Source organism: Ruditapes philippinarum, unplaced genomic scaffold, assembly GCF_026571515.1.
Source record: "Ruditapes philippinarum isolate M1 unplaced genomic scaffold, ASM2657151v2 ctg4757_1_1_1_1, whole genome shotgun sequence".
In the NCBI taxonomy this organism is placed as follows: Eukaryota; Metazoa; Mollusca; class Bivalvia; order Venerida; family Veneridae; genus Ruditapes; species Ruditapes philippinarum.
In genome coordinates, this window is record NW_026857312.1 from 1 (window position 1) to 65,000 (window position 65,000).

At 32.9% G+C, this 65,000-nt stretch overlaps 6 protein-coding genes across 6 annotated transcripts; 5 read left to right on the plus strand and 1 right to left on the minus strand.

Annotated features, from left to right (window-relative positions):
- Positions 1-942: 942 nt before the first annotated feature.
- Positions 943-25,921, minus strand: LOC132749359 (zinc finger FYVE domain-containing protein 21-like; the record flags this gene model as incomplete). Its single annotated transcript, XM_060739090.1, is given in 6 exon segments — positions 943-1,070; positions 14,918-15,015; positions 15,734-15,815; positions 16,389-16,557; positions 17,009-17,059; positions 25,763-25,921. Coding segments are annotated over 6 exon segments (648 nt in total), but the record flags the coding sequence as incomplete, so codon positions are not given.
- A 2,661-nt stretch (positions 25,922-28,582) lies between these two features.
- LOC132749360 (uncharacterized) lies at positions 28,583-30,517 on the plus strand. Its single transcript, XM_060739091.1, has 2 exons — positions 28,583-29,392; positions 30,340-30,517. The coding sequence occupies exons 1-2, from the start codon at positions 28,652-28,654 to the stop codon at positions 30,478-30,480; spliced, it is 882 nt and encodes a 293-aa protein (XP_060595074.1). The 5' UTR covers positions 28,583-28,651; the 3' UTR covers positions 30,481-30,517.
- Positions 30,518-32,355: 1,838 nt separating this feature from the next.
- LOC132749361 (otolin-1-like) lies at positions 32,356-34,592 on the plus strand. Its single transcript, XM_060739092.1, has 2 exons — positions 32,356-33,129; positions 34,421-34,592. Exons 1-2 carry the CDS (start codon positions 32,404-32,406, stop codon positions 34,559-34,561), a joined length of 867 nt encoding a protein of 288 aa, XP_060595075.1. The 5' UTR covers positions 32,356-32,403; the 3' UTR covers positions 34,562-34,592.
- Positions 34,593-47,387: 12,795 nt separating this feature from the next.
- LOC132749362 (complement C1q tumor necrosis factor-related protein 3-like) lies at positions 47,388-48,612 on the plus strand. The gene is made up of 2 exons (XM_060739093.1): positions 47,388-47,668; positions 48,433-48,612. The coding sequence occupies exons 1-2, from the start codon at positions 47,456-47,458 to the stop codon at positions 48,571-48,573; spliced, it is 354 nt and encodes a 117-aa protein (XP_060595076.1). The 5' UTR covers positions 47,388-47,455; the 3' UTR covers positions 48,574-48,612.
- A 1,769-nt stretch (positions 48,613-50,381) lies between these two features.
- On the plus strand, positions 50,382-52,087 carry LOC132749364 (complement C1q tumor necrosis factor-related protein 2-like). The gene is made up of 2 exons (XM_060739094.1): positions 50,382-51,179; positions 51,912-52,087. Exons 1-2 carry the CDS (start codon positions 50,967-50,969, stop codon positions 52,050-52,052), a joined length of 354 nt encoding a protein of 117 aa, XP_060595077.1. The 5' UTR covers positions 50,382-50,966; the 3' UTR covers positions 52,053-52,087.
- Positions 52,088-58,013: 5,926 nt separating this feature from the next.
- LOC132749365 (uncharacterized) lies at positions 58,014-59,306 on the plus strand. The gene is made up of 2 exons (XM_060739095.1): positions 58,014-58,788; positions 59,130-59,306. Exons 1-2 carry the CDS (start codon positions 58,063-58,065, stop codon positions 59,268-59,270), a joined length of 867 nt encoding a protein of 288 aa, XP_060595078.1. The 5' UTR covers positions 58,014-58,062; the 3' UTR covers positions 59,271-59,306.
- Positions 59,307-65,000: the final 5,694 nt, after the last annotated feature.

Sequence of the window (65,000 nt, forward strand, 5' to 3'; positions counted from 1 at the left end):
AAAATTACCATTATTATTAATTTTTATAGATGAAAATTAAAATATTTTTTTTACTGACTCATTAGTGAACAGTGAAGACCATGAAAGACTCAGTCGCCAAAATTAGCTGAACAGTGAAGACCATGAAAGACTCAGTCGCCCAAACTGGCAGAACAGTGAAGACCATGAAAGACTCAGTCGCCCAAACTAGCTGAACAGTGAAGACCATGAAAGACTCAGTCGCCCAAACTAGCTGAACAGTGAAGACCATGAAAGACTCAGTTGCCCAAACTAGCTGAACAGTGAAGACCATGAAAGACTCAGTCGCCCAAACTAGCTGAACAGTGAAGACCATGAAAGACTCAGTTGCCCAAAATAGCTGAACAGTGAAGACCATGAAAGACTCAGTCGCCCAAACTAGCTGAACAGTGAAGACCATGAAAGACGCAGTTGCCCAAACTAGCTGAACAGTGAAGACCATGAAAGACTCAGTCGCCCAAACTAGCTGAACAGTGAAGACCATGAAAGACTCAGTTGCCCAAAATAGGTGAACAGTGAAGACTATGAAAGACTCAGTCGACCAAACTGGCAAAACAGTGAAACCATGAAAGACTCAGTTGTCCAAACTAGCTGAACAGTGAAGACCATGAAAGACTCAGTTGCCCAAAATAGCTGAACAGTGAAGACCATGACAGACTCAGTCGCCCAAACTAGCTGAACAGTGAAGACCATGAAAGACTCAGTCCACCAAACTGGCAGAACAGTGAAGACCATGAAAGACTCAGTCGCCCAAACTAGCTGAACAGTGAAGACCATGAAAGACTCAGTTGCCCAAAATAGCTGAACAGTGAAGACCATGAAAGACTCAGTCGCCCAAACTAGCTTAGAGTTAAATGCTAAATTCTAGTCCTTTTTTACAAATTCAAAGAGATCAGAGATTACATATCAACAGAAATGTAGTACCTTCTGCATACTGGCCACCCAGCATTGTCCCTGCCGCTTGTTCTGACCAGCTACAACCATCTTGACTAGCTGCATTTCTCCACAACTGTCCTTATATTTCATAGCAAGACCACTGGCCAGTGGGTTACCTATACATAATGTAAAAAATTTATGTGAGCTAATACAATACAAGATTATCTTTTAATTAAATAATATTTTCATGGTACATGTATAATTTGATGAAATCTCAAATTTGGACACGGATGCCCCAACTATATAATATGGCACAAATGTTGTGTGACGGACATTATATTGTATGTCAATGCATTGAAAATTTACCGAACTTGAACTTCAGTCAGGGCCAAAAAACCCTTCTTTGTAGAGGCTGAATATAGGCTGCTTCCCCAACCAAACTAGCCTTTTTTTCCCCAGTTTGGTCCTCAAAATTCCCCAGTCTTTTGAAATTTCCCATAGAATTTAGAACAAAATTAAATGATGGTGTTGAACTAAGGTCTTTTACTGCCTTATTAGTATTTCCCAGTGCTTTTTGCTTTTCTATCTTAAAGAACTCAATGTTAAAATTTTGTGTTAAATTTGAGACCCCTTTTCCCAAAGTATGCCAAAATCACGCATATTTTCCCCAAGAAAAAGGCTGACGCCCCTTCCCCAAAAATGGTGTTTTGTGTCATTATACAAGTTTAGGAATCACCTACCCTTTAAACTATCGAATATGAAAACATGTAATATTTACACATTTTCGCAAAATTAAAAGGCCTTACTATATAAAATTCAAAGAATGTTGTGTTTTCTTTTTTGAAGTATAGGTAAGTGTTTCTTAGAAAGCGTATTCAAAATTTAATTGGTCAAGAACTGTGCAGCCATTTGACCAATTTAAAATATCAAATGTTAACTAATATATTAAACACTAACCAATAAGTATTTGAAATTATTTTTTTTTTAAACGGACTATTAACTAGGCTAATTAAATTTAACCAAATTATCAAAGTAAATGTGTAATGATTTACTTTAAACACTGCAATTCTATTGGACAAAAAATAATTTTAAACACTGATGATATTTATATACATTTACTTGTAAAACCCTTTCCATTCTTTTATAAAAAAAAAAAACCAACTAATTTCAAAATGTTTCCACTGAATTCACACAAACAATTTAAAATTTTACAAAATCCTATCAATATATTACAATTATCTAAACTTTTATAAACAATGGGAAACAAACATAGGTAAAAAGAAAACCATCTTGCTTATGTCAGCATGCAACAAGTGGTAATTGAACAATCAGTGGAAATAATTACACAACACAAGGTAAGCGAGAGAAAAAAAAATCTTATTATTTCCTATGTTTATTCAGAATGTCGAAAATACAAATTATTTATACTACAGTGTCCTGTTTTTCTATAAAAAGGTTTTAAACTGATTATCGGCAGTAAATTTGTAAATTTTTGATAACAGTTAAACAAATTCTCTCAGTTCTTGAAAGTAAAACAAGAGCCTGGATAACGTTGAATTTTTAAGTGTGAAAGTTTAAAAAGGGCCATAATTCTGTCAAAATTAATGTTAGAGTTATGGGTTTTGATCAGTGACTTCCAATTATAAATGTGAGAAGTTTCATCCCATTCTCCTCAGTAGTTTTTGATATACCAACTTGTACACACAAACTTAACCATAGTGAGACAGAGAGTACATAATGAGTGCAATACATGTAACTTGCCTGTTTCTTTGAAAAAGATGAACTATATAACAAGAGGGCCATGATGGCCCTGAGGTCGCTCACCTGTATATAGGCCCCCACCCCCCCCCCCACAACGTTGCAGGGCCAATTTTAACCCAAGGGCTTTTATTTGCACAAACTTGGTAGACACCCATAAGAAGATGTTTCATGCTAAACATCTAAGCTCTAGCTCATTGGGCTTTTTAAAAGAAGATTTTTTCTTAAGTTTTTACTATACACATATAGTTAAAAACAATGACACACCTGGGGCGGGGCCAATTTTTGACCCCAGGCTTTTATTTGAACAAACTTGGTAGACACTTATTAGAACATGTTTCATGCTAAATATCTTAGCTCTAGCTCTTTGGGTACTTTAAAAGAAGACTTTTTTAAGTTTTTACTATATGCATATAGGGAAAATCAATGACCCCCGGGGCGGGGCCAATTTCGACCCCAGGGCTTTTATTTGAACAAACTTGGTAGACACCCATTAGAACATGTTTCATGCTAAATATCTTGGCTCTAGCTTTTTGGGTTTTTTAAAAGAAGACTTTTTAAGTTTTTACTATATGCATATAGGTAAAATCAATGACCCCCTGGGGCGGGGCCAATTTTGACCCCAGGGCTTTTATTTGAACAAACTTGGTAGACACTTATTAGAACATGTTTCATGCTAAATATCTTTGCTCTAACTCTTTGGGTTCTTTAAAAGAAGACTTTTTAAGTTTTTACTATATGCATATAGGGAAAATCAATGACCCCCTGGGGCGGGGCCAATTTTGACCCCAGGGCTTTTATTTGAACAAATTTGGTAGACACCTATTAGAACATGTTTGATGCTCAATATCTTAGCAATAGCTCTTTGAGTTCTTTAAAAGAAGATTTTTTAAGTTTTTACTATATGCATATAGGGAAAATCAATGACCCCCCCGGGCGGGGCCAATTTTGACCCCAGGGCTTTTATTTGAACAAACTTGGTAGACACCCATTAGAACATGTTTCATGCTAAATATCTTAGCTCTAGCTCTTTGGGTTCTTTAAAAGAAGATTTTTTTAGTTTTTACTATATGCATATAGGGAAAATCAATGACCCCCTGGGGCGGGGCCAATTTTGACCCCAGGGCTTTTATTTGAACAAACTTGGTAGACACTCACTAGAAGATGTTTCATGCCAAATATCTAAGCTCTAGCTCTTATGGTTTTTTAAAAGAAGATATTTAAAGTTTTTTCTTTCGGTTGCCATGGCAACCAGAGTTCTGCATGGAATTAAATTCTTTGAACAATTTTTAAAGGTGACTACCAAAGGAACATTCCTGTGAAGTTTGGATGAAATTGGCTTAGTGGTTTATGAGGAGATGTCATTTAAAGTAAAAGTTTACGGACGGACGACGGACGGACGGATGGACGCCGGACGAAAAGCGATCACAAAAGCTCACCCTGTCACTTTGTGACAGGTGAGCTAAAAATCATGCTAAAATCGACAACAAATTCTTACTGCCTAAAGTGAAAGAGAACTTCAAATTCAAACAACTTAAAAAGTGCACAGCATCTACAGTACATTATATGCTTGGAATTCTATAAACTTAGGTCTGGCCCAATTAAAATCAGTTTGAAATATTTGATCAATTTAGGCATGGCTATTTCAATCTTAGCTACAATAAGACTGAATAACCATTAACTTACGCACAACTAAATTATAATAATTTTAAAATTCAATAGACTTGCAAATAAAGGTTTAAATAATCTAATTTTTACTATGAAAATGAACTTGATACAAGATAATTAGGCATAGTCCAGCAATATTTTAATTCCAAAAATAATGTTGGAAAAAAACGCTAAAATACCTATATTTGTTTTGAAATACAATTAACTTAACATACTTAAATACTATCATTTTAGACATGGCCATTTCAATCTTTGTATTAATCCAATGAATGGTAACATGAACTTGAAATATATCCATCAACTTTGAACATGTCTACCATTGTTTCCTTGAGCAAGAAACCTTATGCTCATTGCTTAGTACTGGTTGGTTCCAGGAAATGATTTCAGAGTGTTTCAATAAGTTTATAGCTTCCAATTAACACTATGGAAATAACACAAATTCATATGAACTAACTAAAACAAATTCTAATACTTTTAAAATTGTAATGGCTAGAAAAAAGGTTGAAGAATTACCAACTGCAACTACAAATTGTATAGAATTCAGGTAATCAAAAACTGGTATCAGTCATTCATGACTGACAAATTTCCTACAATGCATTGCTTCATTATATAATGCTTTTATTAAATTATTTAACTTTAAAAATCACAACATCCATATACATGTAATACTGGAAAGAAAACAACAGAAGTAGGGTGCACACACACACAAACTACAATATACAGGAAGATGAAAACACAACAAAATTATACCATCTATTTTATCAGCATTACATTTCAATTACCAAACCTGTTTTTTCTCACTGATGATAATATTTAATGATGATAATCTTTTTAAATAAATCTTTAAATCCCTTTTTGCTTTAATGAGATAAATGTGTCGGTGTTAATTGAAATTTAATGCTGATTACATAAACAACATAAGGGCTTATCATGCAAAACTGTTGTATTTCAGTTAGAACTTCAAGCAGAAATACAGCAGTGTTGCCATGAGCCCTCGTAATGTACTATGTGAACTATAAAAGTCCTACTTGGAGATATGATAATCATGTCATCCAAATCCTCTGTGTAAGGCAAGTTTTAAACAAGAGAAAAAAAGATAAAGTACATGACATAATGCTTATTTTTTCATTGTCAAGTTGAGCTGAATTTACTATACATTTCAAATGATTGACTATTATAATGGTGTTTGACCAACAGTTGTTGGAAAATGTTAAGGATAAAATATAATATGCTTAAAATATAAATAGACTCTTTTTTTTATAAATTTAATGTTACAGGTAATTTTCGATGGATATTTTTAGAATGTTCCTTAGGCCATGCGAGTTATTCATCCTTCATGCGAAATAAATTATAAAATTGAAAGGAATAATGGCAACATCATGTAAACTTATTTTGACTTTCACCACTTCACTCACTATAAACCCTTGGTTGGGCATAATGTCACTTTTAGATGCAAATACCATATTTTCATATACAAAATACTTTACAAATTAAAGATCTGTAACACATTTCATGCAAAAACTGGCAGCTACATGTATATATTTGTAAATACAAACTATATAATATTATACATTAAATAAAGTTATTATCTCTATTTCTTCTGAACCCTTAGTCTGCTGGCTGCAAGTCATGTGCGACCCTGGTCCTCCACTCTCACCTTCTGACTGGATGTGATAGTTTTATTTTTTTCTATCAACAACCACAAACAGTATCCTAAGTCATAGTGAATTTGGCAAGAAAATTACCATGTAAATGGGATTGGCTGCTCTAAAGATCAAAGTTCCCAATTTGGGTTGAGGCCTTAAATTGTAAATAACTTATACAATAATGCTCTTTTAAAACATTATAAGGTATTGTTGATCCCTCTCAAAAAATTATGAACTTTAAACCAGCAAAATAAAAAGATAGAAATTCGTCACATCTTTAATCATTTTATTTCATTAGTCTTACGCTGCTGTATGCTGAATAAAAAACTTAAACTGCTTGCAAATAACCAAACAATTAATTCTAGAAATTTGATAGTATCAACAAAACAATCTGTAATGCTATTTATTTAATAATATTTCCATCAATTAACCAAACACTGCAATCATCATCATCATATAGTATTACATCGGAACAATAAGTGCCAATTCAACAAGCTGCATTATTTCAAACTATAATTGCCGATTCAACAAACTGCATTATTTCAAACAAGACAATCAGCAATGCAAATACAGACTGTACAAACAAAATGTCTAGAAAATATAGGAAAAATATACCACAGTCTGCTCACACATGAGACATTAACCTATAAACCAAACAAATACATTTCGTAGAAGAACGTCGGAAGAATCTAATTTCTCCACAAACATTGTCAAACGGTACTAGCACTTAACCAACTATATTATGTCTAAATAAAATAAAGATTTCCCAAATGAATTGGCTAATAGAATGAAAACTGTACGCAGAAAATTGTAGTATTGATCGGGGATCACGGCCGACTGCTAAAGGCGGGACAGAGGGATAAATTCTATTTACTGTCAATTACCCAATGTGTGAGCAATGGAACTGTCAAGTTGACAAGAAAATACTGAACAGTTTTAAATGAAAACTATTTAAAGGACAATAAGTGAGCCGAAAAAAATCAATAACAGCTTAAATATCAATTTAGATTATTAAACGTTTTGTATAAAGCTGGATAAATTATATAAAAACATTAACATCAAATTGAAATTTCATCCCGCACAGATTTCATAAACATCGTGCAATATTAATTGTTAATTGCCGCAAAATCAATTAAAAACAAATAACTCAAAAATGAAAAGATCTTATTATTTTTCGTCATCATCAGATTGTATTGTTTAATCAAAATGCACTTTCAAACTATAGTCATTATTTATCATCAAGATTTGAAAATTTAAGAAACAAATCATTTTGATTTAATGCTGTCTTTTTTTCAAACTAATTAACACATATACCATTTCTGTTTCAAATCTAGAATCTGCATCTAACTTTCCAAATATCTATTATTTGAACATCATAACTTAAACTTGTTAAAACATAATAATTTATCCTTATATCATTTGATATCAAGAAATCCTTGCAAATTGCTTATTTTGTAAGTCTGTTTACAAATTAATTTGCTTATTTTCTTGACAAATATGTTTTATTTCTGCACATTAAATAATTAGATTTAATAGTAACAAGTGTTAAAATCTAAAAATAGCACTTTACAGAAAGTTTTCATTGCTGGCAGTATTTCTACGCCAAGTTGGACAAGAAAACTGCTGGGTAAAAACGTATTTTATTCATTCATCAATTTTGCTAAGCTGCAAACTTTTAATGTCCAACAGATCTTAATTAAAGAACGTTTTTATGAAAAATGCTGCTTGTGCTACCTATAGTCTGGTGAAATGGACTGGTCCAACGGAATTGTCCATTATAAAAATGTCGGGGATATCAAGTTTAAGTCAGGCATTGGTAAAAGAGTCTGGTGTGCAGCATAGCCTGATTCTATACTGGTTGTAAAGGCTTATATGTTGTTTTTTTGGTTGGGTTTTAAGACACACCAACACAGTATAGGTCATATGGCAACTTTCCAGCAATACTGAATGGAGGAAGACTTAAAGAGCCATTCCAAATATTATTTCAGGCATAATCGTTAACCTGAGTAGAATCACCAACGTTCTGTAAGCGTAAGCTGGATAGCTTCCTAAGATGAAAGACTCCAAATTCCTTGTGGGGATTCAGATCCATAGAGGTGAGGTGCAAGTGGTTAGAAATCAATGACATAAACATTTCGGCCTCTGACACAAAGGCTTAAATCATGTTTAGTACTAACAGATTAGCAGTTAATTAAATATGATGTCACTTAATAATAATACTTTATCAAGAAAATCCCAAAACCTATTATTAACAAATTATTACAGGAAAATGAAAAGAAAATAAAACTGTTATTCATTCTCTTTCAACAATGTTTTCATTTTCTCTTGCCTGCAGAATGATGCAACAAAATTCACAAGTCAAATATTCCCCCAATAGTCCCATTTTGTTTTTTCAATTATTGAGCCAGACTATTTAGTCAAGTATTCTATTTAAATGTATAGCTACAACTTGTCAAGTAAAACAAATCAACTTGAGGTTTATAATTTGACTAGACAAATAAATTTAGCAGAAAATAATAAAAGAAACGATCTCATTTATTTTAAATTTTCAATATGCAAGATATTTTCTGGCATGGAAATTTAATTTATTCTCCCAAATGCAATAGCAGAATGCATTTGTTACAACAGTATGGATGTTTCGATCACTACATACAGAAGTACAAATATTTTATACTAAATCTCAAATGTTTTATTGCATATGGCTGTTGTCCCGACAATGTAATGCCGAGAGTAAGACCTATTTAATGTAAAGTTAAAACAAAGAAAGAGGAATGATGATGTTGCCCTCATTGGCCACTGTAAAATGACCTACCTTAAAGCTTAAAATCGTTCCCTTTTACTTGAAATTGAATAAAAGTGTTTTTTTTTTATTTTTGGGGGGAGGTGGGCTCGAAGAAATTTCCATTTGAATATAAAGTTCTTAAACATGTTACATTAAATGAGAACTACTCCTATAATTATGTATTACAGGGTTGATGAATAAGCAATTGTTACATATTCAACTTATATTGAATTTCATATGCTTAAAACTAGATATAAATTCAAGCTTAAATAGTTAAAATACCAACCATAACAAGGCTTAGAATGCATTATAAATTGTACAAATATAAACAATATAATAAAGGGAGACAATAAAATATATGTCCATGATTATCCCCCTCTTAACCCTTTACTTGCTGACTTTATGAAATGGTTTTTTCCAGTTTTGAATTTGGAACATTTCCTTCAAGTTTGAAATGATTTCAACATGAGCATTTTTTTTGTTTTTTGTTAAGTTTTACGGTGCACTAACACAGTTAAGGTCACATGGCACCAGATCAGGAAAGATGAATTGGGTTAACTTTGGGTGTTTCACACTTAAAGCATCAACACAGGTCAATACCACAGCGTGGCTAAGTGGTTAACGTGTCAGACTAATCTAAGAATGATTGGTGGTGTAGGTTTAAATCCTGTCAGGGACAAGCTGTTGTTTCTGTTGAGCAAAAAACATTACACTCATTGCTTATTACGGGTTGGTTCCAGGAACGGAATTGAGAGTGTTTCAATAAGCTAATAGCTTCCTATACAATCAAACTAAAATCAATTACTAATGCATAAACAAAAACAACCTAATCTGCTGGAGCTAATAGATACAATGTACATAGACTTCAGTGATTCAAACCCATTTAGAACTTTGACTCTTACGATCATGCAGGGATAAATGGTGGCTGCAATTCTGATGCCTCAACCCTTAAAAGCAACCCCTTAGCCAGAAGGGGATAAACATGATCACCAAAATACAAAAATTAAGCTACCTATAGTATAAAGCCTGATGATGCCAGACTGCAGGGGTGAGCAGGCTGACCTGGCTAAATACTGGTGGCAAATGTTAATGTCTTTCCGTTCCTGCAGATTAAAGCTTAAGCTTTACCTAACATGCTCTGGCAACGTCTATAATTACATACATATACATCGATATAAATCTGAAGGCAAATTGGGACTCGGATTTCACAGTTTTGCTTGTAATTAAGACAGTGAGCCGCTTATTTCAGACTTAATTCATAATAAATTGTGTTGTGGCATAAAATAGTGTCGCATATGATAGGGAGTCGTTTAATTCGGGGGTCATTAAGGTACTCTCCACATGTACATGGATATTAATCTGATTTTCCATATAACATGCTGCTAATAATGTTCCATAACTTATTACAACTCTGTTTACACTCTGTATAAACATATGAATGGGGGAGGGAGGGAGGGGGGGGGGGGGGGGAGAAGAGTTGTTTGTAATACCAATTCTTCACCACCCATCAAAGTTTTTAACAGATTTGATTAATTAGTGAACACTTCATTCAAAGAATATGGTAATGATATTGAAAGGGAATTTACACTGCACAAAATCAAAAAGATGGTTGCTACTTGGTCTTAATGATAACTTACATATCAAAAGTAAATCTCCTTAGAAAAATCCTCAAATAAGAGCATTAACACATTAAGTATAACTAATTCATAACAATACAAAGCCAATTTTCTAAAAGAAAGTAGTGGAAAAAAAACAGCCTCTATAAAAATCAGGCAGCTATGACACCTTTGAAATTCACTGAACCCGAACACACACTATGGACATCTTCACTTAATACTAAATAGAGACTAATACTAACAAGTTCTACGACACTCCCATCAAAATCTGTTCCATAGAAATCCTAAAAAACAATATACATATCATTTCTTCTCAGAATATGCATGTCTAAAGATGGCATGGGGCAGTTTAAGACACTAAAGGTGGATAAACAATGACTTCCAACTTCTATGTAACACTTTTTATGACCTCCAACACTCCATCATTTTTTATCATTCTGAAGATCTATTTTTTGTTGTGATTTTTAACATGTTCACAGGTCATCACTCACATACATTTGTAGCATTGTGCTATTTAAAGGGGGTGTAGGGCTAGGGGGTGTTAGTAACTCAAAAGAACGGATATAGATCGTAAGCAGGACCTTATTGTTACAGGCTATGATGACGTAATGATATCCTATAGATCCTATAGACAGCTTATGGTGTGTTGTCACTTATGTTTGTTTACTATCAATTATGTTTATGTGTTCTTGAGGCAAAATTAAGTGTATGCAGAATCCCAGCCTAAAAATCGACGTGTCCAGCAGCAATAAAACATGCATACCAGAACATGGAACATGCCTCACCAAGAAACCCTGGCAGGTTGTTCAACACCAACCTGTAATTCACATACAGTGATTTTTTTACAATCTCATTAGTGTGGGTCCTAGGACTCGCTGGGCTATAAATCTATGAGTCCCAAAATTTAGCCAAGTTACAAGGCTTAATATTGCTTTAGTGATATGAAATGTATAATTATTAACAATAGAAAGGAGAAAAAAATGAATTTGATTTCTACATTAACAAGCATTTGATAGTATTGCGGGCAATACAGTAGTCCCCTACCGGTCCCTCAAAAAGTTCTTTAATTGTCATACACTCCTGTGTATTGCCATTTATAATGAATTTGAGGATGAAGTCAGTCTGTATTTGAAAATATCAACCACAAAACATAATAAAATAAGTTTGTCTATATCACAGTAATGTGTTAAGTTTCCATGCTTAGTAAGGAAATTATGTTTATACAACCTTGTCATATTATTACGATGTGGGATTTTAAAGTAAATCCTATAAGGAATGAAGAAGTTGGAGTGAAAATACCAGTTTCTCGAAAAAAATCTAAGTTCAAGGGGGACATAATTCTGGAAATAGTCTTGCTAGAGTATTTAACCTTCTCAAAAATGTCGAGTGATAATAAGAAACATATATATGAAGTTTGAAGTAGATACATTAGGAAATAAAGAAGTTATTTAAACAAGAGCTGTCCGTAAGACAGCGCGCTCGACTTTTTTATTGCTTGCCAATAAAAAAAGTTTTTGCAGTAAAAGGCAATACAAGAATCTCTGTATTTTTAAAGTGAACAATGGCCATGAGCATTAAGATATTTAGTGAAGAATTATTTTACTGAATTGTGTGATACCCTTGAACACTGCAGCAAAGTTTGAAATGTTTAAGTCAAAAGAGGGCTGGTAAGAAAGAAAAAAAAACTGAGTTGAGCCTTAAATAAATTTAATACAGTCGACTCTCGTTATCTCGAAGTCATTGGGACCGTCCAAAAAATATCGAGATAACGAAATGTCGAGATAAACATATTAGGGTTAGAAGAAGGCGAAACTGATTTTTACATAAGACATGTGCATACCTTATGTCAAATAAACTATAGTATCCCAATGTCTTGTTTTCATAGGCCTAGTCAATATTTAACAAAGTAACATAAGCGGATGTTTACCAGCGGAAATACGGGTGTCTGTGTTAAAAACACATAGTGAGGTTTACTCAATAATACACCAATATAGTGAATAGGATATCGGATATGGTTGGCCCGGATATCTTCCCGGGTTATTTATCGGGTCTTTCTCGAGATTGTTCCAACGCTGATTGATTTGGTGGTGATGTTGTGAAACAATATTGCAACGATAGCGTTTCTATACTTGAACTATTTCATTTACATTTAAAGTCATAATGAATTGATACAGTTTTCGAATATTTAAAAAGAATGTAAAATTCACTCATTTTGGACATAACTCAATCAACACGCTAAATATATTAACTTTTATAAAAAACAGCTAAACTTGTTACAAACATAATCGTCATTATGACGCGCGCTATTAATTGGGCAATTATTGTCTAGATTGCGTTTTTCACACGTCTGAAAGGAACAGACGAAGTCGAGATAAACAAAGGATAATAGTGTGAAAATAACTGTTGGGGCTGAAGTTTTACATCGAGATACTGAAAATATCGAAATGAAAATATCGAGATAAACAAATATTTCCAATATAGATAAAGAAGGAAGAATATCGGGACTTTCAAAATTTCATCGAGATAACGAAATATCGAGAAAAGCGATGTCGAGATAACGATAGTTGACTGTAGTATTAAACCCACTTTGAGAGAATAAGGTATTTTTACGTCACTCAGAACACCTTGGTAAATGACATAATAACATAATTTTTCAAGAAATCTATGCCAAGGAAGCAGTATATTTTTGTACAATCAGCATAATATATAGATTTGAATTTTTTTAGATTTTTTAAGTTTTTTAGTGCTTGCCTATAATACAAAACATTGACAGTTAAGGGCCATAATTCAAATAAAATCTTTGACAGAATTACCTTCTCCTGGACATGTTTGGGAATCATGATTGTAAACAAGTATTCCAACTTTCAAATTAATATCTCAAACAGTTCAGTCAAAAAGTGGACTGGTACTAAAAACTTAACCAAGATTCTAAGTCGATAAAAGGCCTTAATTTTTTAAAACAAATCCTTGACAGAGTTACCTTCTCTTGCGTACAGATGGGGGTAATGATGTGAAATAGCATTAAAAGTTTCAAAGCAATATCTCAAAGGGTTAAGGCAATAAGTGGATTTTACCCATATTCAATGTATTTTCTAAGTCAAAAAGGGGCATAATTCTGTCAAAAACCTTGACAGAGTTATGTCCTCTTGTCTGTTGATGAAGGTCGTGATGGTAAACAAGTATGGTCAGTTTCGAAGCAATACCTCCAATGGTTTTGAAATAAAGTGAGGTGGTACAAAAAACTTAACCAAGCTCAATACACTTTCTAAGTCAAAAAAGGGCCATAATTCTGTCAAAAACCTTGACAGAGTTATGTACTCTTGTCTGTAGATGGAGGTTATGATGGTGAACAAGTATGGTAAGTTTCAAAGCCATACTTGTAATACTTCTGAAATAAAGTGGGGTGGTACGAAAAACTTAACCAAGGTGTGACGCCGACGCCGACGCCGGGGCGAGTAGGATAGCTCCCCTTTTCATAGAAAAGTCGAGCTAAAAAGACAACATTTTTTCCCCTAAAAAATCTAAGTTCAAGGGAGGTAATACTGATATTTTTTGTGCTAGAGTTATAAACCTTGTCACATATGATGTGGTTGATGACCAGAAACTTAAATTTAAAGTTTGAAGTAAACACCTTAAGAAATAAAGAACATATAGTGAAAAAGCTGAAAAATTTAAATCAGAAATCTTGAAATTCAGGCTATTTGTTGCCATAGCAACCAGAATTTTCAACATAGGAAGAAAAGAAAAAGATGTGCATAATCTCCAGACTGCCATCTACCCATATTTCAAGTTTCATAAAAATATTTTCAGTACTTTTTGAGTTATCACTGGATCCAGTTTATGTGTTAAATTTGCCATATTTTCAGACTATTTGTTGCCATAGCAACCAGAATTTTCAACATAGGAAGAAAAAAAAAAGACGTGCATAATCTCCATACTGCCATCTATCCATATATCAAGTTTCATAAAAATATTTTCAGTACTTTTTGCGTTATCGCGGGATCCAGTTTTGTGGACGGACGGACTGACGGACTGACAGACTGACAGACAGACAGACAGACGGACAGACAGACGGACAGACGGACAGACGGACGGAGGGTAAACCTAAAGTCCCCTCCGGTTAAACCGGTAGGGGACTAATTACAATGCTTCTGATACTGAAATTATTTAAAACTGTCAAATAATTTAATAAGTTTATTTCCATTAATTTAGTTTGATATCAATCAAAACTTCATTTTCCTTGATATTTTTATGCTTATCTATAGTATAGCACATAATTATTTCTGTAGAAGAGTTGTAGACCTAGAATATGATTGGCATAACTTGAACACAATTTGATATTTATTACCAAGTTCCTGTCAGACAGGACTCACTACTTAGAAAAAGTATGCATCCAAAAGATGCACATTATTTGAAACTTTGCATCCACAGCAAATTCATTGAGTTCTGGACTCGGGATGCAGAGGTAAAAAAATCACTGACATATATCTTATATCTAGCCATTTCATATGATGTTATCTGGCTAAATATGTTAAAATTCCAGTACCACATACCATCAGAGTCGTTTTCCTCAGTCCAGATCTGTACAGCATCAATGTCTGTCATACTGATGTCATCTAGTCTCCTGTTGGCATTCTCAAAGTGTAAATGTCTGAAATATGAAAAATTTGATAAATATGATATATATTTACTGCTAAATCATTATTATTTGTGGGATACTAATTTTTGTGGTATTCATGGATAGGTCCATGAATTTAAGAACCAACAAAATTTCATTTCTTCTGATGTAAGATTATTTTGCATCACATTATTTATATTTCACTTTTTGAATAACAGTCCACGAATTTAAGTACCCCAGAAATGGTCTGTGACAAAACCACAAAATTTTGTGTCCACAAAAATAGGTGAATTCACAGTACAGTACAATCCCTACTTAAGACCACCCTGGCAGAATTAAGACCACCCCACTATTAAGACCAAGATCAGCTTAAAACATGTGTGAAGTGTGACAAAATCTGTAAACAGTTGATCAAACCCTGACTTCCCTAAAAGTAACACTGGACAAGGCTGCATTCCTCATTCCAAGCGGCAAGCCAGATGAGTCCATCATATGATGTAGGAAGAGTACAATGAAGGTATTAAAATTGCTAAGCTTGAATGTATACAAATACTTAAATGAAAGAGGAATTTATTGTATTTCACAAAATAAAATGAATGAGGGTTTTTTTTTCTCGTTTTTTTTTTCTTCATTTAAATAAATGAAAGTCCCATAAGACATAAATTTTGGTATTTTTTTTATCCTATAAATAACATAGAAAATTCAAAATCACAAATCTATAAAAACTGAATGAAGCAACAAATGTTCAAACCTGTGATCAGGAGAAAGTTTGCATACAAACACAGTGTCATTGTCATTTGTCTCCCCTGACTGATTTACATGGAATGACCCACCTGTAAAAAATATGTACATTGAATTTGAAACATGATTTATATTACATAATTATAATTATTTTAATAATATGTATATCACACAATGTATGAATAGTTGAAAACTTACAATCTTTTACAGCTTTTTATCACACTAAATTGCTTAATCATCCAGAGTAACGTCAGGCCAGATTGCAGATATATACATGTAGAGGATATTGAATGAAAGTAAGTTTAATACTGAACTTAATAAACAAGTAGATGTGCAGAATAATATCCATTTATATACACATTTAAAGTACCAAAAATTTGGCAAGTGTCTATGAACATTAAATTAGTCTTTGAGACCTTCTACCCCTAACATGCTGAATTTCGTTAATGTACTTAGCGTTTGCCATCTATTGAATTTGGATCATTTCATTGGAAATTTAAAAAAATTTCAATAACAAAATACAAAATTGTGGTTCCAACAGTATAAAGCCTGGTCAAACTTTATGGATGTGCACGCTGGCCTGGCTCTATACTAGTTGCAGCAAAGATCAATCGCTTTCCATTGAAGCAGGTTAAGGTACCTTGGTTAATTACTTAGTAAAGTACCTGCTAACAGAGCTTTTACATGTTTCTCGAAGAAATCGTTTTCCTTTTTGCTAATGCCGGTACATCCGGCACAGTGTCTCACCGGATCTACGTACAACATTCGAGGCAGAGATAATTTGGTGGAACTACATGTATCACAGAAACATTTCCCACAACGTCGACAGTGATGCTGAAGTAACACAAGAATGTGACCAATAATATAGATGGATGCTCCTTGTTACCTCATTGAAAAATTAGTAACAAAGTACTTGGTAAAGTACCAAAAAAATCTATTTTAAGCCTCAACGACCTTGAAACCAGCACATCAAAATTTAATATCTTAGATGTTAAAATCCTATTGAAGAATATAATTATATCACTTCCTATCCTTGCAAAACTAAAAATAAATATAAGATCCCTTTAAATTTATTGTGTGCATGAACATTTGCACCTTATTGTAGCTGCATATCATATGTTCAGATACCTTAGCATACAAAGAAGTAAATTAACTTTTAATTACATGTAAGCTCAGCCAAAAATATGCATTAAACAATCAGTCCAACAAATAATTCTTCATGAAAATATATTGTACATGTACATGCAAATAAGAATTTCAAAGTCAATATAGGAAATTTTCTTACCCTTCTGTTCAGGAAGTCAAACTTTCCCTGGCACTGAATGCAACTCTGACACTGTAAAAATAAAAAAAAATAAAAATATCAAAATACTGTTAAGGTATTAAAGCAGAAAATGGTTTTCAAGTTAAAACACCAGAATTTATGGTTTAACTGGATCAAAGTCTGGGGCCTCCCTGGCCTTTAGTTTATGGTACATTGTAGCTGACTTTGTATCACTAGTCCTTGTACAGCCATGGGTAAGATTCCCACTTGGACTATCCACTGTCCAACTAGATTATTGAAGGTCAGTGGTTTCATAAATGTGAGTGCACCTACCCAAAATAACTATCTAGAGGGCACTTAAGATCTTTCTTAACTAGAAAAAGTGAAATGTTACTACATAACATTTGACATTTAAAACAAAAATGTTTGTTGTTTCAAAGATCATAATAGTAAATAAAACAATTTAATGTACAGGTATGCTATTGCAGAAGGCCAGAATCTCCTTATAATCTAAACATGAAATAAAAGCACTGACAGATACTGTCATAACATATAAATAATTTATTATTAACAAATGTTGTGTGTATCTAAATATGTAACAAATAGTCTCTAATTATAGAATCAAATTAATTTCCTCATATTTTTATACATGTATATTTAAAACAAAGGAGTGACAATATCTTATTCTTTACTTTGTGAATGAAGCATATATTATGACCATTAAAATACTTTTTAGAACTTTAAATTAGAATTTACAGTGTTTTTTGATAAAATACTTTTCAATATACAAAGTTCATGTTTTTGATATTGTTGTATATCATACGTATATCATGTGTTCATATATTAATTTTTATTTCTTTACTATTTTGTTTTTTAAAAGGGGAGCGGGAGGGGAGAATGGGAAATAAAGGGTGCTTGTACTATATTTTGACTTCCCCCCACCCCTCTCACTCACTTATATATTAATTTATTTATTTATTCCAACTAACATTTTCAGCTTTCATGAAGTTATTATCTTGACAATCTTGCATTTTGAGTAATTTATATCTAGAGTGTAAAGTATATTATCAAAGAAACTTGAGTTTTGTTCCCTCTCCAAAAGTAACTTGCCCGTATCCCCTTAAAAGGTCATTGAAAATTAGATCATATCACTATATTTTCCTTGATAATCAAAATTTAATATTGTTACATGATATTTCCATACCAAAATACAGTGTATACAGAATAAACTAGAACTATCGCTGAATGCGATTCATACCCCCACCAATGTCCTTGACAGAAGACCACTTGGAAAGGTGGTTAAGGGAATAATTTATGTGGCACAAATACATAAAAAGAAATTATCTCTGGTGAAAAAAAGACTAATTGTACAGGTAATAGTATAAATATATATTATCAAAACTGTTCGAAACAGTTACAAATAACCTTTTCATTTTCCCAATGCATTAAACATTTTATTTATAAGTCAATTTTTGACCTTCAAGTGTGGCCTTGACCTTAATCTGGCACAAGGGTAAGATGGGTTTTGCACATCACCCATTTTGGGTGAACATTTGAGTAAAGTTTGAAGAAAATCCTTCCATCAGTATAGAATTTATAGAGTAGACACAATATATTGTTCTAGTATTGGTTGCATGTAAATTTGAAGACTTAAAAAGGGGATAACTTTGTCAAAATGCAATACAGAGTAATGAAACTTGACCTGCATATCTTATTTGCCACATCTCATATATCTTTTAAGTTTCAAGCAAATGCCTGAGCTAGTTTCAGAATTATTCAAGTACATGTTAAAATTTAAGAACATTTTCTAAGTCAATTTTTGACCTTCAAGTGTGACCTTGACCTTTAGCCGGTACAAAGGTGACATGGATTCTGCACATAACCTTGTTGAGGTGAACATTTGAGTAAAGTTTGAAGGAAATTCTTCCATTGGTATAGGATTTATAGAGCGGACACAACATATTGTCTAATATTTGATTGTATGTAAATTTGAAGGCATAAAAAGGGGCATAACTTTGTTTAAATGCAATACAGAATTATGAAACTTGAAACAGCATATCGTTTTTGTGACCCTTCAAAAATATTTTAAGTATCAAGCAAATACCTTTTCTATATTTAGAATATTTCAAATAAATGTTAAAATTTAAGAATTTTTTCTAAGTCAAGTTTTGACCTTCAAGTGTGACCTTGACCTTAAGCCAGCAAAAGAGTGACATAAGTTTTTCACATCCCCTGGTTGAGATGAACATTTGAGCCAAGATTGAAGAAAATCTTTCAAGTAGTGTTGGACTTACAGAGCAGACATGACATAATGTGTAATATTAGATTGTTTGATATTTGACCTTCAATTGTGACCTTGACCTTGAGCTGACACATGGGCAACATGGGTTCTGCACATCCCCTTGTTGAAGGGAATATTTGAGCCAAGTTTGAAAAAAATCTTTCAATTAGTGTAGGACTTACAGAGCGGACACAACATACTGTGTAATATTTGATTGTTTGATATTTGACCTTCAATTATGACCTTGACCTTGAGCTGGCACATGGGCAACAATGGGTTCTGCACATCCCTTGTTGAGGTGAACATTTGAGCCAAGTTTAAAGAAAATATTTCAAGTAGTGTAGGACTTACAGAGCGGACACGACATACTGTGTAATATTTAATCGTTTGATATTTGTCCTTCAATTGTGACCTTGACCTTGAGCTGACATATGGGCAACATGGGTTCTGCACATCCCCTTGTTGAGGGGAATATTTGAGCCAAGTTTGAAGAAAATCTTTCTAGTAGTGTAGGACTTACAGAGCGGACACGACATACTGTGTAATATTTAATTGTTTGATAATTGACCTTCAATTGTGACCTTGACCTTGAGCTGACACATGGGCGACATGGGTTCTGCACATCCCCTGGTTGAGGTGAACATTTGAGCCAAGTTTGAAGAAAATCTTTCAAGTAGTGTAGGACTTACAGAGCGGACACGACATACTGTGTAATATTTGATAGTGTTTGATATTTGACCTTGAATTGTGACCTTGACCTTGAGCTGACACATGGGCAACATGGGTTCTTGCACATCCCCTTGTTGAGATGAACATTTGAGCCAAGTTTGAAGAAAATCCTTCAATTGGTATAGGAGTTATAGAGCGGACACGAAAATGGAGACGGACCGACCGACTGACGGACAGACGAGCCCGACCGACGCGACAAAGCGAACCATTATAGCCCCCCCACATTTTGTGGTGGGGGTATAATTAAAATATTTATAGGGAGGAACAACACATCAAAAACACATGGTTAGTTTATATATTTGATAAACTACCCATTTTGGGTATAATGTACCCTTCATCAAGCTACAACAAGAGCTGTCAGTAGGACAGCACGCTCTACTATTCTAAGTGCTTGATAGTTAAAGTTCACAAAAAGGCCATCTTTTTTTCAAATCCATGTTACAGTTATAGGCCTTGGAGAAAGTCCTGTTATGCCCTCAAAAAAAGTGTATAAAATTTTAACAAATGTTACAAAGCAAGATGTCAATGAAGTATGAAAATATCTGAGGTGGTACGCAAACTTTAACATAAATTTTAAGTTGAAACAGGGACCTAATTTTGTCAAAATGCCCGATAGAGTTACCTCATTCTTTCAACATGGTGAACAAGTGTTTGAAGTTTCAAGTCTTATGTCAATGGAATTTGAAAATAGTTGAGGTGGTACGAAAATTTAACCGTAGTACGAAAATTAAACATAAATACAAAGTCAAAAATGGGCATTATTCTATCAAAATTCTTGTTAGAGTTACCTTCTCCTGTCTACTGGTTGGGGGTCATTATGGTGAACAAATGTGCAAACTTTTAAAGCCATATGTCAATGGACTTTGAAAATATTTGAGGTGGTATGCTAACTTTAATATAAATACTAAGACGAAAAGGCGAAATGGGTTCAGGTATGTCAAGTACATAGATGTTTTCTTCTGTAGTTACTTCTGGTTTCTGTAGCCATTTCTTGGTTCCTGGTGTGATTCTGATCTTGGGAGTTGTTGTTGAGTAAGTCTTCTTTGGAAAGTCTATAATTAGATGTCCTTTTTTGCTTCTGTCTTAGACTGTCTTTATTGGCATATAACTTATGGCACCAAGTATATAAATTTGTATTTTGTAGTTGTACTGTCATGACTCTTCCTGTGTTTGTAGTAGGAGGACCTCAGGTGTAGTTTGTTGATAGAAGGCCACAAATCTCACATAGTCTGCTAAATTTAACACCAGTATGTTTTTTGTTGTTTCTTGTTGATTGGTTATTTATTCGTATAATTTTTGCCATAATTACATCGGGTGTTACCTTATGTGCTGTAAATTCTGGTTGATTATTCATTATTGTATTAGTTAATCCAGTAGGTGATCTAGTTTTTAGTTTTCTAATCTATGTTTCTTCAGTTCGTCGTTGTGTTGACTGAATGATAACAATTTTTACATCGTTTCCCCCCCCCCCTCCCCGGTGAAAAATGGGCTTGTTATCTTGATATCTTTTTGTGCGCAATAGCCTTCGATCTGAAGGTAACACTGTTCTAAAAATAGATTTTACCTTTAAATATCACCACTACATCACCTGTACTGACTTTCGGACAAGGGATTAGGGAGTACACATTATACATGGTGTTAATCAGCGTACATTTACTTTGTTTACATGCAATATTTTATAAGATATTTAATACCATTGTAGAAAGCAAACAAGTTGGAAATGGAATTTAGTGTGAAAAGAAAAGGGACACTACACACTGTACTTTTTTAAGTTAAATTTAAACATAATCTGCTCTGACCTCTATATATACATCTTTACACCTTGTCAATAAAATTGCACAAGTAATTGGCGATGATTTTAACAACAAATATTTTTTGTGAGACATAAAATAAAAAACAAATATATTTTATTGTCTATACGTAAACAGTGTACGTTAAATCACGGATTCAGTTTAAATATACATGCTAGCATGCATGTACGTATACATTATTTCTGATTAAATAAATACTAGAATCGGCATTTTTTATAAGGTAAAATAGGAAAAATGCAGAGTTTTGCTTATTCGAAAATTATTAAAGAATTAAGATATTAATCATTAATCTAATACTCGTAGCATGTTGGTGCATAGATTCATGACATCTCCAATCTACGTATTTATATAAACACAATTGTGTACGGTATATCTGGGACAGAAAGATACTCTTTCATTTTTAGTCCCAATTTCTTAAAATCATACCATATCATATCACCATTTCTAATTTTGATAAACAGTGAAACAAAAACAAATTGCCAAGCGCCGGCATTTTTCTCAAATTGACATGCTGGGAAAGTATTGCCCCGAAAGTTATTTCTTTTTCACCATATCATCTTTATTTTCCTGATGGTTTTAAGCCATCTCAATCATGCTTTACGCATGTTTAACTCAAGGAACATCATTTCCATTGAGAGAAATGTGAATAAAAGTATTCGTAACCATTATGTTGTATAATCTACATGTAGATTAAAGGGAAAGACAAGGTTAGAATAAAAACTTTATTTCAGAAAAAGAATACTATAAATAATAAATCTGCAAATTTTCTGCTGCCAAATAATAATATTAAACGAATGGTAACAAAATTTAAATCGCTAAATCACAGATTTCTACAAATCAGTAGGCGCGGCCTTGTCTGTGTATTGGCTGTGTAAAAACAGGTGCATGTGATGTCATTTCCCCACATCTTTAGATTTATGATAAATCTAGTTGAATCGTAGCGAAATATTAATATAATAAAGTATTGACCAGACAATTTAATTTTCACAGGAGGTGTAGAGGAGATTTTTTTATGGTTCAAAAAACGTAACAATATCAGAAAAAATAAATAAATAAAGAAACAAATAAAAAATCAACGTCTACCGGTTGCACCACTTCAGTGATGCCCGTTACTCAAAACAATGCTAGGTTCATTAAAGTCTCATCTTAGTGTAATTAAACAATATTTCACAGATTTAATAAATACACATGTAATAAATTATTTAACAGTTTCACAATCAATAATGCAATTAAATAAACAAACGCACCAACGAATAATTGGCTGTTAATTATTGAACGGCGATAATTATCATTATTATAAAAATCCTACTAAAACGTGTTCTTAATAGTACATGTAATTAAATTTTTGCAGTTTGATTCTGACTTTCAAATTAAAAGGTGTGAACATATGTTATAATTGATGTACACATTTCAAAAATATAAGCAACTTTTTTGAAAAGTAAATTGTTAACATGTCTGTCAACGTATGATGCTGCGCATCGTAATCGTAGCCTAATATTAACTGCAGGCAAAACATTTTTATTGGCTGCTCAAAAATCTAATTTGCATAATTTATTCACACAATTGCTGGTTCTTACTACTTATGTCTAATACTTTGCATTGTCCATTTTAATTGTTCCTAATTTGCACCAAATGTTCCTGTCACACTGTGTACTGACTATTTTTATTGCTCCTTGTATGCTTCTGTGCCGACAGACCTTTTGATCATGCACAATGTTGCCCTGATTGGTTAATCACCCTTGTCAAATATTCTAATGACGAAATAGACATCTATTTTTTTACGCTTCATCAGTGAACTGAATGACCTTAGGGGAAATTAAGTTCCACACCTGTCTGTAAATTACAGCATTTCATAAAATAGCAACACATTTTCTTTTTCAGTTACCAATAATCATTTATTAAATATTAAGTAGATTTATGATTTTTTGTTTTATTGGATTAAATTTACGGTAGGAGAAATGCGTATCTGTGTGGGAAAGGGATTGGGTAAGTAGATAACGTGGAAAAAGGTATAGGGAACTGGATAAACCCGAGAATATGCATAATAACAGGGGAATGGGCAACCTGTTGCTGTTGGTACCAGTTTTGTCTGGGTGCCTAAATAAACCTAACGGACAGTTTTGTTTTCATACGATATTAGTCTGGCTGCCGATTATCCTGCGCCATTCTCATTTTTGCGTCAATGGCGAAAAATCGCCTCCCCAGCAAATCTCTGCATATACAAAAAGTAAACGTAACCCAGAAATTTTGTGATATTTTTCCTTTAAAAAAAAAATACCAAAGAGCCATTTTTACCCATTCGGAAAAGGGGTTTTAGCGAAAATTAAGACAAAAAAAATAGGGAAAATCGGGGCAATTTGGGAAAAAGTTTTTATTATACCCCAAATTTTAAATTAAAGGGGTTTTTTCTTTGAAAATTTTTAAACAATCTTTTCCTTTAAAACATGTGGTGGGAAACATCAGCAAACTTGAAAAACGGGGCAAATTTATAATTTAATTTGGGATCTTCAATTTAAATTTAAACAAAAAAATTTGTTCCCTATGATGTTTTCATAAATAATATATAATGTACGCAATAAGATTAATAAGTTCTTCATCAAGATATATTTCAGTTGTACCAGCGTGTACACCTATACCGGAAGTGGGTGTAAGTGTAACACGTCACAATCTCTGTCTCGTCTGTCTCGCGAGAATGACAGAACGCCAAAATGGCGGCGCCCATGAACTTATTTCTCAAGTAAAAAATAGTGTCTTAAAACACGAATTTCTCACTTATAGGGTTGATGTCAACAGAAAAACTGTCACGGTACCTCTTTTTAAATGATGAATATTTATATTAGACAAACATCAATCCATCCATTCCTATTCCTTTAACCAGTTTCCTTGTTCGAAACTTATCGCTATGTGGCTATTTTTAGAACAGGTCTCTTATCAGTGACGTATACGATGCTTATCTCAGATCGTTTCCTATTATCTGCTAGATGGCCATAATTTCTTTCCCATGGTGAGTCTGGTTTGTCCTTTGTATTGATTGATGCATTTCTTGCAAGTGATTAGATATACAATGCTTATGCTTCTACAGGTGTAACTTCCATTAATCTTATATTGCTTACCCATTGCTGTACTTTGAGCATTGAGTTGTATTACTTTAACAGTTTTAGTTTAAGATTTTCACTAAGTTACATATATATATGTATTTGTTGGTGGCATTAAAACCTATTATGTTCCCTAAAACTCTCTGCGGCAGTGGTGACTGACCAGTACATTTCATGAATTTCCTTGGAGAAATAAGACTCACTGTCACTGATCAGGGTCCTTGAAGTTCCTTAAACGTTGATAGCAGACAAAGCACAAACAGTGAACATTCTGCACTGTACCTGTTTTACTTAGTCTCAATATTTTGACTGCACGACCAACCCAATATTTTACAAACTGATATTACAAAGATGTCAGCCTTCTAAGGGCCACCATCGTCTATATAAAAAAAGCCCTGGTGCACTATTTGTTGGGCTACTGGTTTACTCTGATCAATGCCTTTCAACTCTAAAATAGCAGTATGTTCTACAAATGACTTGACATGTCAGGACTTCCTTGGTAATGCTATGTATATTTTTTGTCTTTCTAGATTCCAACATCATAGTAGATAATGTCAAAAATCATAAAAGCGTGTATAACATAAAAACATGTAAAGTTATGAAGCTATGGAAGCCTAAGCTAAGGAGTAAGGCCATGCTCCATAAACTCCAAGCCACGACATGTATCATTATCTATGTCTACAAGCCGAGCACAATTCACAATTCAGATTAATCCTTAACAAAATAATTGAAAAAAAAACATCAAATAGAATCTAGTTGGTTATCATAATTCATTGCACTTGTGTGAAAAAAATTATGGAAACTAAAAAAATGATAGAATATACATGACAGAGTGATTTCATAAGTTAATAACATGTACCTGTGCATCTGGTATCCAGAACGGTTCAGGCAAGGTAAATGGACTGGCAGATGATTCATTTACTGGAACCATTCGCATTCCACCTTTCCCCTTCTGCAACATTTTTCCTTTTTCTGCCATTTTGGATTTTCGGACTTTATTCCGAAACGTAATTTACCGGACAGATTAGAATAAAGTCTGGATTCGGCATCCGGTTATGATTTGTGAACTTTTTACATTTCCGTTCGCGGTATGGCCAGTTATGTGTCTATGTGCCGTTTAACCCAAACAAACAAATACATTTCTGTTTGCCAATTGAAAAATATAAAATGAAGTATAAAATGCCAGATGAAGAAAGTTATTTTTGTTAGATTGAAAAATGTAGATAAACAGTTCTTTTAAGTTAAGCATATTGAAATTAAAGTCATAATACATATGTATCCCGTGATAACATTAAAATGAAAGGTATAGAAAAAGCATATTGTAATAGTTGGAACCGGTTGGAACATTGTATTTAATGTTATGAAACATTCTGCAAGTACAATATTTTGATCATTTTAATGAAATGCTTTACAAAAAGTTTGATACCACACGGCTTTAAATAATCACGGCTTTAAAAATAATTAATTTAAGCCGTGGTATAAATGACTGAAAATAAACTAGGTGTTCCAAAGGACCATAAAGCATGTTCAAATATAACAGATTCTTGAAAGACCCTGATTCCATATATTATAAGTAACTTTTTGTTTGCTGTTTACTGATTGTATTGCTTAAATATAGATTATGATAGTTTATAAATTTCTTTACCATAAAGTAACATGGACGACTTGGGATAGGTTGAGCCTGTACATATTTGGCAGTTTTTGTGACGGTAGCTCAGCCTGCCCGTAATCTTTGTAAATAGTAATGAATTTTATACTGATATATGTATTATACACATAACAAATCTTATAAGCGTGCATGTATAAAAAGTCTCTTATTTGTACCAAAATTGGCCCGATCATGCTGAAAATTACAAAAGATATTGGTAGCATATGTCAGTGAAAATATCTCATTCGAAACTACCTGGTATAAAGTAGAAGTCGGATTATCTAGATTACCGTTAATGAACACGATTTTACCCTCACAATTTTATCTAAATTGTCTGGTTCAGTACCAAAACATGCGCGACGATTGTTTAAGAGTGGGCAAATCTACCTGTCACATCTGTGCAAGAACGCTACCAGTCTGTGATGGACATACACGGTGTTTTATGAACTATCACTTACATCGTCATTTTGAAACATTACGTTTTCACGCACTTTTGCATTTATTGCGCACGTGCGTTGATTTTTTTATTGTGAAATCATCACACTATTCCTCGCTATCTTTTGAATTTTGATCGGCCAAATACTGAGCCACATATGACAAATTTTATACATGCACGTTTATTTGATTTGTTAAGTGTAGATCTAATTTATTATAAAAAAAATCTACATAGATCTGCCTCCTTTTTCATGCAATAAGATGACACACCTGTACAGGCCGGCGTATATCTGTATCTCAGCCTTGTTTTGTACATGAAAAGGCTTTGAAATAGTTGTAATTATAAAACAAAATGTGAGGTCAGTTTCCTCTGAAATTTATATTGACAGAATGACTTTCACTCACTTTTTTTACCAGGTTGTTTTCAATTTTGAAAATCCTTGTTATTAGATTTGGGTAAAGCAGGCTATTGGCGGACGGTGTCGAACGAGATAGTTTCCTCTAAATAACTAGTGCAGATTGACTTATCTTAATCAAACTGGTTAATAGCTAGCTTATGTAAAGACCTTGCTTGGCATTGGTTATGGGGAGTAAGTCAATGTCAAGGGCACTGTTACTCAAAATAGAAAATCGGTTTCCTGTCAATAACTAGTCTAAGGGTTTGGAATGAGATATTTCAATGAAATTTAGTGTATAACAAGCTTATGTGAATGTTTCGCTTCCAATGGATCGAGTTTGGGCCAAACGCACTGTAAGTTAAAATAGAAAATCAGTTTCCGGTCAATAACTAGACTTTGGAATGAGATATTTTAATGAAACTTAAGTATAACAAGCTTATTTGAAGACTTCGCTTGGGATTACCTTTTGTCCCTTTAGGGTCAATGTCACTGTTACTAAAATAGAAAATTGTATCAGGTTGATAAGTATATATAGAGTCAGGAGTGAGATATTAAAAAGAAACAACCTTAATTGGCGTATAGCACACTTATGTGAAGACCTCACCTGAGCTTTATTCGGCCCCCACCTTTCAGGATATCATATTAATTTTCCCATCTGCTGTAATTACAAACAAAATAGTTGCTTTATTCTTTTGTGTCTTTATTATTTATCATTTACATTGAACATAGTAACATTGTACTTTCCGTGTATTTGCATTCCGTTCAGAATAAACCTTCTACAATAGTGATAATTGAAAATCTGTTTTTCTGATTACGAGATTTTAATAGATGTGATAGAAATGAAAAGCTGAATCATGTCTGAAAATATAAACGTTTAATTTCCTAATTTAAGACAAATATTTACATATAATGCATGCATCTGGTTTAAATTTATTTATAGCATCCGAGGAAAAAAATACATTCAACCCCGATATCTCCAGTTGATACAGAATACAGGATAGACTCAATCATCACAACTTGAGACATATATAACATAAATACATTGTACACAGCTTCAAACCATTTATACTTATGTGCATGAATATCGGCGTATCCCAAACGTACTTAATCTGACAATATAGGTCATTATGATAACTCTCTAAGGCCACAAATATATACATGTACATGTAAAACTAGGTGCAAATGTCTCTACAGTGACGTTTCCACAGATAAAATCCCCTAAAATAATTTCAGAGATCATTAACGAAATTGGTTTGCCTCAAGAGAAATGCTTGCCAAGTTATTCCAGATTTTAGCTTTTATATTTCTAGAAAGTTTGAGTCTTTCTGAGGGCGTAAACATCGTTAATGAAGAACATATCACGGAGCTTATAGAGAAAATAGTTGCTGATAAAACATTGGAATTGAAAATTCAAGTTCAAAAGCTAGAAAACGTCGTTGAAAACCAACAGTCGCGAATAAACAATCTAGAAAAGGAGGGAAGACGTAATGAAAGAATTATAAGCTATGTACAGAAATTGTGGGCTGACATGTATCACGAGCTGAAATCAAATAGCTGGACAACTCCTGATGAAGATTTACCGGATACTGTTAAAGATAACTTTGATGTATCTGCTAACAATACTGAGGACAGTTTAATTGGCAAAGACAGAAACGCTTCAATTGATTTAGAACAAAAGCTGGCTACAAGTAGACCAAATTCTAATCGGAGAGACAAAAGAGTAATGAAATACAGACAGAGGCGTGTTCCGGAGGTTGTCGCATTCACAGCGTATCTGAGTCATAACATTGACCATATGGGACTTGGCCATCATATCGTATACGATCGAGTTATTACAAATGAAGGGGCAGGATACAATGTTCACACGGGCATATTTACTGCGCCTTTGACCGGACTATACTTATTTACGTACTCAGCGAATTCCCATTATGTACGAAGCATGTTGGAGCTGGTGGTTGACGGCAATAACATCGTTGATATCATTATTGACCCAGTCTCTAATATAGAGGTATGTTTCACGAAATAAAAAAGAGCCCAAAGGCAAATTAAGATATAAAGTAATTTCATTCGCCTTAATTGATAAAACAATATGCATGCAATCAGATTTTAAGTACCCAAGATATAGCTAGAACTTGTTACTGGTAGGTAACTGGTAGATCGTGGTCAAGATGCGACTCCATGCTTGTCAAAAATGAATTAATCTATAACATGAAAACATATTTATTACTGAATAAAATCTGTGAGAGTTAATGTAATATGCCGACAGTCTAATAAATAGGCTAATTATGTAAAAGCATATACTTATTTCTTTAGCTAAAAAAGGGTATGTTAATATTAAAGACCGTTTGTTTGTAGACAGGCCACCGGTAATAACCAAACAGGCTAGAATATGTGCGCACTTGATTTCGTACGATGTTCGTACCTTTACCAGCGACGATTTGTCATGCTATTATTCTTTACCATTTTGGTCGTTCGTTGGTGGTTGTAGGAGACGACCACAACTGCGGCCAGAGCATTTCTTTCTAACAAAGTGACACTCTGTGTGGCCACATCCTACCGTGTTAGTCACGACTGGTCATCAAATCATCCCTGGCACTTAGGATGATTTGATCTGCCGCGTGCTTTCTCCGCGAGCTGAACATCTCCGAAAGAATTCTGTTACGCTTGGTTGTATTATATCGTCACGGGTCTCAAAATATCGGGTCTAATGCATGACAATTGAATTACAAAATTAAAACATCTGGACCTTAAATGGTTGAAATATAGATTTGTTCGCATTTTTAGGGTAGATATGCATTATCTAAATCAAGACTTTACTGTAGTAAATAGCGCGTGTGTGTGTGTGTGTGTGTGTGTGTGTGTGCGTGTGTGTGTGTGTGTGTGTGTGTGTGTGCGTGCGTGTGTGTGTGCGTGTTTTTATAAGCGAAAAATATTGTTGTTATTTTGTATTTGTAGACGATGAGCTCTAACACGGCGATAATTCGCGTAACAAAAGGACAGTCTGTATGGGTTCAAGAATACAACATACATGAGGGTTCCATTTTTTCAGATAATGTCTGGAGATATTGCACATTTTCTGGAGTGTTTTTATACTGATTTTAGAAGACTTTATTAAAATATCCATACAACAATATACTTGTACTTCAATTATTTTGTCCCTTTTGTAAGTTTCTTTGCGACAAAACATTAAAATATACATGCACGCTTTTAAAGCTTGGTTCTTACAGAATGAGCATTTTTTTTATCTAACATTGAATTATCATCTCTGTTTAAGATTTATACGAAGTTACGCAACACAAAAGTAATACACAAATTCATACACGTAATAGTTATAGTATATAAAACAAGTTAGTTATGAGGATATAACACTGGCTGGGACGATATCGAAGGATGTTTCTGCAAAACAAATGTCAAGGCCGTTAGGCCGAAACATCCTGAGACGTCAGCCAGTGTTATACCCACGTTAACTAAAGAGTTTCATATATTATAACTGTTGAATCGCAATTCATATTTTTACCCCCCCCCCGAAGGGTGGCATATTAAAATCGCAGGATCCGTCCGTCTGTCTGTCTGTCTGTCTGTACGTCCCCACTTGATTCGTGTGCGGACTGTAACTTTGTTATACATTGAAGGATTTTGAAATAGCGTTGCACAAATGTCTATCACATCAAAAACACCAAAACGATGTGTCGCGTCCAAGAACCACCTCCCTACCTCAAAGGTGTAGGTCACACAAACATTTTGAAGTTTCACATTATCACAATAAGAGTTAATAGGTACACACATTCGTGTCCGGACTGTAGCTTTGGATACATCAAATGAGTTTATAATAACTTGGCATTTATGTCTACCACATCAAGACGATGTCTCGCATCCAAGAATCATGTCCCTACCTCGATGGTCAAGGTCACACTAACATTTTGAAGTTTCATTATATCACAATTAGAGTTAATAGGTACACGTCTGTGTCCAGACTGAAACTTTGTCATGCATCGAAGGATTATAATATAACTTGGCATTTATGTCTACCACATCAAAAATATGTGTCGCGTTCAAGAATCATGCCCTACCTTAAAAGTCAAGGTCACACTGACATTTTGAAGTTTCATTATATCACAAACAGAGTTTATAGAAACACATACTCGTGTCCGGACTGCCAAGGCTCATGTCCGTCTGACTGTCCGTGCATCCCCACTTACACAACAATCGTGTCCAGACTTCAATTTTGTCATGCACTGAGGGGATTTGAAATATGCGCTTCGGGCCATATACCTTCTGAGGTCTGACCAATTAGTCCGTAAACTTGCATATTGCCCTCAAGGTCATGTTTTATTTGTTAAATATTTATAGTTACTAGTATGCCATTCATGAGGGTTCAATATTTCAAAATATATCGGAAAATATTGTACAATTTCTTTTTCGGATCTTGTAAACAAATTATTTATTAAGATATTTGCTATTTCCTTTAAAGTATTTCTCGAACTATCATAAAAAGTGATATAGAGGAAAAGTCATGCAAAAATGGGTCTAAGAGATATGGGGTCTAAAAGTCATCATAACTCGTATACTATGTTTAATATACTAACTAAGTCTTCGAGAAGTCATTTTCAGTTTCAGTTTTTATTTAATCAAGGCATGTAATATGCAACTGGTTATAACAAACAAATGAATAAAAAATAACAGTCAAAACTCAACTAATATCACAAAAAGAAAACAATTATAATTAGCTAAATAAACAAAAAAAAAGGAAATCATGCAGTCAAGGGGTCTATGTGTCTTATTTGCGTGCATTATCCCATTGAATGCAAATAAATCCCTACTTTTTTGTATTTGTTTAAATCATGACTTGAACATACCGATTCATTTAATAATAATAACAAGTACAGAAACACAAATATGATTCAACAGTTCATTTGTTCTTATCTTAGACAACGTCAGGTTTCACACGAAGAGATTGTCGGCATTGTGACGCATCAGATTTGTTTTTACACTCACTGCAGGAGATATAACTGGTCAACAATGTTAGTCAAAAATCTTAATATCATCGTGTTTCTTTTTGTTGAGACTTTTATTTTGTCTGCAAGTGTTGAGATAGAAAATGAGGTACAGATTACTAAGCTTGTTGAGCAGATGATAGCAGAAAGGACTTCGGAACTGGCCACCAAAGTTCAGAGTCTAGAAAGAATCGTTACAAATCAGCAGTCACGAATTGAGCGTCTAGAAAAAAAGGGACAGCGGAGAGGGAGGACAATAATATACATGATAAAATCATTAACAGACTTAAGACAAGAAATGATGTCAAAGAAATTAAAATTTGTGAAAGAAGACGCCAACACTGACAATGATAATACGGACAGTCACTTCGGAGTGGAAAACGTTACTAGGACCAATGTATCTGTCGACGCAAGAAAAATGTCGTCAGCTATTCAACCGGGTAAACATAAGGATAATGAAATAATTGGTAAATCAAGACGAAGGCGTGCAATAGAAGTCGTGGCCTTCTCAGTTTACCTTAGTCACGATATTAATCATATGGGTATTGGACACCATATTGTTTTTGACAAAGCCATTACGAACGATGGAGCTGGATATAACGTTTATACAGGAATATTTACAGCTCCTGTGTCCGGACTCTACCTATTTACGTTCAGCATGAATGACCGCGACCATACTAGTAATCTACAATTGGTTATGAATGGGTCAAACTTGGTTGACATTGTAGACAGTCCTGTTAATAATGAAGAGGTAAGTTAGTGTAAATAAATCAAGCTTATTCAAATGCTATTCCAATAGAGGCGCAAGTACTCCCCTGCGCATCGGTTGAAAGTTCCACTGCCGTTCACTTAGTTAACGTTTGAAGTAACGGTACTATTTCAATTAGCTGTAAAGAGAACCTTACACACATGGACCTTTCGAAAACAATAAAATCGAATCTTTCATTTTGTTCTTTAATCTGTGTTTCTATAAAACTACACATATGCGTCTAAAAGAAATACAAAAAAGGGGTCTAAGAGACATGGGGCGCGAATTGAACGTCTAGAAAAGCAGGAAAAGCGGAAAGAAAAGGACAATTATGGAGATGATAAAATCATTAACAGACTTAAGACAAGAAATAAAGTCAAAGAATATAGTATCTGTGAAGGAAGAAGCCATCACTGTCAACTATAATACGGACAGACACTTCGAAGTGGAAAACGTGACTGGGCTCAATGTTGACACGAGAAAAAAGGCTTCAGCTATTCGACCTGGTAAACAAAAGGATAATGAAATAATTGGTAAACCAAGGCGGAGGCGTCAGGTGGAAATTGTGGCCTTCTCAGTTTACCTTAGTCACGATATTAATCATATATGGGGAGTGGACACCATATTGTTTTTGACAAGGCCATTACGAACGACGGAGCTGGATATAACACCTATACAGGAATATTTACAGCTCCAGTGACCGGACTCTACCTATTTACTTTCAGCGTGGTTGACGGCGGCCATATAAGTGTTCTACAATTAGTTAAGGATGGGTCTAATTTGGTTGACATGGTAGTGAGTCCTGTCAATGATGAAGAGGTAAATGCATGTTAAGTGTTAATAAATCAAGCTTATTCAAATGCTTTGGCACAATAAAAGACTCAATAGAGGCGCAAGTACTCCCCTGCACATCGGTTGAAAGTTCCACTGCCGTTCACTTAGTTAACGTTTGAAGTAACACTGGTATTTCAATTACATGTAGCTGTAAAGAGAACGTAAACACACGGACCTTTCAAAAACAATAAAATTGAATCTTTTATCTGTGTCTCACACGTGTCAAATGTGTTTCTACAAATTTGCAACGAAAACAAGTATATTATAACCAATAAATGTGCTTTCCGACAAACAACTTTTTGTCCCGTCCCAGACAATAATTATAAAAGATGATAAAATATATAAAAAAAAAATGCATTCATTTATAGAGTTTTGCAGAATATTAATTTGTAAAAAATAGCAAAGTTTAGTAATCAATATGATTATAATGTTGTATATAGCAATGGTCATTATATTGTAGTCTATGAGCAGCAACACGGTGATAGTTCATGTAAACAGAGGACAGTCAGTGTGGATTCAGGAGTATACACATAACGATGGGTCAATACGTTCGCGTGAACATTGGCGTTACTGTACATTTTCTGGATTTCTTGTGTATTAAATAAGCTCAGGAAATAAATCAGTAGTTAGAAATCATATTCAGAAGTCCAAATACTTTTTAATACTTACTTAACTGTTGACAAGTTGTCATATACATATATATTTGTATCGAAAATATAATAAAATTACAATTTTACACAAAGGAAGTGGGTTTTTGCTCTAGAAATAACTCGCGAATGTTCCATAAATAATAACACATGATTCTGTATTTTTGTAAAATAATCTAATCCAAGACTTTATTGAGGGACCAAAATTAAAAAAACTCTATAACCTTGTGCTTAAAATTCCATGACACAGTATCAAATGCAGCTGCAAAAGCAATTAAAAGCAATAACCCTGGAATGTTATGCTTTTCAGAGTGAAATAATAAATCATAAAGCATTCTTATGTTGAAAACCATTAGCCTGCCTGGCAAAAACCCAGTTTGATCTTCATTTATAATATCTTTTAATTTATTTTTCAGTCTAAAAGCTATTGATAATGCAATCTTGTACGAGACATTTAGTAAAAAGATACGTCTCCATTTTTTTCAAAATTTTATACAATTTACCTTTGTTTCCTTTAGGAATACAAGTTATAACTCCTTGTCTTTGAGTAATTGAGTAACTGAAAGTTTTCCTATATAATATGCATAATTAACTGATCTAACAAGTAAAAGTCCAATATCACTCCAGTAAAAATTATAAAATTCAACAGTAAAACCATCATTTCCTGGGTTTGTATTGTTTGACATTCGTTTTAAAGAATCTAACATTTCATTATAATGTTAATTCTCCCTCAGTTGATAGCTTACTATTTTCTGACAATTTAGGTATGTTAGACCCTCCAAGAAGTTTTACTAAGGATATGTTATCTATTTCCCTTTCTTTGTATAAATTCTACTTCACTTCAACCAAAATTTCTTCTTGAGTTCTTAAAATCTGACCATTTTCTGAGATTAGTGAATTCATTAATTTTGAAACATAGTTTCTGTTTTCAAGATTGCAAAAATACTTTGTGGGTTTCTCTCCTTCAAGTATCCATTTAGCTTTGGATCTTATAAAATTACCTTCCATTTTTTTTTCTCAAATTTAAAAGCTCTGATTTTTTGGCGTCCAGCAATTCATAATTAATAATTTGTTCTTTTTTCAATGTTCTCTATTTCTTGAGTGAGACTCTTTTCTTTATCTACCTCTAGTTTTTTCTTATGTGAGGAATAGCTTATAGTCATTATTAATAATGTCTCAAAAATAATTGGTCATTAATATCAAATCAGAGGAATATCATTAATATTATTATTTTCTGGTATATTTGTTGCATATTGGGTTTTTGTATCAAAAATAACCGTTTTTACTTTATTTACATAAATATCATCTCGAAGAAGGGAATTGTTAAATTTCCAATATGAATTACCTTTTTGAAATTTTCCGAACTCTAATGACGTAAAAATTAAAGAATGATCTGTACGATATCCAGGTAAAATCTTAGTATTGTCAAGATCAGTATAGAGATAGTCTGAAATTTAAAAAAAATCAAGACCCGCCTCAGCACCTCTAATTTGAGCAATCTTTGTACAAATTTACAAATTATTACTATATTGCCATCTTTCTGGTAGTTTCCAATTCTATGAGCTATGTCTAAATCTGGTCTGTTAATTTTGATCATCAGTTTATCGTCCATAATTTTCATCACCTTCTTACATGTTTGTTCTTCTGTTTCCTCTAGATTGTCTGGAACACCGTACAAGCGGGGACTGTTTCGACGAGTATACTGCTCAATATTATTATTTCTAATCTCACCTGATTTTATTCTTATATCTTGTGCCTCCACTTTTTCTTCCAATTCTACTTTATCACTCCTCAATCTATTATTCTCAGATTCAATAACATCCAATTTCCTCTCCAAATCTGAGATTTGGTTCCTCATTTCTTCAACATTGGATTCCACCGTTGAAATTCGTGTTACTTATATCGTCACTTCCTCTCTAACACTGTTGATCTCTTTCTGAACATCTGCTCTTATTGAGTGTTTTAAATCATCAAGTTTCTTAGTGAGTATTGATTTTGTTATCATTTCTTTTATTTTTGTTTCAATGAATTCCTGTGAGGCAAGTTTGTCCAACCTGTCCTGCATGTTCTTTAGTAAGTCGCTCATATCATCAGAGGTAGTATATGATTTTAAATGTTCATTCAGAGTAGGTTGTGTTAAAACATCACTATGTTTATCATTTTGTTTGCCTGTTTTCTGTGTGTGTCTTAAGCAGTGCTACTGGGCTAGCTGGAAGAGATGTATCAGCCTCTGAATTCTCGTCTAATTGTTTCACTCGACCTTGCCCTCGCACCAGTTGCAGTATCCTTATCTTTTGCCATTTTGCAATATTATTGCAATGTTTATCTGTTAATACACACCGTTATATGTAGAGAAATAAGCACACACTGTAACTGTCGACAAAAAACGCTCAGCTAAGCTACGTGTTACACGTGAAAATCGTGCGATTTCTCATAAACTATTGTTTACCTTTCTTATTCAATTAATCATCTTTTTCCATATTAAAAGCCTAAACCGTTCACAGATTCATAATCTGCATTAATTTCCATTCAGATACATATTTTTCAAAACGTTTAAATATCCAATATTACACTTTTAAACCAAGTTTTGCCTGCTGTTTACGAAAAACACGTTTACTTCGTATAGCAACCTTGACCTTTTTTCCTCCATGGTAATAATTACACTTTCCATTATAGTGATTACAATTTCCATGGTAATGGTTTTACTTGCCATGATAGTGATAACAATTCCCAAGGCAATGATTACACTTGCCATAATAGTGATTATAATTCCCATGGTAATGATTACACTTGCCATGATAGTGATTACAATTTCCATGGTAATGATTACACTTGCCATGATAGTGATTACAAATTCCAAGACAATGATTACACTTGCCATGGTAGTGATTATAATTTCCATGGTAATGATTACACTTGCAATGATAGTGATTATAATTTCCATGGTAATGATTACACTTGCCATTATAGCGATTACAATTTCCAAGGCAATGATTACACTTCCATTAAAGTGATTATAATTTCCATGGTAATGATTACACTTGCCATGATAGTGATTATAATTTCCATGGTAGTGGTTACTTTCCATAAAATATAAAACAATATGAAAATTATACAAATTTATTTAGTTGTTCTTATAACTAGTTCCATTGCTGTTATAGTGTTATGATAATAAATAATAATAAATAATTACTATGTGAAGTCAAGTATTGTTTTCTGAATTTATTAAACTTCGATCAGATAATTCACATTCTTGACAATTGTTAGACAATGTATTATTGATTATGCTTTTATCAAATAAAATAAACTATAAAGAATATGTATTTTTATCATTTACTGATATAAGAATGTTCACTTGGGACTAAGTTAATTACTTTGTTAAACATCAAAGTTAAAAGTTAACTGCGAAATTGTCTTGGAATTGTCATGAAGATTTCAGTAACTAAATGCTTATTGTCACCAACAACATCATGCTATGTTCTCCAATACGAAATTCATAGATATGATTTTCATTTCCTCGAAACTGATATTTGAGCCATTTAGTATGTTATTTAAGATACGGGTAAAAAAAAGGTCAATGACACGTATAAGGACGTTGTGGTCCGAAGCCACGCTCTGTTGCATCATTGTTTGCGAATCCTTTTATGAGTTTTCGAAGTATTTATCCTATATACGCACCGGACCTCTACGATGATCACAGATAATGCCTGTTTATATGGCAATGAAATAGGAATTACTGTATGTCTGTTTTTTAATTTGCATTTTCATCTTATACTATGTGTTTAAGGATTAACTCTTCTTTTGGTATTCAAAAGTGCCCCTTTATGTTAATTTTGATACGTTTATAAATAAACAAAACCTCTTTAAGCTTTAATAAAATCAAATTGAGTTTATAACAAATTATAATCATGGTTTTATGTGTTTCAAATAAACTTTTTAAAATCAATCTATATTTAGATTTTCGCAAAATGTAGTGTATGTCTTATCACCGGGCATATCCAGTAACGCAGGAATGTGCAAATACCGTAAAAGTAACTGAATCTGTGCAACGCTTTTGCCATACGATAACACAGTAAGTAAACAAACCAAAATATTTTATTCTAAATCAAATAAAAGGAAACGATTAAGCACATACACGTGCTTTCCACTTGAATGATTTTTGGCTAAGTTTTGGTCCTTGTTTGAATGAAAAGGGTATTAATAAAGTTTGTCCGGAGTATTCCTCTTATACCACTAGTTAATGCAATTTCTATGGCACTTTACATGATTGATTAGTAGATCAAGTATGTGTTTATTATACACTATATTAATATGTTTGTCTATATATTATCTTATTTTTATATACAGTATAGAAATAATGCATGCTAAAATAACCCAAGAAAGCGACTACGAAAATAAGATTTGTAAACATGGTTCATATTTAAAAGTTAATAACAACAAAAATACGATTTTAATACATTATATCTATTTCGTAGACCCCATCTTATTTTTCGCTTTACGTATTTTCGTGCGTATATATTTTCGGCTTAAACTGCACTTTTTTTAGATATTTCTTTTTTATTCTGAAATTTTGATTTGCTGTAAAATCATTCAAAGAATGCATAAATATATTATTAACATAATTATTTAAAACAGATAAATGCACTATTTCAAACATAAATAGCTTACACGTGTGGTTTAAACACCTATAAAAGGGTATTAGGGTTTAAAAAATTACCAAAATCCACCTAGCCTACAGTGTCAAGAAATACTCCCCGACTGACCGAGGCATAATTAAATGATTGTATACTAAATTTAAGATTTTCAATTCAACCCCTATTTATCATTTTCAAAATGTAAGTTTACACTTATCCGTGTTTGTACTGTATTTATTTTTTGTTATAAATTATGACTTGAACACACTGATACATTTAATATAATAATAACAAGTACAGAAAGAAAAATTATGATTCAACACGATATGTTCTTATCTCAGATAACGTTAGGTTTCACACGAACAGATTGTCGACATTGTGACGAGTCAGTTTTCTTTTACATTCACTGTATGAGATACAAGTAGAGATTTTGATGCTAAAGCATCAAGTCGCCGGATAGAAAAATGATTGTATGATCATAAATTTAAGAAAATATCAGTTTAATGGTTCAAGTATAAAGAAAAGAGGAACAATATGTTGAGTAATGTTTGCCACCGAGGCTTGTAAGGCAAGTGATATGCTGGTAATTCTACTTGTAATTCTACTTTATACATATACTGTTTTACTATACATTCCATATGGGTTACTAGTTCAGAACCCGATAATTACCGACAAATAATTACCGATCATCGAATATTTGCAAAGTGACTATGAAAATATATATGTTTAATTATTGCAAGAAACAATGCAATTCTACTGTAAAAGTGTTGTCCATCATTATTATGCGCTATCTAAAAAATATTCAATTTAGTTGAAATCAATACATGTATTCCCATCGTAACATACGATATAATTAACGTTTAATTGCCTTTCAGTGCGATAAAATATCAACACAAAGATTTTTCTATGTATCTAATACGATTCCGGACCCCTACTGTCATACCGTTTTGGAAACCTGTGCGACGGAACCGACGGAATATAACGAAATCAACAATTACCATTATATATTTCAATAATGTGCCTCTTCAGCATAAAATTATTTTGTAATTTTTAACCTTAACAAAACTATTGAACATTCTTGTCAAAAGATTGACAGAAAGGGCCAAGTTTAACCCTTTACCAAGAAAAAAGCAAAAGGTTTTGAAAATCTATTTCTAATGTGTAAAATATGAGTTTACAGGTTTTTATAATGATATAAAATATGAAACTGATTAATGAAAAATAACTTTGTAATTATTTATACAAAATTACAATGATTTGCATATTATCAACCGCCATACCTTTTGCCAACCATTAACAAGTTACCTGTATGTCTTATCATCAATCTATTACTATTAATAGATTTTATAACATAACATACAACGTGTAGTCACGTAATTCTTACGAAAGATCAGGGAGAATTTGTTTATAATTAGATAAAATAATGAAATATAACAGGTCTCATAAAATATAAACAACCAAATAATTTAAAAGTGTCATTTCAAATAGCATTCATGCTTTATATATCATAAAATAGCAACGCTTGACACATTGAAAAAAGTAAAAGTATCCCTAAATTTAATGACTGATCCTTAGGGATACATTATTGATTCATTTTATGAAAATTGTTATGTTGCTTTTTAAATTGTCAATATGTGTATATTTCATTTCTTGAGCAAAGTTATCATATGTTTGAATTTTTGAGATTACTGAAAAATAATTGTGATCTTCAATTGTTCAATAATTGATATGCTTTTATTTTCAGATTTTAAGGGCTTCTCCTACCATAGGTATAATATTAAACTGTTACAAATATAGTCGCCGGTTTCTACCGGCGACTAATAACTGGTCAACAATGTTAGTCAAAATACTTAATATCATAGTGCTTCTTTTTGTCGAGACTTTTATTTTATCTGCAAGTGTTGCGAACAGATTACTAAGCTTATTGAGCAGATGATAGCAGAAAGGATTTCGGAACTGGCCGACAAAGTTCAGAATCTAGAAAGAATCGTTACCAATCAGTAGGCACGAATTGAACGTCTAGAAAAGCAGGAAAAGCAGAGAGAGAGGACAATAATGGACATGTTAAAATCATTAACAGACTTAAGACAAGAAATAAAGTCAAAGAATATAGTTTCTCTGAAAGAAGAAGCCATCACTGTCAACTATAATACGGACAGACACTTCGAAGTGGAAAACGTGACTAGGCTAAATGTATCTGTTGACACAAGAAAAAAGGCTTCAGTTATTTGACAGGGTAAACAAAAGGATAATGAAATCATTGGTAAAGCAAGACGAAGGCGTGAGACGGAAGTCGCGATAACTTGAAAAGTACTGAAAATATTTTTATGAAACTTGATATATGGATAGATGGCAGTATGGAGATTATGCACGTCTTTTTCTTTTCTTCCTATGTTGAAACATTTGGTCGTTATGGCAACAAATAGACTTAAAATATGGCAAATTTAAGAAAATGGATCCCGTAATAACACAAAAAGTACTGAATGTTTTTTATGAAACTTGAAATATGGGTAGATGGCAGTCTGGAGATTATGCACGTCTTTTTCTTTTCTTCCTATGTTGAAAATTCTGGTTGCTATGGCAACAAATAGACTGAAAATATGCCAAATTTTACACATAAACTGGATCCTGTGTTAACGCAAAAAGTAATAGAAATATTTTTATGAAACTTGTAATATGGGTAGATGGCAGTCTGGAGATTATGCACGTTTTTTTCTTTTCTTCCTATGCTGAAAATTCTGGTTGCTATGGCAACAAATAGACTGAAAATATGGCAAATTTTACACATAAACTGGATCCAGTGTTAACGCAAAAAGTAATAGAAATATTTTTATGAAACTTGACATATGGGTAGATGGCAGTCTTGAGATTATGCATGTCTTATCTGTTCTTCCTATTTTGAAAAAATATTGGTTGCCTTGGCAACAAATAGGCTTAAAACATGGCAAATATAACAATATTTGTGATTAGTCAAAAAGAGCTGAAATTTTTTATGAAATTGCATCTTTAATTCAAGAGTTATCTCCTCTTTAAGAATTTTGCTTTTAAAAATGTTATATTTTGGTAACAGGGATGTTTCAAATATTAACTTTAGAGTGTCCTTTAGTCCGTCTGTCTGTCTGTTCATAAAAACTGTTTCCTGTGATCATTTGATAACTCAAAAAGTACTGGAAATATTTTTATGAAACTTGATATATGGGTAGATGGCAGTCTTGAGATTATGCATGTCTTATCTGTTCTCCCTATTTTGAAAAAATATTGGTTGCCTTGGCAACAAATAGGCTTAAAACATGGCAAATATAACATTGTTTGTGATAAGTCAAAAAGAGCTGAATTTTTTTTATGAAATTGCATCTTTAATTCAAGAGTTATCTCCTCTTTAAGCATTTTGCTTTTAAAAATGTTATATTTTGGTAACAGGGATGTTTCAAATATTAACTTTAGAGTGTCCTTCAGTCCGTCTGTCTGTCTGTTCATAAAAACTGTTTCCTGTGATCACTTTTAAAGAACTTTTCCAACAAATTTACTTAAAATATAGAAAAATTGACGTATTAGTGAATGGCCATTGGCCCTTCAGAATGTTGATGGGGTTCTAACCGGTAGGGGACTTATGGATTGCTTGCAATACTATGATAATTGCTTGTTGACAAAGCCATTTCTAACGATGGAGCTGGATATAACGTTAATACAGGAATATTTACAGCTCCTGTAACAGGACTCTACCTATTTACTTTCAGCGTGAATGACGGCGTCCATATAAATGTTCTACAATTGGTTATGGATGGGTCTAATTTGGTTGACATTATAGACAGTCCTGTCAATAATGCACAGGTAAATGCATTGTTTAGTGTAAAACAATCAAGCTTATACAAAGGCTATTACACATTAAAGGGCGTAATAGACACGCAGCGACTTTTCATAAAACGATAAAATCGAGCCTTTCATTTGTTCATAAACCTGTGTTTCTGTAAGTCTAAAATATGTCAAATGTGCGATTAAAGAAATGGTATCTGTGTCTTCCAATAAACAATAACAGGAAAAGATAATAACGTTAAAAACTTATGCATTCATTTAAAAAAATTGCAGAATATTCTTTGTAAAAAGGATAAGAAAGTTTAGATCAGAATAATCAATATAATAATATTTTATATAATAAGTGTCATTATCTTGTAGACTATGAGTAGCAACACAGGGTGATAGTTCATGTAAACAAAGGACAGTCGGTATGGATTCAGGAGTATGCACTAAACGATGCATCAATACTTTCGCGAGAAATTTACCGTTACTGCACATTTTCTGGAATTCTTCTGTATTAAATATGTTCAGAAAATAAATCAGTGGTAAGAAATCATATTCAGAAGTCCAAATACTTTTTAATAATTACTAAAATGTTGAAAAGTTGTCATATACATATATATTTGTATTGAAAATATAACAAAATTGCAATTTTACACAAAGGAAGTGGGTTTTTGCTCTAGAAATAATTCGCGAATGGACTACCATTTCACTTAGATTTGACGACATTTTTTTATTTTATTATTTTTAAACATTTTCAGGCATGTGGCGGGAAATAAATCAGTTATTTATATTTGTTTAAATTAGCATACTTGAAGTAATAAGATTAAATGTTTATTTTGATATCATTGTGAAACTATAAATATTTTTCAATCCTAATGAATACAAGAGGGCCATGATGGCCCTTTTATTGTCAACTTATTGAAGTATACCTTATTTGTTATGGAAAGTTAATGATTGCTATGGAAGTCACTGATTGCAATAGAAAGTCAATGGTTGCTATGGAAGTCATTGGTTGCTATGGAAAGTCAATGGTTACTTTGAAAAGTCATTTATTGCTATTGAAATCACTGGTTGCTATGGGAAGTCAACATGGATTTTATGGAAGTCAGTGGTTGCAATGAAAAATCAACGGTTGCTATGGAAAGTCAATGGTTGTAATAGAAGCCGCTGGTTGCAATTAAAAGTCAAAAGTCACTATGTAAAGATAATTGTTGAATGGAAGTCAATGTTTGCTAGGACACTGATTGCTATGAAAGTCACCGGTAGCTATGGTCAATGATTGTTTTAGAAGTCAATGGTTGCTGTGGAAGGCACTGGTTAATATATATATTTAGGTTATTAGGTTATTATTATAAGGTTATTCCATGATCCTTTTCACCTCATGGATGGTAACAATTTAGACTAAGCACTATAAGTTAAGCTGCGGTCTCACTTACTCCCGGCAGAGCCCAGGACCATTCCGGTAAGTTACCGGGATGATCCGGGAGATCCGGGGTAAAATAATTGTTGCAGTCACACTAACCCCGGCAGCACTACGGTAATTCCCAACTTACCACCCAGGATGCGCTCCGGATCATCAAAGCAGAGCCCAGGTGAAGCTACGGTTCATGCCGGTGCTTCCCCGGTCATTCCCGGATGACGCCGGAAGAACCCCGGTTAACCCAGGCAGAAAAATCATGCAAATACAAAAATATATCATAGCCATCAACAATAAAAAAACATCATTAAAATTGTAAACATGCATTTTTCAATAAAGGCATGAAATAATCGATAATTTATCGATGACACCGAGAACAGGTGGTCAATTCCCGGGATTACTATATATGTTTAATACGATCCCGGATCCCCGCTTTTCTAAAGGCGATCCCGGGATTTCCCCCCACCCCCCACCTGAAGAGAGTTAAACTGGCACACAAAAGAAGCGCTTCAATTCATTTTGAGCACTAAACTGGTCATGTGTCCATTAATTACGAATGTTCTCGTTCTTAAAGCTTAAAACTGGCAAAATTATTTTTTAGAAACAAGAAAGTCTTCACGGAAAAGGGACATAATATTGAGAAATAACTAAATTACTGTATATGTACCTGAAATTTTATAAAAAATACTTTTGATAGTTTAAATTTGTGAGAAATAAACTTAAACCAAATATTAACCTGTGGAAAAAACCGAGCGCAGGAAAGGCATTATCATAAAATAATCTCCAGTCGATCATCAAGAACACAGAAAGCATTTTGCTCAAGCTTTTGTGGGTTTCAAGTCAATCTCATCATCTCGGTCCTCGGGCAGTATTTTTTTTTAAAGAAAAGACCAACTTTACTTGACCTGAAATAGGGAACGCAGCTTCCCATACATAGTTTATTCATTCTTTTACTCAAATTAGACATATTCAGTAAGAATTTCATAGTCTGTGATTGAAATATTTTTTTAAAAGATGAGCATAGTATATCTTTAGTCATGACTGAATATACTTGACAGAAAGTGCGTGCAGCCATGTATATTACAATCTAAAATAAGATAAAGATTGGTTGGGTTGGATTTAAAGTCAAAATGGCAATATGAATGACTTTCCAGCATCCCAATACATTATTCACAGCAATAGCGAGCCCTCGAGAAGAACCACTGAATTTCCGTAACCAACAGAGTAGCTTCCTCATCCAATCTGCGATAATGCAATCTGCAGATATACATGTATGTGTCCAATATAAATATTTTCTATCAATGAATTTGCTACACAGCCCTCGCAGCTCGCTGAATACATTCACGTTACTTTAGACAGTGTGCGAGGGTGAAACATTCGACCGATGCGCAGGAGAGAATGAATTTCAGTATACAAAAAAATAAATAAATGTTTATGTGATAGATAGAAGTTATGAATATGAAGAAAACACTTAACGGGCAGAGTGACTTCAAAGTTTTTCTTGTAAGCGTCTAACGGACTTCATCTTTGACTACTTTTTAAATTATTAAATGGTTAGATGAACGCGTGTGGGTTATAGGTAATAAACACATTTATCACACACGTGCCGATTTTGCGACTCCGTAAATATGGTATTGCACGGGCGTGCATATATTTTGACGTGACGTCATTAGCGTTGTACAAACATAGTGTAAAGACGCGCTAAATATTAGCGTTATACTATAGGCGCATCAATGAAAAATGACCTTTATTTCACTTTAAACGTCTTTATTTTGGGTATGTGATAAATAGAATAATAAATTCGTGTAAGTTCATCACTGAATTTATTGCACTCGTTGAATAAAGTAATATTATGCTCGCCACTGGCTCGCATAATATCATTTTTTTCAGCTCGTGCAATAAATTCAGTATTGAAGTTACACTCATTCAATATCCTCTATTTAAGGCGTCTCATATAACGATAAAAGTTGGACAAAAACTAAAAGATTTTAATGCAATGTTTTGTTTTCTTTTGTTCGATTATCGAAATATTTATTGTTTCGTATTTAATTATTGACAATAAACTCCACTACTGCGATAATTCATGTGACTAAGGGATCGTCTGTATTGGTTAAAGAATATGCCATTCATGAGGGTTCAATATTTTCAAATAATATCGGAAAATATTGTAAATTGTTCATATAAGTGTACATGCATTTCAATCATTTTCTCATTTTTGAAAGTTACCTTGTCACTAAAACATTGAGAACATTGAACGTTTTATGTGTAGGGAACATCATCATCATCATCATCATCATCAACATCATCATCATTATTATTATTATTATTATTATTATTATTATTATTATTATTATTATTATTATTATTATTATTATTATTATCTATGATACATCTTGACTGGGTCTTCAAGTTCGAACTAAAATGTCATACACTACATTAAGATTGTAAGACTGTTTTACTTGGAGAAATATGACAGTATTTAAAATAGCTGATATTCGAAAACAAAATTAATCTTATTTTATTTTATTGAAAAAAAAAGACTCGTTTGGTTATCAAGTTTTTCGCGAAACGCTATATTTGAGATGCACAACAGTTTAACATACAAATATTCCTATGCAGTACAAGAATATAACAGGTTCAAGCGGTCTGTCATAAAAATAAACTTAATTAAACGTGTGAAATTGAGTTGTTTATTTATTTACTTATTTTATTTATTTATTTATTTATTTATTTATTTATTTATTTATTTATTTATTTATTTATTTTGGACAGTTGTGCATGCGTGTGGCAGCACAATATCTCCATCGAGTACAAAAAAATCTTTACTTGTTTGTATTTATATATTTATGTAATAAATTTTGACTTGAACACATTGATCCATTTAATAATAATAATAACAAGTACATTATTCAACACGATATGTTCTTGGTAAATCAAGACGAAGGCGTGAGACGGAAGTTGTGGCCTTCTCAGTTTACATTAGTCACAATATTAATCATATGGGGATTGGACACCATATTGTTTTTGACAAAGCCATTACAAACGACGGAGCTGGATATAACGTTTATACAGGAATATTTACAGTTCCAGTGACCGGACTCTACCTATTTACGTTCAGCGTGAGTGACCGCGACCGTTTAACTGTTCTACAATTGGTTATAGACGGGTTTAACTTGGTTGACATTAAAGACAGACCTGTCAATAATGCACAGGTAAATTCATGTTTATTGTAAAACAATCAAGCTTATGCAAAGGCTATTGCAACATTAAAGGGCGCGGGGACCTTTCATTAAACTTTCATTTGTTCATTAGCCTGTGTTTCTATAAGACTTAAGGTGATTCCGCTTTGTCAGCGATGTTTGATTTCACCAAGTCTGTCCAAAGTGAATTCATATATTAACAAAAAAGATTACAATGTAAAATGATGACCCATTTGAAAGTACACATCCAGGTCTATGTTTTAAAGACTATTAAAAACAAAAATAAAAATGATAACAATAAGAATATTTACTTTGAATGTGCTACATTTATGAAGACCAAATACAATCTGTTGTCAAGTTGTATGCACATTTTATGAATGGCAAAATCCAGTTTAAAGTCTGTTTTAGTGCAGACAAATGCTAATTTTTGCAGCAAATACATTGTGAGCTTTTTTGTTATATGAATTTTGGCCAACTTTCACTTTGGACAGACTTGGTGAAAACAAACATGGTTGACAAAGCAGATCGAATCACCTTAAATGTGCCAAATGTGTTACTACAAACATGCACCGATTAAATAATTGGTATCTTTCAAACAATAAATGTGTCTTTCAATACACAATAATAAGAAAATATAATAACATTTAAAAGTTATGCATTAAATTCATTTAAAGAGTTTTGCGGAATATTGTTTGTAAAAATATATATCAAAGTTTAGATCAGAATATTCCATATAATAATATCTTATATACTAATTAAGTGTTATTATCTTGTAGACCATGAGCAGCAACACGGTGATAGTCCATGTAAACAAAGGACAATCGGTATGGATCCAGGACTATGCATTAAACGATGCGTCAATACTTTCGCGTGAAATTTACCGTTACTGCACATTTTCTGGAATTCGTCTGTATTAAATATGCTCAGAAAATAAATCAGTAGTTCAGAAGTCCAAATACATTTTAAGAATTAATTAATTGTTGACAAATTGTCATATACGTATGTATTTGTATTGAACATGTTTTTCATCAAAACTATATGTACGCAAAGGAAGTGGGTATTGCTCAAGAAATAACTCGCAAATGGTCGACCATTAATAAATACACTGCAGAGTTAACGACATTTTTTTTATTTCATTTGTTTTTAAACATTTTAGCGTGTGGCAGCAAATAAATCAGATAGTTATATTTGTTCAAATAATCAAGCTTAAGTGATAAGTTTGAATGATTACTTTAATATCATTCTGAAATAAAATACATAAAATAATAATAATAATAATAATAAAAAATATATATGAGCATAGTATATCTTTAGTTATGACTGAATATATGTGTGCAGCATAATAATCTAAAATAAGATAAAGATTGCTTGGGTTTGATTAAAAGTCAAAATGGCAATATGAATGACTTTCCAGCACCCAAATACATTATTCACAGCAATAGCGAACCCCCGACAAGAACCACTGAATTTCCGCAACCAACTGAGTAGCTTCCTCATCCAATCTGAGATAATGCAATCTGCAGATATACATGTATGTGTCCAATATAAATATTTTCTATCAATGAATTTGCTACACAGCCCTCGCAGCTCGCTGAATACACTCACGTTACTTCAGACAGTGTGCGAGGGTGAAACATTCGACTGATGCGCAGAAGAGTATTAATTTGTGAAGGTTTACGGGGTACAAAAAATAAATAAATGTTTATGTGATAGATAGACGTTACGACTATGAAGAAAACACTTAACGGGCAGAGCGACTTCAACGTTTTTCTTGTAAGCGTCTAACGGACTTCATCTTTGACTACTTTTCGTATGCCCAAACTGATGCGAGTTTTAAATTATTAAATGATTAGATAAACGCATGTGTGTTATAGGTAATAAACACATTTAGGGCGTCTCATATAACGATAAAAGTTGGACAAAAACTAAAAGATTTTAATGCAAAGTTTTGTTTTCTTTTGTTCGATTATCGAAATATTTATTGTTTCGTATTTTAATTGTTGACAATAAACTCCACTACTGCGATAATTCATGTGACAAAGGGATCGTCTGTATTGGTTAAAGAATATGCCATTCATGAGGGTTCAATATTTTCAAATAATATCGGAAAATATTGTAAATTTTGTGTTGTATCTTTTCATATAAGTGTACATGCATTTCAATCATTTTCTCATTTTTGAAAGTTTCCTTGTCACTATAAAACATTGAGAACATTGAACCTTTTATATGTAGGGTACGAGTTTCATCATCATCATCATCATTATTATTATCATTATTATTATTATTATCATTATTATTATTATTATTATTATTATTATTATTATTATTATTATTATCTATGATACATCTTGACTGGGTCTTCAAGTTCGAACTAAAATGTCATACACTACATTAAGATTGTAAGACTGTTTTACTTGGAGAAATATGACAGTATTTAAAATAGCTGATATTCGAAAACAAAATTAATCTTATTTTATTTTATTGAAAAAAAAAGACTCGTTTCTATTTATTTATTTCTTTATTTTTGGACAGTTGTGCATGCATATATATTGACAGCACAATATCTCCATCGAGTACAAAAAAATCTTTACTTGTTTGTATTTATTTATTTATGTTCTAAATTTTGACTTGAACACACTGATCCATTTAATAATAATAACAAGTACAGAAACACATGTTATGATTCAACAACATATGTTCTTATCTAAGATAACAAAAAGTTTCACACGAAGAGATTGTCGGCATTGTTACGTGTCAGTTTTCTTTTACATTCACTGCAGGAGATATAACTGGTCAACAATGTTAGTCAAAATTCTTAATATCATAGTGTTTCTTTTTGTTGAGACTTTTATTTTATCTGCAAGTGTTGAGATAGAAAATGAGGTACAAATTACTAAGCTTATTGAGCAGATGATAGCAGAAAGGACTTCGGAGCTGACGAACAAAGTTCAGAGTCTAGAAAGAATCGTTACAAATCAGCAGACACGAATTCAGCGTCTAGAAAAACAGGAAAAGCGGAGAGAGAGGCAATAATTGACATGGTAAAATCATTAACAGACTTAAGACAAGAAATAAGTCAAAGAAATTAGAATCTGTGAAAGAGAATGCCAACACTGTCAACTATAATAAGAACAGTCACGTCGGAGTGGAAAACGAGACTAGGCTCAATGTATCTGTTGACGCAAGAAAAAAGGCTTCAGCTATTCGACAGGGTAAACAAGAGGATAATGAAATCATTGGTAAATCAAGACGAAGACGTGAGACGGAAGTTGTGGCCTTCTCAGTTTACCTTAGTCACGATATTGATCATATGGGGATTGGACACCATATTGTTTTTGACAAGGCCATTACGAACGAAGGAGCTGGATATAACGTCAATACAGGAATATTTACAGCTCCAGTGACCGGACTCTACCTATTTACTTTCAGCATGAGTGACGGCGACCAAACAAGTGTTCTTCAATTGGTTATGGATGGGTCTAATTTGGTTGACATTATAGACAATCCTGTCAATAATGAATTGGTAAATGCATTGTTTAATGTAAAACAATTAAGCTTATGCAAAGGCTATTGCACATTCAAGGGCGTAATGGACACGCAGGGACCTTTTATAAAACGATAAAATCGAGCCTTTGATTTGTTCATTAACCAGTGTTTCTGTAAGTCTTAAATGTGTCAAATGTGCGATTAAATAAATGGTATCTTTCAAACCATAAATATGTCTTCCAATACACAATAATAAGTAAATATAATAACATTAAAAACTTATGCATTCATTTAAAGATCCTGTAACACATTTTTTTCATGGCTTTATTTCATAAATATGACGCTCAAATTAAGATTTGTCAATCTTGTAAGTTCAAATAAGCATTATCTATAAAGATATTACCCAATTTAACATTTTGCGTAAATAAAGGGAGGTAATTAGAAATTTATTTTCTATAAATTCCAAGTCAAATTTTCCAATAAGAAATGAATGCATGTAACTTATTGATTAAATATAATGTGCACAAATATTTGCAGTACACATTTTACATATTCTTGGATGTTTGAAAATTGTTTTATTTGCATAATTATATACATATATAATATTTTGCAAGTGTGTGATACATACAGTAACAATATCAATCACAAAACATACAGGATCTTTAAAGATTTTTGCAGAATATACTTTGTAAAAAGATTAGCAAAGTTTAGATCTGTACAACCAATATAATAATATTTTATATACTAATTTAGTGTTATTATCTTGTAGACCATGAGCAGCAACACGGTGATAGTTCATGTAAACAAAGGACAGTCGGTATGGATCCAGGAGTATGCATTTAACGATGCGTCAATACTTTCGCGAGAAATTTACCGTTACTGCACATTTTCTGGAATTCTTGTGTATTAAATATGTTCAGAAAATAAAACAGTAGTGAGAAATCATGTTCAGAAGTTCAAATACTTTTTAATAATTAATTAATTGTTAATACGTTATCATATACAATGTACATGTATATTTGTATTGAATATGTTTTTCATCGAAACTATAACTGGATTACAATTTCACACAAAGGAAGTGGGTTTTTCCTCTAGAAACAACTCGCAAATGTTCGACCATTTATAAATTCACTTCAAAATTAACGACTTTTTTGGATTTCATTTGTTTTTAAACATTTTCAGGCATTTAGCAGCAAATAAATCATTTATGTATATTTGTTCACTATCATACTTAAGTGATAAGATTAAAAGTTTATTTTGATATCATTGTGAAATAAAATACCCACACTGTAAATATTTTTGAATACAAGAGGGCCATGATGACCCTTTTTATTGCTCACCTAACTGAAGTATACATGTAAACTATTTCTTACGGAAAGTTAATTATTGCTATGGAAGTCACTAATTGCAAAAGATAGTCAATGGTTGCTATGGAAGCGACTGGTTGCTATGGAAAGTCAGTGGTTACTTAGAAAAGGCAATGATTGCTATTGAAGTCAGTAATTGCTATTGAAGTCACTGGTTGCTATGAGGAGTCAATGGTTAGTTACTATAGGAAGTCAATGATTTTTATGGAAGTCACTGGTTGCAATGAAAAATCAACGGTTGCTATAGAATGTCAATGGTTGTAACAGAAGCCACTGGTTGCTATGGAAAGTCAAAAGTCATTATGGAATGTTAATTGTTGATATGGAGGTCAATGTTTGCTAGGACACTGGTTGCTATGTTAGTCACCGGTAGCTATGGAAAGTCAATGATTGTTTTGGAAGTCAATGGTTGCTATAGAAGGCATTAGTTAATATATATTTAAGAAAAATCAATGACCCTTTACACCTCATGGGTGGTACCAATTTAGACTCAGGGCTTTAAGTTGATCAAACTTAGTACAGGTCACCAACATAATGTTTCATGCGAAATATCTAATATCTAGCTCTTGTAAATTTTTACTATCTATATATTTAGAATATTTATGACATTCCGGGGATGGAGCAAATTTAGACCCAAACGTTATAATCTGAATAAACTTGGTAATGGTCCACTGGACAATATTCATTCAAATATATAATCTTTAGCCAAAAAGGTTTAAGAGGAGAACTTTTAACGTTTAAATTTTTACATATAAGGAAATCTAGGACGACTACCCAGAGTTTGGATGCCAAACATAAGCTTACCTCTTGATCTTTAAGAGAAGAGGAACTGTTTTTAGTTTCAATTTTATACAAATAAGGAAAATCCATGACCGTTGAGGGTTATTATTTGAACAGACTCAGCAGAGTAGAGCAGAGGTTTACAAGGCAATGTTTCATGCTAATTATCTAAGTTTTTGCCCTCTTGGTTATAAAGGGGTGGTTATTACTACAATGTACATGTAAGGAAAATCCATGACTCATTGGCTATATTTAAACAAACTTTGCAGAGGTTCACTATACAGTGTTTTATGCCAAATATTTAAGGTTATAAATGGGACAGAATAATTAAAATCATAATGATTAATAAATTATTACCATGTAGTCTATGAGCAGCAACATGGTAATATTCTATGTATACAACGGTCAGTCCGTATGGATTCAAAGGTATGTAGTCAACAATGCCTCAATCTTTTTGGATGATAATTATCGGTATTTTCTAGGGTTTTTGTTTAGTCTCATGTGAACGATTTTCGATATGCCTCAAACTTTTCCTGACCTGTTTACCTGTAATATCTTTTTGTGACAATCTAGTCAAAAATGATAACAATTTAAAGATACTAAGGGACAAATATATACATGTAAAAGGTTATTCAGTTGTCCGTAAATTGTGCAAGAAATGCTTGTATTTTCCCCAGATTTTAGCCTTTACTTTCTTTTATCTTAAAGCCTTAACATTATCAGTGATCACCAGGCTTGTACAGAATAAAACAGGCTTGTACAGAATAAAATACAGAAAATACTTAAGGGATATGAATTGAGATATGAAGTCAAAAATTCCATTGCAAATAAAAATGACATACATGTATAAAAACACAGAAAAGGCGTTATAAAAGGGTTACGAGCATTATTAAGAAAACAATGGCCGACATATAAAAAAATATAAAAATCTGAGTCCCTAACGAACATCTTAAACGGCAAAAATGAAAATGTTGCAATCCTGTAAGAGTCGGTAAGTGGTAAATGCACACTACATAGAACCGGCTTAAGCAGTATTAAATATTACCACAAAAACAACAATAACGTCGTACAGAACGATATTTTAGGATTAAAAATATAACATCTGTTATTGAATATACGGGACAACTTTTAAGGCTTCCATTCTTCACAAAAAAACGCTGATGTGGCAATAAAATATCTAAAACACGAACGAATGACAAGAGCTCGTCAAATTCTGTTGAAGTTGTAGTAGACGCCGTTAACGACAACATTGATATAACTGCTGTCGACACTGAAGACAATTGAATTGGCACACTAAAGAAGCGCTTTAATTTATTTTGAGCACTAAACTGGTCATGTGTCCATAAATTACGGATGCTCTCGTTCTTAGAGCTTTAAATTGGCAAAATATTGAAATAAGTTTAAGAAACAAGAAAGTCTTACGCGGAACAAGGACATTACTGAGAAATTACTGAATTATATGTACCTGAAAGTTTATACTAAATACTTTTGATAGTAAAACTTTGTGAGAAATAAACTTAAACCAAATATTAAGTTATGGAAAAAACCGAGCGCAGAAAAGGCATTATCATAAAATAATTTCCAGTTGATCATCAAGAACACGGGAAGCATTTTCCTCAAGCTTAAAGGTTTTAAGTCAATCTCATCATCTCGGTCCTCGAGCAGTTTTTTTTAAAGAAAAGACCAACTTTACTTGACCTGTTATTGGGAACGCAGCTTCCCATACATAGCTTATTCATTCTTTTACTCACATTAGACATATTCAGTAAGAATTTCATAGATTTAAATAAATTTCTGTGATTGAAATATTTTACTCAAAGATGAGCATAGTATATCTTTGGTCATGACTGACTATATCTGTGCAGCATTGTAACACCGCACTTTGGGGTCAAACGTACTTTGGGGTCCGACCCCAAAGTGCGTTACACTTCGCATCGCACTTTGGGGTTCAACGCACTTTGGGGTCAAAATCGAGAAATTGACCCCAAAGTGCGTTAATATGCTACATATCAACGCACTTTAGGTTCAAAAGTTGTGAGCGTGTCAACTGACTTCTGCTTAAATACTGAGTTCTGAATTATTTTCGATCTGCGACATTGAAATATTTGAGGTGAAGTTCAAGATGGCGGTTTGATGCTTAAGCTTAATTTTACCACTTGAAATATCTAAAAATTGTGTCCATATAACAAAGTACTCTAGTACATAAATTGTGGATATATTTCTAGAATTAAAAGATGCTGCGCAAAATATCCTGTTCTGTCAGTCATTTACTTGATAACTTTTGGTGCCATATTGAGCTCCATTTTAAATATGATGAGGATTAAATAATATGAAGTTAATATTTTTTCCAAAGAACTATAATATAATACTCTATTGCAATGTTCTTGTGAAATATCCAGTTATAAATAGTGATTTTTACAAATACATTATAATTTAAAGCTTATCGACAAACTTAAAGTTTTTGTAAGCTTCGTAACAGCCGTTCGCCAGAGGCTTTTTAATGGGGAATCTTACATACTTCTTTAGAAAGGGCAAATATGAATTTGTAATGTTTAAATAATAGTATTAGAGAAATATAAGAAACTTGTTACCCCTGAATAAAGTGGCGATAAATGTGAAAAAATTGAAAGTAGCAAAATGTAAACAATGTAGTATTTGACTTCCATATAAAATACTAATTCACTATAACTGTACTCATTGCCAAAAAGCAACAGATGAAAAAGATGGTTCAGGTAATTGGCCAATGAATAACTTTTTGGATACTATTGAAGTGCACTAAAATTTAAAAAAAGCTTTTTAAGAAATACAAATAAAAGCACAATGGACCTTTATAATACCGGGGGATCGAGACCCCATCATCCCCTCAGAACTCCCTCAGTGAGAACTTTACATCATTATGAATGTGTGACTACTTAAATAGTTTATGATACTTTTGTGTACTGCCTGTACGGACTACTACTTAAGGCCGCATCTACACCAAGTTCCTTAAATGTCACATTTAGATAAGCTAAATGAATGGTCATTTCAACATATAATCAGGCACATATTTTACTGAATGTTTTATTAAGATTTCCCAGAATTTATACTTTTGTCTATGCTGAGACTATTATATTTCTATCAAATGTGTAAATAATAATAAACGGGAAAATGATGCAATTAGCTAAAAACAATGGAGTTAATGAAAGGCGTACATTATTTTGAAATAAATGGAAAATGTGAGAGAAAATATATTTTGACCTTATTAATTGATACAAATTCTTTATTTGATGAAAGTTCTTCACTATAATTGATCAAGATAATTTAAAATCCCTATTGATTCCACTATAATTCAGGTCAGATGTTTTGCCTCTATTTAATATCTTGATTTTTGTTTACCATTGGTTTTGACAACAATATATTATTTAAAACATCATGAAAAATCATTTTATTGATTGAATTTTTGTGACCTCAAAGTGCGGTCGTTTGTCTGATGTTAAAAAATGCATATGTACCTTGTTTAACGCACTTTGGGGTCCAAATTGGACCCCAAAGTGCGTAACGCACTCTGGGGTCGGACCCCACAGTGCAGTGTTACATAGCATAATAATCTAAAATAAGATAAAAATTGATTGGGTTGGATTTAAAGTCAAAATGGCAATATGAAGGACTTTCCAGCACCCAAATACATTATTCACAGCATTAGCGAGCCCCGAGAAGAACCACTGAATTCCCGTAACCAACTGAGTAGCTTCCTCATCCAATCTGCGATAATGCAATCTGCAGATATACATGTATGTGTCCAATATAAATATTTTCTATCAATGAATTTGCTACACAGCCCTCGCAGCTCGCTGAATACACTCACGTTACTTCAGACAGTGTGCGAGGGCGAAACATGCTCAAACAGATGCGAGTTTTAAATTATTAAATGGTTAGATGAACGCGTGCGGGTTATAGGAAATAAACACATTCAAGGCGTCTCATATAACGATAAAAGTTGGGCAAAAACTAAAAGATTTTAAAGCAAAGTTTTGTTCGATTATCGAAATGTTTATTGTTTCGTATTTTAATTGTTGACAATAAACTCCACTACTGCGATAATTCATGTGACTAAGGGATCGTCTGTATTGGTTAAAGAATATGCCATTCATGAGGGTTCAATATTTTCAAATAATATCGGAAAATATTGTAAATTTTGTGTTGTATCTTTTCATATAAGTGTACATGCATTTCAATCATTTTCTCATTTTTGAAAGTTTCCTTGTCACTAAAACATTGAGAACATTGAACCTTTTATGTGTAGGGAACATCATCATCATCATTATTATTATTATTATTATTATTATTATCTATGATTCATCTTGACTGGGTCTTCAAGTTCGAACTAAAATGTCATACACTACATTAAGATTGTAAGACTGTTTTACTTGGAGAAATATGACAGTATTTAAAATAGCTGATATTCGAAAACAAAATTAATCTTATTTTATTTTATTGAAAAAAAGACTCGTTTCTATTTATTTATTTATTTATTTATTTATTTTTGGACAGTTGTGCATGCATATTGACAGCACAATATCTCCATCGACTTTACTTGTTTGTATTTATTTATTTACATGTATGTTATAAATTTTGACTTGACCCATTTAATAATAATAACAAGTACAGAAACACATGTTATGATTCAACAACATATGTTCTTATCTAAGATAACGTAAAGTTTCACACGAAGAGATTGTCGGCATTGTGACGTATCAGTTTTCTTTTACATGAGATATAAGTAACTGGTCAACAATGTTAGTCAAAATTCTTAATATCATAGTGTTTCTTTTTGTTGAGACTTTTATTTTTTCTGCAAGTGTTGAGATAGAAAATGAGGTACAAATTACTAAGCTTGTTGAGCAGATGATAGCAGAAAGGACTTCGGAGCTGACGAACAAAGTTCAGAGTCTAGAAAGAATCGTTACAAATCAGCAGACACGAATTCAGCGTCTAGAAAAACAGGAAAAGCGGAGAGAGAGGACAATAATGGACATGGTTAAATCATTAACAGACTTAAGACAAGAAATAAAGTCAAAGAAATTAGAATCTGTGAAAGAGAATGCCAACACTGTCAACTATAATAAAAACAGTCACGTCGGAGTGGAAAACGAGACTAGGCTCAATGTATCTGTTGACGCAAGAAAAAAGGCTTCAGCTATTCGACAGGGTAAACAAGAGGATAATGAAATCATTGGTAAATCAAGACGAAGGCGTCAGACGGAAGTTGTGGCCTTCTCTGTTTACCTTAGTCACGATATTGATCATATGGGGATTGGACACCATATTGTTTTTGACAAGGCCATTACGAACGACGGAGCTGGATATAACGTCCATACAGGAATATTTACAGTTCCAGTGACCGGACTCTACCTATTTACGTTCAGCGTGGGTGACGGCGGTCATTATAATGTTCTACAATTGGTTTTGGATGGGTCAAACTTGGTTGACATTGTAGACAGTCCTGTTAATAATGCACAGGTACATGCATGTTTATTATAAATAAATTACAAGCTAATGCGAAGGCTATTGTATATTAATTAAAGGGCTCAATAGACACGCAGGGACCTAAAAAACACAATAAAATTTAGTCTTTCTTTTTGTTCGTTAACCTGTATTACTATTAGACTTAAATGTGTCAAATGTGTTACAACAAACATGGACGGTATCTTACAAACCAAATAAGAAAAGATAAGATTAAAAAAGTTATGCATTCATTTAGATATTTGCTGAATATTATTTGTAAAAATATAGCAAATTTTAGATCAGAATAATCAATATAATAATATTTTATATACCAATTAAGTGTTATTATCTTGTAGACCATGAGCAGCAACACGGTGATAGTTCATGTAAACAAAGGACAGTCGGTATGGATTCAGGAGTATGCACTAAACGATGCGTCAATACTTTCGCGTGAAATTTACCGTTATTGCACATTTTCTGGAATTCTTCTGTATTAAATATGTTCGGAAAATAAATCAGTAGTAAGAAATCATGTTCAGAAGTCCCAATACTTTTTAATAATTAATAAATTGTCAATAGCTAGGTTGTCATATACATGTATATTTGTATTGGATATGTTTTAACATCAAAACTATAACTGGATTACAATTTTACACAAAGGAAGTGGGTTTTTGCTCTAGAAATAACTCGTAAATGGTCGACCATTAATAAATACACTGCAGAGTTAACGACATTTTTTTATTTCATTTGTTTTTAAACATTTTCAGGCATGACGAAGCAATTAAATCAGTTATTTATATTTGTTTAAATGAGCATCAAAATGGTTACATGTAAATAAAGAAAAGCTATTAAGAAAACGAAATTAGATAACCCTGGAGATAATTGACAATTTACACCGTAGGTATCGCGTTTTCCGGTTACAGTATAGAATTTTCAAGATGGAGGATTATTTGTTGGGGTCCATACTACAAGTAGTTTAAGTTCTAAAACATGTTTTTGTGCTTTGCTTGTAAGGAACAGAATCCGGTATCTAGTCATATATTTCTTTAGACCCTACACCGCATATTTATCACTATATTGTCTCATAAATATGCAGATTTGACAGTTTGAAAATTTGAATCGAGAGACCAACGCATTTTCCTCCAATTTCGAAATTATTATGCATGCCTAGAAAAAGTAAATCTGCAAAACGTTAGTCCTTTATGTTTAGGAAACGTTTATAAAAGTAAATGACCAGTTGAACCTATTTTCCTGTTCGTTAAATGCGTTTGAAAAAATAAACAATGTTTACAGTATAGAGCGAAGTGATTTGTGCAGGGTCTACAGCATATAGACCTAGCGATTTTTATCCGATTTTGTTACAGTTTATACCCAGAGTTCGGTTGAACAGTTTAGACTTCGATATTTTCTATAATATACTAGGTTAAAATGTATGAAAGTTAACATAGACTTTTAAATCTCTGTGAGCTTATTGGGCCCGAATGGCCCTATTCGTCCGTCTGTCGCCTACCAATTAAGTTGTTTAAATGTTTCGGTTGCAATCGGGGATACGAAAACCCGAAACATAGATTTTGAAAAAAGGCAGTGTTGAAAGACCCTTCTCATCTCGAACCAAAAGCATTCAAATCAAATCATGATCATGGCGTTATTTCGAATGCTTCTTTGTTGAAGTTACGATTATTTTGTCATTGTTAAATTAAAAGTCGATTTTTTTTTTATTTCAGACATCCTGTATAGCAGTTTTCATGATAACATTGAAAGTTATAGAGTATAAATTAAGGTCAGACAATTACAATATCTTCTCTAGTGAGCCTGATGGAGGTACATAATAGTGGCATAGTCGGGATAAGGCCGTCGACTTCAATACTGCTGTAGTAGTTGAAATCCAATCATGACTTTGGATTCTTTGTATGTGAGGAATCTATCAAGCTAATTTACGGAAGGTCGGTGGTTCTAGTCAGGTGCCCGCTCGTGTCTGAAATGTTTCACAAAGGGGTATCTGAGGTCTTTCTTTACACTAAAGCAGGAATGTTTTCACATGACCTCAGTGTCGTTGAAACTTAAAATCCAAGAAAGCCAAACGTAACAAACCCTTTTTAAATACTTACAAAATACAATATAGTAGATGGAAATTCCAACTTAAAAATAAAATTTAAGGTTGCAGTATTGCTCACTTAAATACTGTTTAATCATTCTTAGGGTATTGCCTGCTTGTTAATTGTGTCTTTGGACAGGTATACTATGGTATGCAGGCTTCATTACCTCCGATCCGCTCTCAAAATTTTTATTTTATTTAGTTTCACTAATTGTATTCTCGTTTAGGGCACACGCAATTTTTAACCTGGGGGTAATATAGCCCTTTTCATAGAATGGCAATAACGTGTCACATTGAAGGTTCCATGATAACCGCCATATGAACACATCCACAGATGTTAAAAAATCTGAAGTGTACCAGTTCATGTTTAATGTGAATTCTGCTGAAGCCGGTGCTAGGAGGCGTGGACGGTAGCTTGCAGTTACCACTACCGTCCATGAACAGGTTTAATCAAACTGAGCCTGGCAACATGTTCATGTTTTCCGTGTCGGACTTCTGTTAAGGATTCTTTTTTCTCTACTTTATTACTAATAGGCATTATTATAATGTGTAATGAAATCAAGCAATAATCTTTCTTCTCTCAAAACAATTACTAATTCTGCAAAAGTCTCAATCTGAAACTTAAAGTAAGAAAAAAAGCAAACTATAACTTTTCTGCTGAAGAAAATAAGTAATACAACCTTTCAAGAATGTATTAAATAGAAAGGTATGAGTTATTTCATAAAAATAATGGATACACGAACTTTGTTTGAAATTTGGCAAGTATCTAAACTGTAACCGAAATCTAGGTATAAACTGTAACAAAATTGGATCAAAGTCGCTAGGTCTATGCTGTAACCCTCCAAAATTAACCTCGCTCTAAACTGTAGCATTGTTTATTTTTTCAAACGCATTTTACCAACAGGAAAATAGTTTCAACTGGTCAATTACTTTTATAAACGTTTCTAAACAAAAAGGACTAACGTTTTGTAGATTTACTTTATCTAGGCATGCTTAAATATTGTCGGATTGGGAGAAAAATGCGTTGGTCTCTCGATTCAAATTTTTTAAACTGTCAAATCTGCACATTTATGAGACAATATAGATAAATATGCGGTGCAGGGTCTGAAGAAATATATGACTAGATACCGGATTCTGTTCCTTACAAGCAATTAAAGCACAAAAACATCTTTTAGAAACTAAACTACTAGTAGTATGGACCTGAATAAAAATCACCTACCTCTCTTCCCATAAATAATCCTCCATCTTGAAAATTCTATACTGTAACCGGAAAACGCGATACTGTACGTAACACGTTCCCTACGGTGATTTATGTATGTAATTGAAACATATATTTTGCTGTTGAAATAAATTCTATATAATGTACTTTTTTTATTTTATTTTTGTATTGTAAATACTTTAAAGCTGATGTACACGTGTGTTATCAAAGCAGGATACTACATGCGATGTATTAAGACTGGGACATAAGATAACTTCTGTCCCAGATTAAGATGAGAATTTATAGCAAGCTAACTGAATTCATTTAATTTAATACTTCTTCCTACTTTCGACTTTGAATATACATGTATGATTTCAAAGACAGGTAGAGAGAAACAAGCATAATTAAATGAAAAAATTGACGAAATAGGACAGGCAATGAAATCGTTCGGCCATTGTACTCATTAAATTTGGTTCGACCATTGTACTCGTTTTCTTTAAAGATGCACAACTTCGTTATGCAACTTTACAAAGGATGGAAATTGTTCATGACTGACAAACTTGCAATTGTGCACAAGATGTCATTGCTATTTTTGCTCAAAATGCGTTTCTTTTCCTGAAAGTACCTGTTCGTCCATTGTACTAATCACCCAAAACAACGTTTTCGACTTTCAGGCTTAAACAAAGAGAGCTACAAAGTAACCAGTAACAGAACAGTACGTGGTTTTTATTTGTTTGGGTCGTCAGATGGTAGCGAAATTTCAGACCCTGATGCTGTTAATTGCAAATGCCGAAAGTAATCCGCATTTTTTGAAGCGGTTATTTCCCTTTATATATACACTCACGCCGAAAAATTCAAGGGAGATCACTGCGTAAAGATTGTCAAATGACAGGCGCATTAATTTTCAAGCAAAATAGTTCCCGAATGGTCGAAGATTTCTAAAATTGTTTTATTCTTTATAGATATACATGCTTATAATAAGCTCATGATTATTTACATCTATTTCAGCGTCGAAATAAGGAGTTACAAACCCTAACTTAGAATAATATGGGTTTCTACAGGCCGTTAGCATAATATCACCGTGGCCGAGAGGTTTGCCGCACGCTTAGGAATCGAGAGGTCTGGAGTTAAAATCCCAGTTAAGGCAACTCATTTTTTAATTGTTTAAGTCAAATAAACATATTGAATTGAATATCAGTGTTGCGATTAGTCTTATAGCTAATTTACTACAGTTAAAACAATGGAAAGCATTGGTGGCACTATACAAAAACAAATTGGTTTATACAACCTTCACCTTTCTGACACTCTGAGACCCAAACAAATTCAGCGTCTTCTGTGCTTTGATTATACAGGGGTTCTGTGCGGCCTAGTTCTACAGTTAACTGTATGCTTACCTTTTACCGAGCGTTTTGAGCCCATTGTACGATTTTGGTCACGTGATCATCCGCAGTGAGCATACTTGAAGTGATAAGATTAAATGTTTATTTTGATATTATTGTGAAATAAAATACAACTAGAACGGTTACTGTCACAAAAACATATGTCTCCCAAAACTATGGCAAGATTTTTTCTAATTTTAGCTCTGGTGGCCATTTTGTGCAACGAAGCTGAACATGCCTGTATTGTGCACAACCACGGATTTATATTACAGGAATCGGACACTCCCAGTTAACCCTATATAAATGCTTAAATATCTTGTCGTGCGCCTGATAAAAGTACATCGATCGATAATTTACCGGCGCTAAACGTAAATGCCCGTTCGCAACGGATACCTACTTTACAAAATACTATACAGCTTTTCCATTTATTATCCGATTTCGAAAATTTAAAGTTTATTAAAGTTTATTTTGAAGAAAAATACTTGTTTAATTCAAATATCTAATTTATTTGTTGAAGGTACAGTTTATCTGTCCGCAACGACGATTAAAAAATTAACTTGACGGAATCCGCGGTAAATTTACATTTTTTTTTATATAAAAAGCAGGTATTTGAAATTTATTATTACGGTACCATCATAATTTTCAGTTTCAAAATAAAAAAGAAGCCGATGTTAGTTATTCACAGATGATCTTAAGATTTATGTAGTCAAATTTATTATACGGCCTTTACAATTCGCTCAACACGTGAAGAAAATTTATTCACTTTTTTTTTAGTACAAAATATTGCCGAGATTGTCAATATTGCCATATTCTTAGAATATTTAAATTTCATTCATCATTTATATCATTATTATTTTTTGTAAATCTGTTTTCAAATGTCGTTGCAGTGAAGTAGACAATCATCGTAACAGTAAAGTTCTCTCGTGTGGCTGTCTCGATTCCGGCCTTTTTAATGTCACTCGTATATTTTAATCCGTATATTTTAATTATTCTTTTCTGTACGAAATCTGCTGTGATCATAGTATTATTGGGGAGGCTATGCCGACCCAATGTTAATAACTGTCTGTCAAATCTTACTGCCGCGGTAATCAGGTCAAAAAATAGTACCTTGATTTTTTCTAAGCTGACTCATCACTCATCACAGACATTTACAATATGAAAATATTTTCATTCTTTAATTTCATATCTGCAATTTGTAAAGATAATAATTCTCTGAAAAATTCTTGATTTTTGGTTAAATCACTACTCCGTGACCTCATACTGCCGCGGTAATCAGGTCAAAAAATAGTACCTTGATTTTTTCTAAGCTGACTCATCACTCATCACAGACATTTACAATATGAAAATATTTTCATTCTTTAATTTCATATCTGCAATTTGTAAAGATAATAATTCTCTGAAAAATTCTTGATTTTTGTTTAAATCACTACTCCGTGACGTCATACTGCCGCGGTAATCAGGTTTAGGCATACGTACGTCTGTAATAAATAGTTCTGGTATGAAAACCCTTCAAAATAATAACTTTATCCATATTTTTTTAACAAAAAGCATAAAT

Excerpts from the sequence above, each read along its gene's own strand:
- LOC132749364 (XM_060739094.1), top strand. The coding sequence starts at position 50,967 with ATGGGGATTGGACACCATATTGTTTTTGACAAGGCCATTACGAACGAA. Across the intron at positions 51,180-51,911 it reads ATCCTGTCAATAATGAATTG|ACCATGAGCAGCAACACGGT; the intron begins GTAAATGCATTG and ends ATTATCTTGTAG.
- LOC132749365 (XM_060739095.1), top strand. The coding sequence starts at position 58,063 with ATGTTAGTCAAAATTCTTAATATCATAGTGTTTCTTTTTGTTGAGACT. Across the intron at positions 58,789-59,129 it reads GTCCTGTTAATAATGCACAG|ACCATGAGCAGCAACACGGT; the intron begins GTACATGCATGT and ends ATTATCTTGTAG.
- LOC132749360 (XM_060739091.1), top strand. The coding sequence starts at position 28,652 with ATGCTTGCCAAGTTATTCCAGATTTTAGCTTTTATATTTCTAGAAAGT. Across the intron at positions 29,393-30,339 it reads ACCCAGTCTCTAATATAGAG|ACGATGAGCTCTAACACGGC; the intron begins GTATGTTTCACG and ends TTGTATTTGTAG.
- LOC132749362 (XM_060739093.1), top strand. The coding sequence starts at position 47,456 with ATGGGGATTGGACACCATATTGTTTTTGACAAAGCCATTACAAACGAC. Across the intron at positions 47,669-48,432 it reads GACCTGTCAATAATGCACAG|ACCATGAGCAGCAACACGGT; the intron begins GTAAATTCATGT and ends ATTATCTTGTAG.
- LOC132749361 (XM_060739092.1), top strand. The coding sequence starts at position 32,404 with ATGTTAGTCAAAAATCTTAATATCATCGTGTTTCTTTTTGTTGAGACT. Across the intron at positions 33,130-34,420 it reads GTCCTGTTAATAATGAAGAG|TCTATGAGCAGCAACACGGT; the intron begins GTAAGTTAGTGT and ends ATTATATTGTAG.